The sequence below is a fragment of the Scyliorhinus torazame genome, chromosome 16, assembly GCF_047496885.1.
Source record: "Scyliorhinus torazame isolate Kashiwa2021f chromosome 16, sScyTor2.1, whole genome shotgun sequence".
NCBI lineage: Eukaryota > Metazoa > Chordata > Chondrichthyes > Carcharhiniformes > Scyliorhinidae > Scyliorhinus > Scyliorhinus torazame.
The window spans coordinates 10,315,131-10,387,219 of NC_092722.1; the positions used below are offsets into that span (position 1 = coordinate 10,315,131).

The 72,089-nt window shown below is 49.6% G+C and overlaps 1 long non-coding RNA gene across 1 annotated transcript; it reads left to right on the forward strand.

The window, feature by feature from the left end:
• The first annotated feature begins 390 nt into the window (after positions 1 to 390).
• LOC140392575 (uncharacterized) lies at positions 391 to 28,437 on the forward strand. Its single transcript, XR_011935391.1, has 4 exons — positions 391 to 502; positions 5,523 to 5,621; positions 23,353 to 23,519; positions 27,609 to 28,437. It is a non-coding gene; the product is annotated as an uncharacterized lncRNA (long non-coding RNA).
• Positions 28,438 to 72,089: the final 43,652 nt, after the last annotated feature.

Genomic DNA, 72,089 nt, shown 5'->3' on the forward strand with positions numbered 1-72,089 from the left:
GTGTGTGTAGGGGGGGGGGGGGGGCAATGGGAACTTTGTTAAAGGTAAAGTCCTCTTTCCTGGTGCTGTGTGTCTGAACATTGGTCACTCTCTTATGTCTGGCAAAATGCTACCTTGCTGCATTCGCTCCCCCCCCCTGCTCTAGTGCAGCATTTAATGCCCTTGTCCCTATTTATGTTTTAACTGCAAAGCTGATCTGCCCTCCAGTGGCGGTGGTGGTTGCAGCTGATTTATTTTCTCTCGGCCCAAAGGAAAAAAAAAGCAACCCCCCCCCCCCCCCCCCCCCCTCGTACCCAGAAGAAGGACTCCAGGCTCCCTCTGCTGGTCCTCCCCTTTAAGAGAGGCTGCTTGATATTGTGCAGCTTCCAGTCACTGCAGCCACTGGACCTGCTCGCACTGGCGTGGAGGAGGAAAGTTAGCAGAACATCGCTGCTGGTTCCTGCACAGCCAACATTCAAGCCTGATCTTCCCCGCAAGGAGAAGGCGACCCAGGGGCTAATGTGTAAGTATCGCTGCTTTGCAGGAAATCTCTTAAATTAAAAAAAGAGTGCTTTATTACAAATGACCTTCAAACGATTGCACTGCCTGAAAGCGATTCTTGACACATCGCATTGCATGTATGCTGATGTCATTGGAAGGCAGACCTTTTTATCTTTCATCTTTAATTCTAATACTTCGTGTTGGATTTGTTCTTGCCCCTGGAGTCAATCCTGCAATATCCAACTGCTATATTCTACTGCATGCAGCATCTGAAAGATCCTCCATTTGTTCCATGTACAACTTTGCAGCATTGCAGCTCTCTTCATTCATTTATCTCAGAGAAAGTTTTTTTCATCCTTCTTCCCTTTTCCCTGAACTTGTACTCTTAAAAGCGCCTCTCCTTGTTTTGGGTGTTAAAGATGGAAAGTTTGGTACATAATCCACTTTCTGCTTTGAGGTTTGTGTCGTAGAATCCCTACCGTGCAGAAGGAGGCCATTCGGCCCGTTGAGTCTGCACCGACCCTCTGAAAGAGCACCCTGCCTAGGCTCGATCCCCTGCCCTATCCCCGTAACCTCAGCTAACTTCTGGACACAAAGGGGCAATTTATCGTGGCCAATCCAGCTAACCTGCACATCTTTGGACTGGGTGTGGCGTGTGTTCTACTTGACGGTTGAGGTCAGGATCAGAATGGGGATTCACATCTGATGCCCTCACTGTTGTCAACTGGACCTTCTGGATAAACGCAGTTTCAGATACAGTGACACCTCAAGTATTGATTCTAAAATGGATCTCCACATTGGGGCTGCTCCATTTGCATTTTGAGCGAAGGTTTAAAAAAAAATTGTCACTGACCAAAGACTCTCTAATATCGGCACATAATTTAAAAGAAAGGGGCGTCAAGGTCGCACAGTGGTTAGCACTGCTGCCTCACAGCGCTGAGGACCCGGGTTCGATCATGGCCCCGGGCCACTGACCATGTTGAGTTTTCACATTCTCCCCGTGTCTGCGTGGGTCTCACCCCCACGACCCAAAGATGTGCTAGGGTAGGTGGATTGGCCACGCTAAATTGTCCTTCAATTGGAAAAAAAAAATTGGGTACTCTAAATTTATTTTTAAAAATAATTTAAAAGAAAAATCTGCTTTAAAACCTTTCAATTGGTGCAGAGTTGAACTCTTGTTTAAATTGTGCAAATAAAGTGCTGCTCCACCAGATTCCATTCTCCAGCGTGTGTGTGCAGGACTATGTGTGTGCACATATGTGTGTGTATATATGGTTGCACTGATATAGAGGCGTCTTGCCCCTTTAAGAAGGCTGGGTTGGTATTGTCGCACCCCAGGTCACTGCAGACAATGGACCCATTCGTTAGAAGCATGTGCGCCTGCTGTGGAGTTGGATGCGTTTTTGCATGTTGCTCCACCCTGCTGAAACCTAACCACATAATTCAGGGCCCAGCACTCACAGCTGGTTTTGGAGCATACGTCACTTGGTCAGCTCCACGTTATGTTCTGGCGCTTTTCAAACACATGTGCTTACAGATGTTGCATCAGTTATATGCAGTTGAAAAACAAAGATATTTCCAGTGGAGAATATGGGAGGAGAAAATTTGCAGTGAAGATTAAGTAGGGGTGTCGGTCGCCAGTTTACACTGAGTATCAGTGCCAATGGTCAGCTGTGCTCTGGGAAGGACTTACTCCAGTGGCGATGAAAGGGAGGGCTCGTTGCTATTTAATAAATGCCAGAATAGAGGTGTTTTTGCTTAATAATGAACAGGAACTCTCCATCCCACAATTTTAGTTGAGCAGACCCATATCAATTGCTGTCCAGCACCTTCAAAGTATGTTAAATAGGCCTAGGGGCATTTGTATAGTGGAGGACTCCTGATGTTCTGCATCTCCCGTAAGTCTGCAGCACACAGGGTTGTCAGTGCCACCTAGAACCATGGAATTGTGCATCTGGAGGTGTTGACGCTGGAGTGCGGCAGTGCATGGCAGAGACCTTGCCAACCCGCTTTCACATTAGCCAGTATAATTGGGTACATTACGTGGTCTCAAGAGAGGGACAGATTTTAAAAGGTGCACGCGTGAGAAAAAATGATCTGTACTTTTGTTTTACTGTGAAAAGGAGGCGGTGACAAGGCGGGGGGGTGGGGGGGGGGGCGTGCAGATGATTATCTCAACACAAGCCGACCCCTCCCCCTCTCCGGCACAGAAACCCAATGCTGCAGTATGGTAAATCTCACTGGCCAAGGGGCTATTTAAAACAAACCCATCCTCAAACAGAAAAGGCAGCCAGTGTCTTGTGGGTCCCTTTAAAGTTGGCCCTGAGGCAACATTCGGCCTCCAGTGTGCCATTTCCCTGTGCCATGGATCGGGAGAGGGCCGCTGCGGATTTGAGCCCCGTCCTTCTCGAGTCTCAATCTGGAACTACATCGGGCGGCGCTAAGCAGAGATCGTGGTGGCGGTGTTCAGCAGGGGGGTGGGGGAAATCAGTTGGAAGAGCAATTGCGCCTGGGTGATATTCCCACGTCCCTCGTTGACTGTTTCACTCCACTGCTCTCGGTGCAGATGTGTCAGGCCAGCGGGAGGAAGAAAGAGGATGAAAATGACAGGAGAAAGTTTGGAGAAATGACCCGAGGCTGGCCCTCCGCCTCCCCCCCCCCCCCCGCCCTCCCCCTCACAACACCCCCAGGAAAAAAGGTTGAACAAAGGGCATTACAGCATCAGTTTTCCTCATGTTGCCTTGAACCCTTTCGTGATAGGCACCCAAATACATATTTACAGAACGTCAGTGAAAAGAAAATAACTGTTTTGTTAACGCGAAGAATAGCAAAGCAGGGGAATTGAAACACTCGGATCGTATTTTCCAGGCTGTTACGAAAGGAAAGCATGGTGGTGTAGAGGGCAGGTTAGTTCTGCTGCATGGAGATGATGCTTCAGAGCTACCCATCCACAGGCACGTTTGACCTTGCTGAACAAATTCTCCACAATTGATACAGTTTTACATTCTAATGAATGGAAATGGCACCCAGATTCTTAATCTTTATCCGAGCTGAACTCGTAAGTGTAATCAGGCGATTGCAAAAGAATGTGACTTTTAAAAACATTTCTCCTGACCTTCAAACCAAGATCAAAAAAATGAACAGTTCCTGCAGAGTTCCACTTCCTCAATTGAAAAAAAAGTATTCAAATTTTATAAGGGGAAATAGAAGAAAAGGATAACCTTGTGCCTTGGTTTAAAATTGATTTTAAAATCAATGCAGACGTCCTACTTTATGCAATAAGCTGCCTTACTTTGCATTAATGTACTAGCAAATCATTTAATACGGTTGGAACACTGCAGGTGCTCCCGCATGTGGCAGTTTTCATTAGCAGAAGTAGGTCACAAACGTTCGCTGTAGCCACAAGTCACCTTTCGGCCTACAGCAGGTCAACTTCTCCTGTCTGAAACCTTTGATCTCCTGTGGTGTTCTGGCAGACGTAGACTGCGAACAGGCTGGAATACCAATGTCTGGCGACCCGTCTCCGCTGAAGCTGTCTGCTCCCTTCAAGGGCCAGCCGTGCCCGGAAAGGTTTGGTGTGAGACCTTTTTTTTTAGAAGGAGGCATGCGGTGGGGCGGGCGGGGGGGAATGTGTACCCGGTGGGTGATCCAGGTCGGAGATAACTGAAGGGGGTGCTGCCTCCTCAGCAGTTCCGGCAATGTAGTGGGTACCCTTCGGAAAGGCCTGAATTTGAGCGACACCATTCATGTCCGTTGACAGGGTGAGTGCACTGTGTCTATGATATTTAAGCGTGTGCTGTATTTCATCACGCACCCCGGGCCCAGTTTCAACTTGCCGATCGGTGTGTGAAATTCCGGACAATTGACTTAATCCCACCGATCTTCACACCTACTTTATTGGCCAAAATTGAGGGTGAAAAGGAGGCTTTTTTCAGCTGCTTGGTTAAGATGTTGCAGAGTATAAGGATTCCCAGGAAAGCATACTGCAATCCGAAGGGAATGGGGAGGGGGGGGGTGGGGGGGAGAGCAGACGGGTCAGAACACAACTGCATGCTGCATTGACAGTTTTTCTTGAGAAATGCAGCAAAGTCAGTTGGTGGGTTGGGGGGGGGGGGGGGAGAGAGAGAGAGAGTGGTGCGGTGATAGTGGTGACTGACTGCAAAGCAGCATTAGCGTCTGCTGCAGAGAAAACCTATGCACGGCTAGCATTCCCAAAAGCTGGAACCACAATGCAGTACTGGGAAAGGAAAGCAGATACATGAATACGTTTTTTAAAAACGTGCATGCAGCATTTCAATGATGTAAACGGGGCTGCAGTTTTGCAGATGCCTTGATTGGAAATACGTTGAGTGCTGTATAGGACAGTCAGTGCTGAATGTTTAGTTGAATTGTAGCACTCCAGAAGTCAGTTGCCCCCTTTCAACTCTGAATACAAATCCGTTTAAGGGCAATTATTTTGTGCAGTGGAACTGTATCCTCAAAGGCACTGCGTAAATCCTTTTCAAGGAGACCTGAGTCGGTTGCAGGGTCTGCCAAGTCACTTCAGTTCCTTTGCCCGGGTTTGCAGGGGGCAGGATGTTGGGGAACAGGAAAGGGGTGGTTTGTTTTTTGTTCAGTGGAGTAGCCATTCCTTCCGCACACGATGCAGGGAGTACCGGAGTCTCAGATTGCCAAGACGGTTAGGGATGGGCATTGAAGATGCTGGCCTAGCCAGCGACGCCCGCATACCGTGAAAGAATTTAAAAAAAAATATATCAGGAAGTCTTGTTCTCGCGGAATGCACTATGTCGCACTGCACTGATGTACGCAACATTTATCTTGATGCGCCTTAATGTTCCAGTACTGCGAATCAGTCAGGTGGACTTAATGTTTTTTTTAATGTCAGCATGAGCAATTGGACCAACTTACAAAATGGTGTGGTTTTGACGTACAACTGAAGAGAGTTGGGAGTTGCATCATGCCGTGCATTCAAACTTGCCACCTTTCTGTCAGCTAGCCAGCAGTGGCACGACCGTTGATTTTCTTTGCACATTTAACTTCAGCAGGATGCAAAGTCAATCAAAATGAGCTGCGAGGAGTTTTGAGCCGTTACCGTGGCGATCCGGCAGAGTGCGGTACCCTGCTTCACAAATTTGGAAAAGGTCAGTGCGCCATGTTGCATTATGGGTTGGTTGTCTAGTGCTGTGGGAGGCTCCAATCTCCGGAGGCTGGTTTCAGCGGAATTATTGCAATGTGTTATTATTCTGAGGGCAGTTTGACGAGTGAGGCCGAGGGTCTTGAAGCTTGAGTCGCGGCGAAGCCCATCGCTGAATCTCAATTGCCTCAGTTTGGCAAGTGCTTCTCTGGGATTGCTGGTAAATTCCATGTTGGACCAAGATGTTGGGAGAGGAAATATCTCGGTCACAAGGACATCGGAACAAAATAAACAAGATCAGAAGTAGGCCATTCGGCCCTTCGAGCCTGCCCTGCCATGAAAAAAGATGGTGGCTGATCTCCTACCTCAACTCCATCTTCCCACATTATCCCAATGTCCCTCGATTCCCTTCATACTCAAAAATATCTAGATCCCTGTGTTGAATACATTGAATGACTGAGTATCCACATCTCCCTGGGATAGGGAATTCCAATGATTCACAACTCATTGAGTGAAGAAGCATTTTGTTTCAGTGCTAAATAACCACCCCTAATTCAGAGACTGACCACCCTACTCTATACTCTCCAGCTAAGAGAAACGTTTCCTCAGTGCCTATGCTGCCAAGCCACTTGAGAATTTAGTAGCTTTCAATTAGATCAGCTCTCATTTGTCCACACTCCAGGGTGTATAGGCCGCGTCTCCTCAACCTCTCCTCCGGGGGCAATCACCCTGCTCTTGATGCTTTGCTTCTGTACTGAGGGGCATCTTTGGCCAATACGGGGAAGCCTTATCTGATTCGTTCTCCCATTTTCTCAAAGGAAGGGTAAGAGTATTTAGTGCATGCGTGACAAAGTGCTCAACAAAGCTTTCTTAAATTATTTCTGATGTCAGAAATGTGCGTCAGTACAGACCAATCTGACCCCGGAGATAAATTTGGGATAATGTGTGAGGCTGTTGATTAATGCGTTCTATTGTGGACACAATTTGCAAAGTCAACAATTCCGTGTTTTTGCTGGCCTTGTTCTGTTACAAGGGTATTTTGTTACAATTTACAATTTTCTTCTATTCATCCATACAAACTTGCAAATATATATCAAATGTCTGGCTCCAGGTCTGTGAGGGATCAGAGGGAACATGAATAACGTGAGGTCTGCAGGCAGACAGAACAAGATCAGCAGAGAGAGACAGCGGAGGAGCGAGGAACCAATAAAGAGTGAGACAAGACGTACAGACAAAGGTTGGCAGTAAGCGATGTCGGGAGTGGGGGAGGGGGGGGCACAGAAAGGAGAGCAGACGGAGAGAAGAAGAGCGAGATGGTGTGAGGGAGAGAGAGAGCAAAGGAAGAATTTACATTGCGTCTTGCGAGGCCTCAGGCCACCACAAAAGGCTTGACACCCAAAGTACTTTTTTGAAGTTGTAGTCACTTGTAATGCAGCCAATTTGTGCACAGCAAGCACCCGCATACAGCAATGTGATAATGATCATCTGTTACTGCAATGTTGCTTAAGGGATAGACAGTAGCCAGAACACCGGGTATAACCCCTCAGCTTCACAGTAGTACCATGGGACCGTCTATCCATCCCACAGTCTAACAAAAGAACAAAGAAATGTACAGCACAGGAACAGGCCCTTCGGCCCTCCAAGCCCGTGCCGACCATGCTGCCCGACTAAACTACAATCTTCTACACTTCCTGGGTCCGTATCCCTCTAATCCCATCCTATTCATGTATTTGTCAAGATGCCCCTTAAATGTCACTATCGTCCCTGCTTCCACCACCTCCTCCGGTAGCGAGTTCCAGGCACCCACTACCCTCTGCGTAAAAAAACTTGCCTCGTACATCTACTCTAAACCTTGCCCCTCTCACCTTAAACCTATGCCCCCTAGTAATTGACCCCTCTACCTTGGGGAAAAGCCTCTGACTATCCACTCTGTCTATGCCCCTCATAATTTTGTATACCTCTATCAGGTCTCCCCTCAACCTCCTTCGTTCCAGTGAGAACAAACCGAGTTTATTCAACCGCTCCTCATAGCTAATGCCCTCCATACCAGGCAACATTCTGGTAAATCTCTTCTGCACCCTCTCTAAAGCCTCCACATCCTTCTGGTAGTGTGGCGACCAGAATTGAACACTATACTCCAAGTGTGGCCTAACTAAGGTTCTATACAGCTGCAACATGACTTGCCAATTCTTATACTCAATGCCCCGGCCAATGAAGGCAAGCATGCCGTATGCCTTCTTGACTACCTTCTCCACCTGTGTTGCCCCTTTCAATGACCTGTATACCTGTACTCCTAGATCTCTTTGACTTTCAATACTCTTGAGGGTTCTACCATTCACTGTATATTCCCTGCCTGCATTAGACCTTCCAAAATGCATTACACCTGAAAGAGCAGGAGAAGCCGGGAGGGAAAAGTATCCGGAGAGAGGGAGGCTCACATCAAGCTTTACGAGAGAGACACACAGTGGCAGACCTATAGAAGGGACACTTGCAGAGAGACAGGGGAAAGGATATACAGAAATATGAATGATAGGCCGGCAGTAAGACAGGGAGGATGGACAAAAATGTGTCGCTGATTATTTCAGAAAATGATCACATGCTAAACTGTGCCGCAGTCATACATTCGCTTCAACAACTGGGGTCAGACACTGCACAGGAGGAAACTGCCTACATCTGCCGGTTAAATAGTTTACTGTTTACTTCCTGTCACATTACAGACATCTCACCTTAACCCAGCCTCAGAGCCACTGAGTTAATAATTCATAAAGCTCCTTTGCAGTCACACCAGGTTTGTTTCATTTTGATAAGGCAAAATATTCTACCTTATACTGATTCACAATTTTTGCATTGGCTCTAGTATTTCTTCTGGCTTTTCAGCATTCCACAGATCTTTTTTATTCACACTAGGGGTGTGGGCATCACTGGTTAGGCCAGTATTTATTGCCCTCAAGAAGGTGGCGGTGAGCTGCCTTCCACTTGGTGTATGTACACCCACTGTGCTGTTAGAAAGGGAGTTCCGGACTTTGACCCAGCGACAGTGAAGGAACGGCGATATATATATAAAAATGAAAATCGCTTATTGTCACAAGTAGGCTTCAATGAAGTTACGGCGCCTGTTCGGGGAGGCTGTTACGGGAATTGAACCGTGCTGCTGGCCTGCCTTGGTCTGCTTTTTTTAAAAGCCAGCGATTTAGCCCTGTGCTAAACAGCCCAAGTCAGGATGGTGAGTGACTTGGTGGGGAACTTCCAGGTGGTGGTGTTCCCAGGTATTTGCTCCCCTGTCTTTCTAAAGAATAATGGTCAGGGGTTTGGAAGGTGCTGCCTAAGCAGCCTTGGCAGTGCATCTTGTAGATGGTACAGACGGCTGCCACCGTGCGCCAGTGGTGGAGGGAGTAAATGTTTGTCTATGGGTTGCCAATTAAGCGGGCTGCTTTGTCCTGGATGGATGGTGCCAAGGTCTGGAATATTTTCCCACTATGTGCATCCCACCGCAACCTCAGAAATTGCCAGATATGGATTTGTACGGGTCCATCAGTGAAGCGCCTTTGACTGAACCTGAACAACATGTCTTAACCTCAGCTGATGAAGAGGATGCAAACCCTCCCCCAAACTGCACTACTTTTGTGGCACACAAAAACAGAAAATGCTGGACAATCTCAGCAAGTTTGGCAGCATCTGTGGAGAGAGAACGGAGCTAAAGTTTCCAGCCTGGATGGCTCTTCACCAGAGCTGGAGAGAACGGGATATAGGATGAGATTTACACTGTAGTGGCTAGGGAGTCGTGAGAGAAGGGGGAGTGGAGCAGTGGGCTGGATAGAGGGCCAGCGATAGGTGGAAGCTGGGGCAAGACAAAAAGACAAAGGGAACGTAAATGGGGACGGTCACGGCTAAGAGGGCCACCACCAATTCCACTCCCCTCGTCTTTTTATCCACGATATCTCTTGTCAATCTCTCCCCAGCCTCCACCTATGTGCTTTCATTTTGGCACCAATATGACTCTTGCTTTTCTCGATCAGACCATGGGGTGACCAGCCTCAGTGTGACTGACAATTCGTGGGTGGTTTTTTTTCGTATTATATATGGTGCAATGATATTGCAGAATCATTCAGGAAGTCGTTGCGAAATGCTGGCTGTAGTTCTTGCTCTACTGCACCAACAACCTGTTTTGTGTTCGGCTGCGCTGACTCCCAAGTCAGACCAGCTGTAGACGAGCATGTTAAGTCACAAAGTGTCTCTTTGCTGGAGGACACCTTTGACCACAAGCCCATCAGCCAATAGTCTGCACATAATGCCCCAGAGCCCCAATGGGAATGGGAGGCGAGTGCCTTTCCCAACCTGGGGAAGGTACAGGATGAACAAGGCGGACTGAACCACTTTTACTGGCCTCTTTTGAGAAAACCAAGAGCGATTTGCTATTAAATGTAGCTCAACACAAAGATATCCGCTACTTTCTCCACCTCAAGTCTGGGAGTGTTGAAAAACATTTGGAACTTTCAAGACTAGGGCCGCTGGAAATTTAGTTCGGCAGGACTGGAAGATCCGGCCAGTGGGAAGGGCCGGAAAATTCTGCTCAGTGGCCCACTCCGGTTCCTCTGCCCTACTGAAACCTAAAGACATAACCAACTGTGACGGTAGTGGCAAAGTCGTATTGTCGCTGGACTAGTAATCCAGAGACCCAGGGTAATACTCTGGGCACCTGGTTCAAATCCCAACAGGGCAGATGGTGGAATTTGAATTCAATAAAAATCTGGAATTAAAGCCTAATGACGATCATGAAACCATTGTCGATTGTCGTAAAGACCCATCTGGTTCACTAATGTCCTTTAGGGAAGGGGAAGTTTTGAAATCTGCAGCTTGTATTTATACTGTGGCTTATCACATTCTGCTAACAAGCTCAGCAATTATTGGTAAAATGTATTATGTAGTTGAATCTTACAGCGTTTTGGGACTCTGTAAGCTTTTGCTTTTCTTGAATAACTGCAGTTGTGAGGAAACTAAATCTCTGATCCATTCATTTCTGACAACTGGTGGATAGAGAGAATGATACAGGCGGCATTCTGCCTATTGCCCATGCACTAGCTCTTTTGAAAGAACTGTCAAAATAGTCCCACGCCCACATGCTTTCCCAGTATCCCGCCAATGATCCCTTTTTTAGTCTTTGCCCATTTCCTTTTTGAACTTTGCTAGGGAATCTGCTTCCACCAATCTTTGAGGGTCAACATCAAATGCAAAGTTAATGCAATACCCATTCAGTTGATGTTAAAAAAACCTTGCTTTTTATAAAGTGCTAAATCGCTGGCTTTTAAAGCAGACCAAGGCAGGCCAGCAGCACGGTTCAATTCCCGTACCAGCCTCCCCGAACAGGCGACGGAATGTGGTGACTAGGGGCTTTTCACAGTAACTTCATTTGAAGCCTACTTGTGACAATAAGCGATTTTCATTTCATTTCATTTCATAACCACTGGATGTCTTCAAAGTACCTGACCAATGGATTGGATTGGATTTGTTTATTGTCACGTGTACCGAGGTACAGTGAAAAGTATCTGCGTGCAGCTCAAACAGATCATTTAGTACATGAAAATAAAATAAAATACATAATAGGGCAACACAAGGTACACGATGTAAATACCTAGAGGTACTTTTGAAATGTAGGAAATCCAGAAGCTAATTAGTGCATCGCAAGCTCCCGCAAACACAAATATGATCATGTCCGGATAATCTGTTTTTATGACCTTGATTAAAAGACAAATATTGGCCAGGACAAATCTCCTGTTCAGAATGTTCAGCCATGGGATATTTTACATCCGCCCCTCCAACTGTGCAGCACTCCCTCAGCACTACAATGTCAGCGTTCAATGCTATGGGGCTGGTTTAGCACAGTGGGCTAAACAGCTGGCTTGTAATGCAGAATGTTGCCAGCAGGGCGGGTTCAATTCCCGTACCGGCCTTCCCGAACAGGCGCCGGACTGTGGCGACTAGGGTCTTTTCGCAGTAACCTTATTGAAGCCTACTTGTAACAATAAGCTATTATTATGGAGTGGGGTTTGACTGAGGCGAGAGTGTGACCCACTGCCACCACTGTTACATCCAAGTCTAACATTCCAGTATCGAATGGTGAAACTGTTGACTGATCCTTTAAAAGGACATCGTTAAACCTTACAACCTTGTGACAGAATCTGTTTTTTCTCCTCATAATCCGAAAGGCAGGCAGTGATGGACCAGGATGCCCTCATGTTTATTCTTTGCTGTTTTGAGCTCTTTATTCCTTGGCATGACTTCTGGCACACTGCGAAGATTACCGGTGCCTGGGAATCTTCAACCTGGCAGCTTTCCCCCGGTTTGAAGGTATTTTACTTAATAGCAACCTCTTCAAACAATTAAGCGAGCAAGCTGTTTAGCAACGAGAAACACATGGACAAAATTCACAAGTCTGAAGCAATGTTTGAAATCAGGAAATAACTTTGTTCTCCCAAACGCGCATAGCATTTGGAATTGAATTGGAACCAATTCACACCTTTTCAAAGGGTTGTAGCGGTATCGAAGCGGTGCTTGATATACTTGATATACTTTCGGCGATAAGAGCAGAAGGAACGTGATGTTCCTTAAGATGTACAGATGGTGGTGATATAGGGGAGATGTCCATATTAGTCATTATATATGGCCACTGAATGGAATGAGATTGCTGGACCCAATAGGCTGATTTAACTGCAGACTTGGACTTATTGTGCATTTGTCAGCAGATATCCTGTGGCTTTGCTAACATTGCTGGATTAAATTATTTCCGAACAATTATCAACAAAATGTGCCAGGGAAAGTATTACAGGAAGTAAGTATGACATGCAGGAAACATAAAACATCATATATAGAAATACAAGGCATTCAATCGAATTTTGGTTATGTTTTCTGTTCTCTTGCCAAGTGAGGGCAATTTGTTTTTGAAACCGAAACTCTAGTGCCCTAAAGGAACTGATTTGAAGCCGTTACTGAAAGTGACAATGTAGGAAAGCTGGATTAATCGCAGGAGCTATAGCGTCATTAACCCAGCGTACTCAAAATGATTAGCCTTTCTATTGTACCTGTTAATTCAGTGCCCTGAAGCAGTCAGGATCAGTAACTGCTCCATGTCCGTCCCCTCTACACACCAGTTGGAAACACATTGAGGGACACTCAGACAGTCGAGATATACAAAAGAATTAGAATTATTTGTAGATTGCTTGAAAGGATTGGGATATGGCAATTCCCCGTCTTCAGGAAGGTGGCCTCCTGTTTATTCTTTGCTGTTTTGAGCTCCTTATTTCTCACTAACAGCTCTGATGGGGACCAGTGAAAGATTAGTTGGCAGAGCCGATCTCTGCTTTCACGTTGATGCTGTGGCAGCCCTCAATCAATCCAAACTCTTCATTATTCCTTTTCGCTAATCTTGCAAAGTGTAGGTTGTGCAGCAGCTGATTTATGGAATGGGGACATTCGGTAATTAGGTTGTGCTTTTTATCTTTGCCTATTCTTTATTGTCTGAGAGCCTGCCCCCATTACCATTTTCATTACTGGCAGTGCTTGACATCTTTAACTGTGGCTTACTATCAGACAGTACATCTCATGCATGAAGCGCACACAGCTTTGGATGGCGAATATATAGGTGACTCTCACATTTGTAAAGAAAATCACACGTTGCTTTCCAATTCTTTATTTTCTTCCTTGATTTCCTCAGCTGTTTACCCCCTAGGAGAACAAGTGAATTCGCCAGTTAATGCCGATCACCCGAATATCATTAAACACAATTGATATACATGTCACGGACAGAGGTTATGTATTTACTCTTGTCCATTATCAACATTTTTATGTGTGAAGTTGGTATCTGTGTCCCAATTTACACAATTTTCAGCAGCAAGCCTTTGTGAATTTAAAAAATAAAGAAGATTATTCTTGCCCCGGAGGTTTTAATGCAACATCTCGCACGTGCTATCACAAACACAAAGAATAGATACAGGTGAGGGAAAACAATACAACTACAAATTGAAATTATTTCAGCCTCTTTCATAGCAGGCCTGTAGTTTCTTTGCTGAATTGCTCCTGTAGCTGGACTGAGGTCGGGTAAAACGGGATTCTCAATGGGCGTGAGGTTTCATGTGGTTGAATTGCCAGGGGATTGGCTCTCAGGCGAACGTTAGGTGGAGCAGGTTAGGGGGGGGGGGGTTTCCTTCTCCTCAAGGTATCGCCCTTTCACCGTGGCTGCATCGCTTTGCAGTTGGTTTGGTAGCTTTCCAGATTTCTTTTCACACGGAACCTCTCTGAACCAGAACGGCCGCTTTTTAAAAGCAGGAACAAACATGGCTGCTTTAACCATGTAACCTATGCAAGTCCAAAGACTTTTCCCAAAGAAAAACCCATTGATTCACTAATGTCCTAAAGGGAGGGAAATCTGCCATCCTTACCTAGTCTGGTCTACATGTGACTGCAAATCCACAGCAATGTGGTTGACTCTTAACTTCCCTATGAAATGGCCAGCAAGTTACTCAGTTCCAGGACAATAAATGCTGGCACTCATGAAAGAATAATTTTTTTTAAAAAAGGATAGTAGATTAGGCCATGACATATACTTTTTTAAAAATGTGTTCATGGGACATGGGCTGAGCCAGGAGTTATTGCCCATCCCTAATTGCCATTGCAGTGGGTCTGGAGTCACATGTCAGCCAGACCAGGTAAGCATGTCAGATTTCCGTTGTGAACCAGATGGGGTTTTACGACAATTGTTTCATGGCTGTCTTTAGACTTTGTAATTCTAGATTTTTATTGAATTCACATTTCACTATCTGCAGTGGCGGGATTTGAACCCAGGTCTCCAGAGCATTACTCTGGGTATCTAGTTTACTAGTCCAGCGACCACTGCCTACTGTGTTGTGACTTTTCGCATTTTGACTGTTTTAAGGACCATCACAATACAACGCAAGGTTGATGGGATTCTTTATACTCATCTAACACCCATTGGGTTTCGAGGTCTCTATTGTCCATAATGAGGCAGGAAGATGAATTGGCTGGTATCGTATTCCTGGTCGCTTACTGTTCATCCTTAACAAAAGAACTTAGGGCGGCACGTGGCGCAGTGGTTAGCACTGCAGCCGACGGTGATGAGGACACGGGTTTGAATCCCGGCCCCGGGTCACTTTCCGTGTGGAGTTTGCACATTCTCCCCGTGTCTGCGAGGGTTTCACCCCCACAACCCAAAAGGCGTGCCGGTTAGGTGGATTGGCCATGCTATATTGCCCCTTAATTGAAAAAAATAATAATTGGGTACTCCAAACTTATTGAAACAAAACCAAAAGGACTTGTGACTTTCACAAGTGGATGGGAGTGTTCATATTTTAATGGGTCATTTGCTTGGTTTTCGGCCCTGTCACATGGTGTGCCGTCAGCTGTCTTAAAAAACAGTTGTGTCCATTTTTAACGATGCAGCTTTAAGCTTTGTAAAGTCCTTTGTGCCTGTACAGGACATGACATGCAACTTGCAGAGAACATCAGAGTTGAATGTGATTCTGTTACAATTTGGGATCCAGTCACATGCGCGTTCCAGCAGGGTCACTGAATAGCAGTCACAAGCAAGGAGCTTCACCCATTCATTTTCTTAACCGACTGATGGAATGGTGTTTATTCGATGTCCAAACTGCTTCCCAAGGTCACAGCAGCACAGACCTAGGAAACTACCTCGGATTTGCATGGGTTTGTAACATGCCTAATTGTTTGTTTACCTACAGAACCACCATGCATGATTATATCTGTTTTCTTTAGGGCAGCACTGTGGCGCAGTGGGTTAGCCCTGCTGCCTCCGGGCAGCGAGGTCCCAGGTTCCATCTCTGGGTCACTGTCCGTGTGGAGTTTGCACATTCTCCCCGTGTTTGCGTGGGTTTCACCCCCACAACCCAAAGATGTGCAGGTTAGGTGGATTGGCCACGCTAAATTGCCCCTTAATTGGAAAAAATGAATTGGGTACTCTTTTTAAAAAATAAATGTTTTTTTATTAGCTCCTGGGATTATCATAGAATTTACAGTGCAGAAGGAGGCCATTCGGCCCATCGAGTCTGCACCGGCTCTTGGAAAGAACACACTACCCAAGGTCAACACCTCCACCCTATCCCCACACGAAGGGCAATTTTGGACACTAAGGGCAATTTATCATGGCCAATCCACCTAACCTGCACATCTTTGGACTGTGGGAGGAAACCGGAGCACCCGGAGGAAACCCACGCACACACGGGGAGGATGTGCAGACTCCGCACAGACAGTGACCCAAGCCGGAATCGAACCTGGGACCCTGGAGCTGTGAAGCAATTGTGCTATCCACAATGCTACCACGGATGTGGTGGCCAGGCCAGTATTTATTACCCATTACTAATTGCCCTTGAGAAGGTGGCGGTGAGCTGCCTTCCTGAACCGCTGCAGTCTGTGTGGTGTAGGTACACCCACTGTGCTGTTAGGGAATTGCAGGATTTTGATCCAGCGACAGTGAGGGGACGGGGATTGAAATAACAAATCCGGATGGTGTGCGACTTGGGAGGGGAATTTCTAGGTGGCGGCGTTTCCATGTGTCCGCTGCCCTTGTCCTTTAGAAGTTGTCAAAGGAGCCTTGACAAGTTGCTGCAGTGCACTGATGGTGGAGAGAGTCAATGGTTAATGATTGTACTGAGTAAATAGGAAAGCTAATTATCAAGAACACGTTGGGATGCTGGGTCTTTCTTTGGGGGGGGGGGGGGAGAAGGCATTTGCAGATGAAGGAGAAGGATCAAATTAAGCCAGTCAACAGGGCACAATTTGACTGAATTTTTAGTTTTACTGTGAGTATTTTTAATATCTCACACTTTTTGCAGCCAAATGAAAATATCCCAATAATGCCGGGATGAAGTGGAGCTACGTGGAGAGACTGGGTTAACCTCATTAATAATAATCTTTATTTTCACAAGTAGGCTTACATTAACACTGCAATGAAGTTACTGTGAAAATCTCCTAGTCGCCACACTCCAGCACCTGTTCAGGTACACAGAGGGAGAATTCAGAATGTCCAATTCACCTAACAGCACGTCTGTGGGGAGGAAACCGGAGCACCCGGAGGAAACCCACTCAGACATAGGGAGAACGTGCAGACACTGCACAGCCAGTGACCCAGTGGGGAATTGAACCTGGGACCCTGGTGCTGTGAAGCATTAGTGCTGACCACTGTGCTACCGTGCCACCCTTGGAGCAGAGAAGGTTATGGGATTTATATAATAAACTTACTTGGTGTCACAAGTAGGCTTACATTACACTGCAATAAAGTTACAGTGAAAACCCTCTAGTCGCCACACTTCAGCGCCTGTTCTGGTACAATGAGGGAGAATTCAGAATGTTAATAGAAGTCTCCAGAATCATGAAGGATTTTGATAAGAGTGAATACGGTGAGCGTGTTTCCTATGTCGGCGGATTTGATAATGAGAGGTAAAGGAACCAAGGGCAAGGAGATGGGAGAATTTGCCTTTGCGCAGTGAGTTGTTACGACAAGGGATTGGCTGCCTGAAGGTGTGATGGAAGCAGTTCAAGAATAATGTTCGGAAGGAAAGTAGATTTGGAAATAATCCAGGGCTAGGGGAAGGCACGGTGGCGCAGTGGTTAGCACTGTTGACTCACGGCGCTGAGGACCCGGGTTCGATCCCAGCCCCGGGTTACTGCCCGCGTGGGGTTTGCACATTCTCCTCGTGTCTGCGTTTGTCTCAACCCACAACCCATTCACCTGAGGAAGGAGCAGTGCTCCGAAAGCTAGTGATTCGAAACAAACCTGTTGGACTTTAACCTGGAGTTGTCAGACTTCTTTGGCAAGTTATTTAATCTGCTTCGCTGAGGGTTTGTCAGAAGAAGTTTGTAAAATATCATTCTAATGAAAACCAAGACGTAAGATGCGGCTTTGGAGGTTGATGGGTGGGAGTGGGTGGGGAAACATTGTGCAATCTGTTAACACACCAGTGGGAAGCTGATGACTAGGCAGACCACCCCTTCTTGGGTCCAGGGAATCCCCTCCCAAGCTGGTCAGGGTCTTTCAGCTGCAGAGCGCCACTGGGCGAGAATCAAACTCGTACTGAAATCCCGAGACCCTTTGGTCATGAAGGAGAAGTCAGCAGCTCTCTCTGTTGAATTGATCTTTTGCTTTCAAGGGCTGTTCTTTTGCTCAGCCCTTGCCTTCCCTGTGTGGCTCAGCAAACCTGTACGACTGCGGGGCACCGCAAACCTGTACGTCTGTGTGGCACCGCAAATCTGTACGTCTGTGTGGCTCAGCAAACCTGTATGTCTGTGTGGCACAGCAAACCTGTACGTCTGTGTGGCACAGCAAACCTGTATGTCTGTGTGGCTCAGCAAATCTCTACGTCTGCGTGGCTCAGCAAATCTCTACGTCTGCGGGGCACCGCAAACCTGTACGTCTGTGTGGCACAGCAAACCTCTACGTCTGCGTGGCACCGCAAACCTGTACGTCTGTGTGGCACCGCAAACCTGTACGTCTGTGTGGCTCAGCAAACCTGTACGTCTGTGTGGCACAGCAAACCTGTACGTCTGTGTGGCACAGCAAACCTGTACGTCTGTGTGGCACAGCAAACCTGTACGTCTGTGTGGCTCAGCAAACCTGTACGTCTGTGTGGCACAGCAAACCTGTACGTCTGTGTGGCACAGCAAACCTGTACGTCTGTGTGGCTCAGCAAACCTGTACGTCTGCGTGGCTCAGCAAATCTCTACGTCTGCGTGGCTCAGCAAACCTGTACGTCTGTGTGGCACCGCAAACCTGTACGTCTGTGTGGCACAGCAAACCTGTACGTCTGTGTGGCTCAGCAAACCTGTACGTCTGTGTGGCTCAGCAAATCTCTACATCTGCGTGGCACCACAAACCTGTACGTCTGTGTGGCTCAGCAAACCTGTGCGTCTGTGTGGCACAACAAACCTCTACGTCTGTGTGGCTCAGCAAACCTCTACATCTGCGTGGCACCACAAACCTGTACGTCTGTGTGGCTCAGCAAACCTGTACGTCTGCGTGGCTCAGCAAACCTGTACGTCTGCGGGGCACCGCAAACCTCTACGTCTGCGGGGCACCGCAAACCTGTACGTCTGTGTGGCTCAGCAAACCTGTACATCTGTGTGGCACAGCAAACCTGTGCGTCTGTGTGGCTCAGTAAACCTGTACGTCTGCGTGGCTCAGCAAACCTGTACGTCTGCGGGGCACCGCAAACCTCTACGTCTGCGGGGCACCGCAAACCTGTACGTCTGTGTGGCTCAGCAAACCTGTACATCTGTGTGGCACAGCAAACCTGTGCGTCTGTGTGGCTCAGCAAACCTCTACGTCTGCGTGGCTCAGCAAACCTGTACGTCTGTGGGGCACCACAAACCTGTACGTCTGTGTGGCACAGCAAACCTGTACGTCTGTGTGGCACAGCAAACCTGTACGTCTGCGTGGCACCGCAAACCTCTACGTCTGCGGGGCACCACAAACCTGTACGTCTGTGTGGCACAGCAAACCTGTACGTCTGTGTGGCACAGCAAACCTGTACGTCTGTGTGGCACAGCAAACCTGTACGTCTGTGTGGCTCAGCAAACCTCTACGTCTGCGTGGCTCAGCAAACCTGTACGTCTGTGGGGCACCACAAACCTGTACGTCTGTGTGGCACAGCAAACCTGTACGTCTGTGTGGCACAGCAAACCTGTACGTCTGCGTGGCACCGCAAACCTCTACGTCTGCGGGGCACCACAAACCTGTACGTCTGTGTGGCACAGCAAACCTGTACGTCTGTGTGGCACAGCAAACCTGTACGTCTGCGTGGCTCAGCAAACCTGTACGTCTGCGTGGCACAGCAAACCTGTACATCTGTGTGGCACAGCAAACCTGTGCGTCTGTGTGGCTCAGCAAACCTGTACGTCTGCGTGGCTCAGCAAACCTCTACGTCTGTGTGGCACCGCAAACCTGTGCGTCTGTGTGGCTCAGCAAACCTGTACGTCTGCGTGGCACCGCAAACCTCTACGTCTGTGTGGCACCGCAAACCTGTACGTCTGTGTGGCTCAGCAAACCTGTACGTCTGCGTGGCACAGCAAACCTGTACGTCTGCGTGGCACCGCAAACCTGTACGTCTGTGTGGCTCAGCAAACCTGTACGTCTGCGTGGCACAGCAAACCTCTACGCCTGTGTGGCACAGCAAACCTGTACATCTGCGTGGCACAGCAAACCTGTACGTCTGCGTGGCACTGCAAACCTGTACGTCTGCGTGGCACAGCAAACCTGTACATCTGCGTGGCACTGCAAACCTGTACGTCTGCGTGGCACTGCAAACCTGTACGTCTGCGTGGCACAGCAAACCTGTACGCAGAAGCCAAGCTCTGAACGAACTGCAGCACTCGGAGCTGTGCAGTCAATCCTGCAATTGGTTGCATCACTCTGGTGGGGTAGGACGGCAGGACTGCGGTAAAGAAGAACAAGAGACGAGGAAAGCTCAATCCAGTCCTGGGCAGCTCCAGGAATCTTGTCTCTTAGCTCCACAGACACTGATGTATTCGAGATTCTCTGTAAGGAAAACGTCTGTAAGCAATTCATTTGTGAACAGTTTCCTTCATTGCTCAGCATTCTGTTATTGAGTTTTTGAACTGTCAAGAATTGGCTTTTCCTGCTATCACAACAAGCTGTATTTTACAGCCCCCACCTCCAACCTGGAGGGAGGAGGAGGGAGTTGGGGGGGTTTGCAGGTCCACCGCCTCCCCAGCCACAGCTCAAGCTCGAGCTGTTCCCCGTATCACGGCAGGTGGGTGGGTGCCAAAACTGGCAGCCTTCTCGCTATTTACAGATAAATCATTAGCGATCAATAGAGCTTGTTACCAGGCCAATTGACCGTAATAATACACTGTCACTCCATAAAGTGGTTGGTGGGAGGAGGTGGGCGTTTTTTTGAGGAAACTGCTTGAAAGGAGGGAAGGAAAGGGGGTACATCCCTCGGGAGGCACGGTGTGTACATCGGGGGCACTCCCTCCATATCATGATGACCCCACCTTTTGTTTCTCCCCACATACCCACCCCCACCTCACACCCACTAACCCCCCTCCATCCCAACCCCACCCCCACCAGCTCCTCAATCCCTCCCTATCCAATATCCCAAGTTGCCATTCTCCGGGATCCGTATCCTTTTCATCCGAGGACCTCCTTGCAGATTCAACAGTGCTCACTGCTGAGCTCCTTCACTGCTGGGACTGCCGGGGCAGCCGACCAATCAGATTGGCCTCGTATTGCGGGGCAGAAGTCCCACTCTCGACTCGTTTAGCCCACCGGCAGAGGGCTAAGCTGCCAGGTGGGCCAGCTGCCAACCAACTCTGACAACAGGGGGGGTATGTAACATTCCCTCCATGAAATCCAACCCATGGTTATTTGGGAGCTGACATCTTTTGCGGGGGGGGGTGTTCACTGTCAGCGAGACAAGAGGATACCGCTGACAACAATGACCAGAGAATACCCCCCCCCACCCCACACACACACACACCAAGCATGACACTGGACATATCCCTCCCCGGCTTTTACAATCCGGTCGGCTTTCTTCAAGGTTGAACTGATTTCCAACACTTTTCCCACATCCTGTCCTTGCCTCTCATCCCCCCCCCCCCCCCCCCCCCCCCAACTACCCCCCCCCCCAACCCCATGCCCACAAGCCCAAGACAGAGAGATAGAGACCTAGAGCGTGACGGTGAATGACGTGACGTGAGTGTCATTCTTGGGAAGGTCACTCACTCTAGAGCCATTGAATTGGAATGTCGGTCAAGGTTGCAAATGGAGCACAGCAAGTGTGCCATCAATTTTAAGGTGCGAGCAGGGTTCATTGACCAGGCGGCCCGTAGTGCAGGGGAGTTCCAGGATGTTGCCCCAGTGACAGTGAAGGAACGGCCGATATATTTCCAAGTCAGGGTGGTGAGGGACTTGGAGGGGAACCTCCAGGCGGTGGGGTTCCCAGGTATCTGCCGCTCTTGTCCTTCTAGATGGTAGTGGTCGTGGGTTTGGAAGGTTCTGTCTGAGGAACCTTGGGAAGTTACTGCAGTGCATCTTGTAGCTGGTACACACGGCTGCCACTGTTCGGCGGTGGTGGAGGGTTTGAATGTTTGTGGAAGGGGGAGCAATCAAGCGGGGCTGCTTTGTCCTGGATGGTGTGGAGCTTCTTGAGTGTTGTTGGAGCTGCACTCATCCGGGCAAGTGGAGAGTATTCCATCACACTCCTGACTTGTGCCTTATAGATGGTGGACAGGCTTTGGGGGTCAGGAGGTGAGTTACTCATCGTAAGATTCCTAGCCTTGACGTGCTGTGGTACAGTATTAATATGGCTAGTCCAGTTCAGTTTCTGATCAATGGTAACCTCCAGGATATTGATTGTGGGAGATTCAGCGATGGTAATGCCATTGAATGTCAAGGAGAGATGGTTAGATCCTCTCTTGTAGGAGATGGCCATTGCCTGGCACTTGTGTGGCGCGAATGTAACTTGCCACTTGTCAGCCCAAGCCTGGATATTGTCCAGGTCTTGCTGCATTTGGATATGGGCTGCTTCATTATCTGAGGAGTTGTGAATGGCGTTGAACATTGTGTAGTCATCTGCAAACATCCCCACTTCTGACCTTATGATGGAAGGGAGGTCATTGATGCAGCAGACGATGATGGCTGGGCCTCGGACACGACCCTGAGGAACTCCTGCAGCGATGTCCTGGAGCTGAGGTGATTGACCTCCAATCATCACAACCATCTTCCTTTGGTTGTATCACGGTTTAGGAGTTGTTTGAAGTATTCTCTCCTTCGAAGGCGGAGGTTTTCTCTCTCTCTCCGTTCTTACTCTGCGCCAGATTGAGGCCGAGGGTGTTGGGTCCATATACTGCCTTGGTGCCACTGAAGAACCCCAGGTGTCAGGCTTGTCAGTGAGGAGTTGCAGCTCCTTGGCTTTCTTAGTCCACCATTGGTTCTTTATTTCCCTAGTTCTTCTCTGTACCTTCTCCGTGGCTAATTGATGAGCATTGGCAAGGTGAGGAAAGGTCTTCGCGCCTGGCAAGGTGGCATAAACATAACCAGCAAGGCAAAGACACTGTAATATCGGGAATTGTGACGGCCAGTTTTCACCAGCAAGGTTCCAGAAGCACTCAAACCGGCTGCAGAATGCGGAGGATTTGCGTTTATACAGTGCATCAGGATATCCTGGGGGGCGTTACGGCTTTACGGCCAAGAAAGCACCTTTGAAGTACAGTAACTGTTGTATTACAGTAAACACATCAGCCAATTTCACAGAATTTACAGTGCAGAAGGAGGCCATTCGGCCCATCGAGTCTGCACCGGCTCTTGGAAAGAGCACCCTACTTCAACCCACGCCTCCACCCTATCCCCGTAACCCCATCTAACCTTTTTGGACATTAAGGGCAATTATTCATGGCCAATCCACCTAACCTGCACACCTTTGGACTGTGGGAGGAAACCGGGAGCACCCGGAGGAAACCCACGCAGACACGGGGAGAACATGCAGACTCCGCACAGACAGTGCCCCAAGCCGGGAATCAAACCCGGGACCCTGGCGCTGTGAAGCAACTGTGCTACCCACTGTGCTGCCCTACAACACGCCTGTACAAATGTGATAATGACCAGATAATCTTCTTGTGATGGTGGTTAAAGGATAACTATTGGGCACGGCTCTTCTTGAAACCAGTGTCATGGGATCTTTACATTCACCTTACAGGGCAGATGGCAGCTTGCCTGAGCGGTTTCCCTAAATGGCTCCACCTCCAGCAGTGCGTTGCCAACCTGGATTCTGTGTTCAAGCCTTTCGAGTGAGGCATCAACTCTCAATCTTTGGACTCGGGTAAACGTGCTCCCACTGAGCCAAGGCGAAGCACCTAACAAACAGTAAGTACTCTTCAAAAGCGTTGAGCCGATTACCGAATGTTTTGAGGCTTTGTGAGGATGCACAAGCAACTTGACCAATGCAAATTATTTTCCTGCCGCCAAGCGAGTATTGGGGTGGTGTGTGGCGAGACGCCATAACCAAACTGCCCAGTCAGACAGTTGTACCTTCCATATTGCGTCGAGTCCTGGTCATTGAAACACAGCGAGGATTTTTAAATCCTGGAAGCTATTTATTCCTTGGCACAGAAGACTACTTTGAGGAAAGATGAATGAAACCTGGGCTTTCTGTCTTCAAAAAGGATGACTGGGAGGGGATATTATACAGGGATGTAAGTTAATAGTGGAAGGGAAAAGGTAGGTCCAGAAAAAGACCAATTTAGGATTGATGACAGGACATCCTTTGCGCAGAGCGTGTCTGCTACAATGGCGGCATGGTAGCACAGTGGGTAGCACTGCTGCTTCACAGCTCCAGGGTCCCAGGTTCGATTCCCGGCTTGTGTCACTGTCTGTGCGGAGTCTGCATGTTCTCCCTGTGTGTGCGTGGGTTTCCTCCGGGTGCTCCGGTTTCCTCCCACAGTCCAAAGACGTGCTTGTTAGGAGAATTGAACATTCTGAATTCCCCCTCTGTGTAGGCGCCAGAGTGTGGCGACTAGAGGATTTTCACAGTAACTTCATTGCAGTGTTAATGTAAGCCTACTTGTGACAATAATAATGATTATTTCATTTATTTTAAGAGGGAAGAATAGGTCCTCTCTGCATGGATGAACTAAAGAGAGACCGAATTGCTATCCTCATTCGTGGTTACCTTTCATCAACTCTGCGGTTTATTTTCTAATTCATAAATTTGACTTCGGGTGAAGTGACAAATATTTAATTTGGTTTGTATGGTAAAAATGCAAGTTGTTTGTTTAGAATGCCCTATTTAATGAGATGTTTATAATTCAACCTGAGTTAAGCACTTTGCTGTTTTGGGAAACGGTTCCATGATTCCCTGGAGGCACTTGCTTCTCGAAGGGGCTGGTTTAGCTCAGTGGGCTAGACAGCTGGTTCGTAATGCAGAAAGAGGCCAGCAGCGTGGGTTCAATTCCCGGAACAGCTTGCCCGAACAGGCGCCGGAATGTGGCGACGAGGAGCTTTTCACAGTAACTTCACAATTGTGACAATAAAAGGTTTTTATTATTATTACTCTAATCAAATTTTTTCCACGTGGTTTCCGCTGAAATGGCAACGCAACTATTTCCGGGATTTCTGTAGAGATGTTAATTGTATTGTGCCGTTCTGTATCATTCGAGGATTACAAAGTGGCCTAAGTAATCATTAATAATGTATCTGCACCAGACATTTTTTGTGAAGGGTTAAAGGATATGAGGTTAGAAATTCTGAGCAGCAAAGGCAGTATACAAACACTTGACAACTTACCCTGATTACATTTCAAGATGCATCACTTTTTACATAAGCACTAACACAATGGTGGCCAGGCTAAAAAGGTGGAGTGTAACAGGACCCCCCTAGGTACTAATAGTTGGGACAAATGAACCGTATATATTTCACTGAGTGCTTTTGAGATCATCTCTTGTCTCCAGGGCAAAATTATTTTTTGCATGATTGAGATTACATTTTTGAGAAATGAGTGTCGCTAGGAAGGCCTGTGTTTATTGACCCTCTCTCGCTAATCCCCATTCACCTGAGGAAGGAGCAGTGCTCCGAAAGCTAGTGACATCGAAACAAACCTGTTGGACTTTAATCTGGTGTTGTAAGGCTTCTTACTGTGCTAATCCTTGAGGAAGCGATGATGAACCACTATGATGAGCTCCTACTGGACAGGGAGTTTCAGGATTTTTACTCGGTGACCGTGAAGAATTGGCAGGGAATGTCCAATTCAGGGTGTTGTGTGACTAGGAGCGGAACTTGGAGGCGATGGTGTCTCCAAGTGTCTTCTTCCCATGCCCTTCTAGGCGGTAGAAGTAACAGGCCTGATTCATCCATTATCCAAGATCCTGATTGGAGTAAACTAGGTCCCTTGGGTAAATCCAGCAGCGGTACAATGTGTCTCTGAAATCTATTTCAGAAATACCCTTGACAGACACTCGGGCTCCATCTGACACATGATGACATGAATGGGATAACTGAGAGGGGGCAGCCTTGTCCCACTTGTTTTTATCAAGGCAAACAGGCTCACTTGGTCCCTCACTTCAATGGATGTCAGAGCTGGAGTGCATATCTCAGATAAGATCCGAGATTTGTCTTTTAACTCCCGCAGCCTCTGCCTTCTTTTGAGGGATGGACGAGACCCCCCTCCCCACCCCCCAAGGGATAAAACATGTGCCACTAACGTGAGATGGATTCCCCACCCCACGCCCCGCCTCCTACAATATTGACACCAGTCAGTGAAGAGGAGTGAGTAGCTCCCCCTGGCCTCAGCTCGGGCGTATAGCAAGTGGTTGTAGACCCTCCCATAACTAGAATGAGACAGCTGATTATGGGATTGGTGCATTTTCCTGGTCTGTATGATTCAGTTGCGTATGATCCAACACATTCATTGATGAATTCACCTTATCTTTGCTTAAGGTGGACAATATCACCCTTCACCATTGTAGCACCCAATGGGTTGGTGTATTGAACATCCTGACATCAATCCTAAATTAATCTTTTACTAGTCTGAACCTGTGCCTTACATAGAACACAGTAAGAAGTCTTACAACACCAGGTTAAAGTCCAACAGGTTTGTTTCGATGTCACTAGCTTTCGGAGCGCTGCTCCTTCCTCAGGTGAATGAAGAGGTATGTTCCAGAAACATAGATATATAGACAGATTCAAAGATGCCAGACAATGCTTGGAATGCGAGCATTAGCAGGTGATTAAATCTTTACAGATCCAGCGACCATGCAGACGCTGCGACAACGAATGAACGGACATCGCGCGACAATCACCAGGCAGGAATGTTCCCTTCCAGTCAGGGAACACTTCAGCAGTCAAGGGCATTCAGCCTCTGATCTCCGGATAAGCGTTCTCCAAGGCGGCCTTCAGGACACGCGACAACGCAGAATCGCCGAGCAGAAGCTTATAGCCAAGTTCCGCACACATGAGTGCGGCCTCAACCGGGACCTGGGATTCATGTCGCATTACATTCATCCCCCACCATCTGGCCTGCGAAATCCTACCAACTGTCCTGGCTTGACACAATTCACGCCTCTTTAACCTGGGGTTAACCCATCTCAGGATCTATAAAGATTTAATCACCTGCTAATGGTCGCATTCCAAGCATACAGACGGTCAGCCAAGCCGGGAATCGAACCTGGGACCCTGGCGCTGCGAAGCAACAGTGCTAACCACTGTCGTACTCGCGAAATTTAGCTTTCACCATTTTTCTAGACCCCCCTTCACATTACCACTTAGTACCGTACATTCCTTTATAAGATTACCTCTCAGTTGTCCCTTTTGAAGATTACAAAGTCCTGGTTTCTCACACCTCCCCTCACAATGGTCTTTTGTGCTGAGGAAAAAAGCCTCACGTCACTTCTCCGAATTGCCTCTTTGGGTTTCAGTGACCAGAGCCCGAATTTCCCAGGCGTTCCCTCCGGCGGGATGTTCTGGTCCCCCCCTCCCCCTCTCCCGCGAACCCCCACCGCAGGTTTCCTGGCGTAAACGGACATAAAACGGAAAACTGCGGTGTCAGCAGTGGGCCCAGAAAATCCTGCTACCGAATGGCTGGCCACTTCTGCCGCTACGAAACACGCGGGGAGGGGCGGGGGGGGGGGGGGGGGGGGGTGGTGGAAAATCCCACCTCAGGACTAGAGGCAGAGGGCAGGACTCTACGGCCTAACCCGCCCCGAGAACAGAAATTCCCGCCCGAGGTCAGTGGGCCTTTAAATGGTCCGTCAAATTGTCTGTTCCAACGTGGCGATTCCCCAGTATGAATGGCGGAGCAGACGCGATGGGCTGAGTGGCCTAATTCTGCTCCTATGTCTTATGGCGGCGATTCACCAGTATGAAAGGCATGGTCTGACTGGGGCACTATACAGTTTGAAGTATGAGGGCCTCCCTCCAAAAAAAACCCCAAAACTTATATTCGCTTTTGTTTGGCTACAGGGGAAGAATTTCCAGCCTTGTGATCAGGATTGTGGAGACGGGAGCTTGTCTGGACATGCCTCGATCTGTCTCATTCCACATGCACAAGGATCCTTAAATTCAGTAAGAACCCTGCGTGTGGTCTTGATGAGAGCGGAACAAGCAGGATGTGTTCCTTGTGGTTGGGAGGAAAACCAATTGTGCAGCTTCTGTTCAAAGACAAAATCTGCACACCCCAGAGAACTCATCCTAATTGTTTATTCCAGGCTTAATGCGCTGTACGACTTGAGATTTATTAACCATGTTGCAGGAATTCGCAGTTGCCCTACCTTCAGGCATTGTATTGCACACTTTACAAAGAAATTAATCGCGATTTGTTTAACATGTAAAAGTGTTCCTTTCCCCAAGTGTGGTGCATGATTTGCTTTAATACTTCTGATCTGTGAACAAAAAGAATCTACTTTCAGTTTGGTCCGGGTCTTCTCCTGTACGAACACTTGAAAATTGGAATCGGTTCCCATCAACCCCATATACAAAAAGTAAAAAAGCACGACCTTTCAGCTCATTGAACCCTTTCCACTGAATATTCTAACTCCCTCTGATACCCTAACCCGGTCCTCTATTACATAATTTTCCATCTGTTCTAACTCTCTCTAATATCCTAACTCTCCCATCTTTTATCCTGACCCCGATCGCTAGGACCCTAATTCTCCTTTCTGAGCCTAACTGCACCCAACTGCCTTGATATTATGTTAATGGTGTCATTACTGCCTTTCCTGACAGACTTTAAATTAAGAAATTATTACTGATGTTCATTTAAAATGCACCTTTTATTTAAGCCTATGTTCGTGGTGAGCCTTTAAAATTTGTATATTATCTTTTTTAAAATAAATTTAGAGTACCCAATTCTTTTTTTCCAATTAAGGGGCAATTTAGCATGGCCAATCCACCTAGCCTGCACATCTTTGGGTTGTGGGGGTGAATCCCACGCAGACACGGGGAGAATGCGCAAACGCTACACGGACAGTGACCCGGGGACGGGATCGAACCTGGGCCCTCAGCGCTCTAGGCAGCAGTGCTAATCACTCCGCCACCGTGCTGCCCTTAATATCTGTATATTATTGGTGTGTTTAGATGGCTTCCTGCCCAACCTTTATGGTCACAATTTTTGGTAACTCTTTTACGGCAACATTTAATATTGAAACTGCCGATAGAAGTTATCTCTGTAAACACTCAATGCATTTTTAAAATCCATTTATGGCTAGGCCAGCTTTTATTGTCCATTCCTAATTGCCCGTGAGAAGGTGGTGGTGAGTTGTCTTCTTGAACCACTGCAGCCCACCTGCGTAGTCTGGCTATTAGCGCTGTGGACCAAGTTTCTGAAATCCTTCCTGACTCTTGTACAAAAAGACACGTAAACATCAACTAATCACCGGAAATGCCTAGGGCCACCTACTAGTTAGAAATGGAAATTGAATGACCCGGTCAGACATCAGGGGCGAGATTCTCTGACCCCCCCCCCCCCCCCGCCGGGTCGGAGAATCGCCAGGGGCTGGCGTGAATCCCGCCCCCGCCGGTTGCCGAATTCTCCGGCACCGGATATTCGGCGGGGGCGGGAATCGCGCCACGCCAGTTGGTGGGCCCCCCCCCCCCCCGGCGATTCTCCGGCCCGGATGGGCCGAAGTCCCGCCGCTAAAATGCCTGTCCCGCCGGCGTAGATTAAACCACCTACCTTACCGGCGGGACAAGGCGGCGCGGGCGGGGTCCTGGGGGGGGGGGCGCTGGACGATCTGGCCCCAGGGGGTGCCCCCATGGTGGCTTGGCCCGCGATCGGGGCCCACTGATCTGCGGGCGGGACTGTGCCGTGGGGACACTCTTTTCCTTCCGCCTTCGCCACGGTCTCCACCATGGCGGAGGCGGAAGAGACTCCCTCCACTGCGCATGCGCGGGAATGCCGTCAGCGGCCGCTAACGCTCCCGCGCATGCGCCGCCCGGAGATGTCATTTCCGCGCCAGCTGGCGAGGCACCAAAGGCCTTTTCCGCCAGCTGGCGGGGCGGAAATCCGTCCGGCGCCTAACCCCTTAAGGTTGGGGCTCGGCCCCCCAAGATGCGGAGCATTCCGCACCTTTGGGGCGACGCGATGCCCGACTGATTTGCGCCGTTTTGGGTGCCAGTCGGCGGACATCGCGCCGATACCGGAGAATTTCGCCCCAGGTTAGTGATCATCCAGTGACTGACTCGATGCACAGTCCCAGTCTCTCCAATCTGCTGTGTCAGCATTGTTCCTGTTTAAAGTCTGTGTTAATGCTGATAGCATCTACAGCCAGCAAACAGAAACAACTAAGTAATAACAAAATGTGAGAGGTGCCCTGAGGGTCCAGTGGAACTGAATGAGCAAGAATGATGGGCGTTCCATTGCTGTGCATCTGAGGATGTTAGGGAACGTTCAGGCGTGTGCTGGGTGGCGTTAACATGGTTTCCCATTGTGGGACAGGATGGAACCTCCACGTTTCCACCAAGTCCTTTATTGTGCACTTCCTGGCAGTGCAGCCAAACTCAAGGCTGCATGAGTCAGAGGGCTGACGTAAGAAGGGGTAGTGAGGGGAGGCTGTTGTGATCAGTGAGGGGAAGGGAAGAGAAGAGATCATAAACCCTTATAAGGCCGGTGCCGGCTTCTTCTCTCCGCTTCCACAAAGTGGGATCCTTGCTGAGGTTGGTAATTTGCCATGCAGTAGAGCAACATTAATGAGCCAGCGATGCTTGAGGTCTAGACTGTCAGGAAGAGGATGTGTGTGGTGAGTGTGATGGAACTTCCCTGATTGCCAGAAAGGATGCTTGAGGCCAGGACGCTGGAGTTATTTAAGAAGCGGCTGATGCTGTAATGGGAAGGTGGTCTGAATAGAATTCTGGACTGATGACAACAGTAAAATGGCCAGAGGGGACCACCCTTGTCCCAACTCTTGACGACATAACCACCTTGCCAGTCTTGGTTGGCCACCCAGTACCATCCCTTCTTTACGTTTAATGAACTGGGGCGAAATTCTCCGGAAACGGCGCGATGTCCGCCGACTGGCGCCCAAAACGGCGCAAATCAGACGGGCATCGCGCCGCCCCAAAGGTGCGGAATGCTTTGGGGGCCGAGCCCCAACCTTGAGGGGCTAGGTCGGCGCCGGATGAATTTCCGCCCCGCCAGCTGGCGGAAAAGGCCTTTGGTGCCCCGCCAGCTGGCGCGGAAATGACATCTCCGGGCGGCGCATGCGCGGGACCGTCAGTGGCCGCTGACAGCTTCCCACGCATGCGCAGTGGGGGGAGTCTCTTCTGCCTCCGCCATGGTGGAGACCGTGGCGGAGAAGGAAGGGAAAGAGTGCCCCCACGGCACAGGCCTGCCTGCGGATCAGTGGGCCCCGATCGCGGGCCAGGCCACCGTGGGGGCACCCCCCCGGGGCCAGATCGCCCCGCGCCCCCACCAGGACCCCGGAGCCCGCCCGCGCCGCCTTGTCCCGCCGGTAAGGTAGATGGTTTCATTTACGACGGCAGGACAGGCATTTTAGCGGCGGGACTTCGGCCCATCCGGGTCGGAGAATCGAGCGGGGGGGCCCTGCCAACCGGCGCGGCGCGATTCCCGCCCCCGCCGAATATCCGGTGCCGGAGACTTTGGCAACCGGCAAGGGCGGGATTCACGCCAGCCCCCGGCGATTCTCCGACCCGGCGGGGGGTCGGAGAATCTCGCCCCCCCATCTGCAACAAAATACTCCACCAGTGCAGAGCACAGGACACACCAATAAATCCAAGTCATTGCCTAAAGGACAGTGTTTGCAGGATCCTGTTTTAATTGGACTTTAGCTGGCAGCCAGCCTTCATATCTGTGGTAAAACCACATTGACCAGCTGTAATGCATATAATTACAGTCTTAGTTCAAATTAGTCTAAACTGTGCACACCCTAAGCACAAAAACAACATGAGTGGCTCCTCATGTTGAAACTGAAGCTGGTTAATGACTTTGATGGGTGGATGCAGACCCCACTGTATGTTGAGAATCAGATTTATACGGAATGTGGCTTGGTAGCTCTATGACCTTGTTTTAAAAAAGGTTTGGGCTGGATTTTCTGGCCACGCCCATCCCAAGATTGGAAATTCCCACCCGAGGCCAACGGATCTTGAAATGGTCCAGTCAAATTTTTCGTCCCACCCACGACGATTCCCTCGGAGGGGTGAGACCGGATAACGTACCCCATTATGCCGAATATCGAAGGGGGAAATCAAATTGCAGGTCGGCAGAGGAAGAGGAGGAGGTTGGGACAAATTGGATAACTTTGTCAAAGAGCCGGCAGAGGCACAAGGGGGTGAATGACCTCCTTCTGTGCGATACCATTCTGAGATCTAGTCAAATGTACAGAAACCTGTTTAACCCTTTGCTGATGGTGATTGGAGTTCTCCTCCACCTCCCTATTCCTGATTTCCATGCTAGCTTGAAGTGGAATCCCTACAGTGCAATAAGGAGGCCATTCGGCCCATCGAGTCTGCACCCTGTCATAATATACACCAGTAGATCATGGTGCAGACATACACTGATGGACACACAGCAAGACCAATGAACACACACAACACCGCAGCCAATCACCAGTTAGAGCACACTCACTATAAAGACAGAGGGCATCAGTTTTCCCGCTCATTCGGGATGCAGCCTCTCAGAAGGACAGAGCTTACAACACAGATCTTCACCATGTGCTGAGTGCATAGACCGGTTAGGACAGGCATAGGTCTTTAGTTTAATCTAACATCGTGTTAACCCACAGTGAAAGTATGTTCAACAGTTTCCAGCTTAATAAAATAGTGTTGTAGTATTACAAGTGTTGGTAGCCTGTCTATGCTACTGCTAAGGTAAACGCAGCCTCCACAGATCCAGAGTACCCAACACATCACACCCACCCTCCAAAAGAGCACCCCACCTAGGCCCAATACCCCGCACTATCCCCATAACCCCACCTAAACCTTTGGACACTGAGAGGCAATTTAGCACGGCCAATCCACCTAACCTGCATATCTTTGGTGGTGGTCAGAGGACTCTTTGACTGGGCTTGTGTACAGAATAACCACACTTGTGAGGGAAGAGAGTGGCCGCAGTCTCTGAGCAGCTGCATCCCAGCTATAGCGCATTCATTCACTCTAGCTCCAAGAGAACTTTGCTGTTTCATTAGTCTTCTGAAGTTGTATTTCTCTTGTTACCTGTCAGCTAGAAGGTCCCATGTGGTTTAAACATCCTGGAAGGTCAGGCAAGCAGGTGGGAAGTTTTTAAAAATTCTTTCACATGAGGTGGGCATCAATGGTTCGGCCAACATTTGCTGCCCGACCTAATTGCCCCTGAACTGAATGGCTTACCGTGCCATTTCAGAGGGAGGTTAGTGCCACACATGTTAATTGAATCTGGATTCTACCAGCTGTTTTCTTGGGATTTGAACCCCTGTCCCCAGAGCATGAGGCTGGGCCATTAGAGTATGGTCCACTGATGTTACACAATGGCACCATCTCACCCCTCTACCGCTATCGGGGTTTGTGCCTCATTGCCTCACACTGCCTGCCTCGGGCGCGGAATTGATGGAACAGGAAGCTCTGAACTCTGCCTCACTCAGCTTGAAACACGCTTCCTGGCAATCGTCTTGAGGCTGTAGACGCCAATGGTCCAGGTTCTCTCGAAGAGGATGTTTGGGGGCAAGTAAACCACAATCAGGTAAAAACAGAGGAACTTCAACAAACATCTTTGGTTTTCCAATTCTGCTTTCTAATTCCTTAATTGGTCCGTCTGAGAAGAGCTTCCTATTTCCTTGGGTGGTGTTCAATGGAAGAATAGGTGGCTGCATTCTTCCAGTGGCTTTGTGGGTAATGGTAGTGCATGCTGGGTCACTCCGCCATCCTGACCAGACCTCTGAGGCCTGAGCTTTGTTCGTTGGTCTGAAGTGAAGCCATAGGACGAACCAAAACTGGATCAAGGGAGGAGAAATTTCCCCCACCTCCTGACAATCACCAGCTCATGATGACCTCTAGAAAGTGGGGGTATCAGATTACTGTAGGGTGTGCCCACCATCACTAGACCTTCGAATGCAGATTGACTGCTTTGGGGGGGTTTGTTCTTTTAACTTTTATACGGGATGAGGGTTTCGATGGCAAGGCCAGCACAGAACATAGAACAGTACAGCACAGAACAGGCCCTTCGGCCCTCGATGTTGTGCCGAGCATTGTCCGAAACCAAGATCAAGCTATCCCACTCCCTGTCATTCTGGTGTGCTCCATGTGCCTATCCAATAACCGCTTGAAAGTTCCTAAAGTGTCCGACTCCACTATCACAGCAGGCAGTCCATTCCACACCCTAACCACTCTCTGAGTAAAGAACCTACCTCGGACATCCCTCCTATATCTCCCACTCTGAATCTTATAGTTATGTCCCCTTGTAACAGCTACATCCACCCGAGGAAATAGTCTCTGAATGTCCACTCTATCTATCCCCCTCATTATCTTATAAACCTCTATTAAGTCGCCTCTCATCCTCCTCCGCTCCAAAGAGAAAAGCCCTAGCTCCCTCAACCTTTCCTCATAAGACCTATCCTATAAACCAGGCAGCATCCTGGTAAATCTCCTTTGCACCCTTTCCAATGCTTCCACATCCTTCCTATAATGAGGTGACCAGAACTGCACACAATACTCCAAATGTGGTCTCACCAGGGTCATGTATAGTTGCAGCATAACCCCGCGGCTCTTAAACTCAAGCCCCCTGTTAATAAACGCTAACACACTGTAAGCCTTCTTCACGGCTTTATCCACTTGAGTGGCAACCTTCAGAGATCTGTGGACATGAACCCCAAGATCTCTCTGTTCCTCCACATTCCTCAGAACCCTGCCGTTGACCCTGTAATCCGCATTCAAATTTTTTCTACCAAAATGAATCACCTCGCACTTATCAGGGTTAAACTCCATCTGCCATTTTTCGGCCCCTCTGCATCCTATCAATGTCTCTTTGCAGCCTACAACAGCCCTCCACCTCATCCACTACTCCACCAATCTTGGTGTCATCAGCAAATTTACTGACCCACCCTTCAGCCCCCTCCAGCAAGTCATTGATAAAAATCACAAATAGCAGAGGACCCAGCACTGATCCCTGTGGTACCCCCAGCATCTCTTACCCACTCTTTTTTAAAATAAATTTAGAGTGCCCAATTCTTTTTTTCCAATTAAAGGGGCAACTTAGTGTGGTCAATCCACCTACCCTGCACATCTTTGGGTTGTGGGAGTGAGATCCACGCAGACACAGGGAGAATGTGCAAACTGCACATGGACAGTGACCCCGGGGCCGGGATCGAACCTGGGACCTCAACGCCGTGAGGCAGCAGTGCTAGCCACTGTGTCACCGTGCCCTGCTGTCCACTCTTAACTGCCCTTGCGAATGTGGCTGTGAGCAGATTTCTTGAACCGCTGTCGTCCGTGCGGTGGGAGCACGCGGACTGCGCTGTCAGGAAGGGAGTTTCAGGGTGTTAACTCGGCAACAGTGAAGGATATATTTCCAAGCCAGGATCCTGGGCGGCTTGGTAGAGAACTTGAAGCTGCTGGGTGTTCCCCTGCACCTGCCATCCTTGTTTGTCTAGGTGGTAGAGGGCGTGGGTTTGGAAGGTGCTCTCGAAGGAGCCTTGGGTGAGTTGCTGCCGTGCATCTTGTCGATGGTTCACACGGCTGCCACGGTGCGCCGATGGTGGAGAGAGCGTTTAAGTTGGTGTTGAGAGACTTGTAGTACACCAGGAAGCACTGCTGGAAGGGGAGATTTTGGAGGGGAATTGTGTGTACTTTGAATACTTAAGGGGCCTTAAAAAATCTTCGGGCCTTTATAAATATGAATATAGATTGAAATATAACCATTTGCACTGCTTAAGCAGTCTGGCGGCCAACCAGAGACTGGAATTTCTAACAGTGCAGTAAACCTTTCAAAGGTCAGTTCTGGCAGTCCCAGGCAATGAGTGGAAAGCAGGGAAATTAATTAATTTCACTGTGCAATTCGGAATCCTCGTTTGAGTGTATCATTTTGACTTGTTAAGCTATACTTGATGAATCCATTATAATTGGTCTGAGATCTGTGTGCAAAAATCAATTAAAACCACAGCCCAGCTTTTAGACAAGGTGAATTGAATCAGTCTGCAATTTAATTGACTTATAAGGAAGTGATTTTGAATTGCTCTAAATGCGTATGCTTATGCAATTATTCAACAGTTCCAGTGTTAATTCAGTGCCCGAGTGGAGAAATACGGATCCAGGACGTTGCAAATTTTGTGTTTGCCTTTACAAGAAATTATTTGCCGTGGTAAAAGTTTTTCAGTAACTTCTTTCATCTGTGAAAAAAAATAATTTGCATTGATATAGCACCTTTTATGACCACAGGAAGCCCCAGAATGCCTTGCAGCCGATGATGTACCTTTCAAAGTGTCGCCATTGTTGTAATGGAGGAAAGGCAACCAATTTTCACACTGCAAACTTCCACAAACAACAGAATTGGGTTTAAAGAGGTCCCCTATTCTTCCCTAAATAATGCATGGGGGTCATTCACATCCATCTGAGAAGGGGGACAGGCCCCCAGTTTAAGGTCTCCTCCAATAGATGGGACTTTTGACAGTGTAGCACCCACCCAGCTTTGCACTGGAGCATCAACCTGGATTTTGTATTCCACTCTCTGGAGTGGGGTTTGAACCCACAGCCCTCTGTCCTAGAGGCATGAGTGCTACCCACTAAGCCACGGCGGACAGCCAAACTGCACTTGAAGTAATGCAGCCCATTTCCTGGCAGACAAAGTAGTTGGAGTCTTGGTTTTCCTGGAGTGCTTCAGCCTGCCTAACTGCACCAGCATTGCCAAGCCCTTGATACCAACCTCCCTGAGCATCCCCAGAGTGTATCACCTGACAAAGTGGTGGCGATCCATGACTTTGATGCCCACACTGCCACCAATTGCAGGGAATGGGAATGGCATGTTTCTAGCCAGGGGAAGCTGAGCCGGGGGGGGGGGGGGGGTGGAGGATGGTGGCCCTTGATGGACATTGTGTATGGAGCTGTTTGAGGGCTGATCCCGTGCTGTAGAAACCACACTGCAATATAAACTGTCAGACCCCAATGCCAGCGATCCTTCGGGGAGGGGGAAGGGGCTTGACGCTGGTGATGATCCGGGGGGGGGGGGGGATCCTGACCTGTCAAATTGAAATTGGAGCCCCAATCTCTATGAAGCTGGGTTTACCGTATTTAGACTCCGCCCCTCACAGTGCTGTTCTAAATCTAAGATCTGATTCTAAGATCTGATTTGCACCGATTTCCTCATTCGAAATTACACTTAGTCATTTTTTGGGAGAATGCCCCCCGTGGTCTGTGCAGTCCTAGTCCGTTGACATTACCATTACACTACCATCAGCCCCTTGTTATGGGAACTGTTAGAGGAAGAGACACCATGGCCAATCTCGATCATCTCAACCATCTCGATAGTCTGAGGATACAATGACAATAGAGTTTTTCATGTTAGCCTGTCTCTATCAATTAATCTAGAACAGACATGAGTTGGGGAAAGCCCCGAATTGTGGAGTGCTTTGGGAGATATAGGTCTTCCCAAACATGCTCCGCGAACCCTGTTATTTCTCAAATGACTCAAGTACTATATTCAAAATGAAATGGGCAACTGGTTAGCTCAAGGTAGGATTTGGAAGACCATGGGGGCGGGAATCTCCGAAATGGAGGCAGCGTGTTCGCGCCGTTGCGAACGCCGTCGAGGTTCACGACGGTGCGAAACGGCCCCTATCCCGACCGATTCAGGGCCCGATAATGGGCTCGGAGCGGGGCCGCGTCATTTACGCGCGCCAGGCCTTGGAGCCGCGTTAAGGCATACATGACGCGGCCGGCGCCGCATAACTGGCGTCACCCATGCATGCGTGGTTGCCGTCCTCTCCGGGTCCGCCCCGCAAGAGGATGTCAGACGGATCTTGCGGGGCTGCGGAAGAAAGGAGGTCCTCCTTCAGAGAGGACGACCCGACGATTGGTGGGCACCGATCGCGGGCCCCCCCCCCCCCAGTGCAGAATCCCCCCCCCCCCCGCAGGCTGCCCCCCCCCCCCTCAGCGTTCCCGCGCTGTTCCCACTGGCAGCGACCAGGTGTGGACGGTGCCGGGGGGGACCCCGCCGTTTTGGGCTGGCCGCTCGGCCCACCCGGGCCTGAGAATAGCAGGGGTGCCGGAGAATGGCCATTTTTGGGCGTCTCGGGCGATTCTCCGGCCTGCGCCATGCGGAACTCGGCGGGACCGTTCTAGCCACTTGGGAGAATTGCGGGAGGGCGTCGGAACGGCGTCGCGGGAAAATTTGGCGACCCAGGCGATTCTCCCAACCAGCGCGGGAGCGGAGAATCGCGCCCCATGTATGGTTGTGTAAGGATTTAAACAGCCAGCAGAGGGAGCCGAGTTGCGGAGGTATTTCTCCATTAATTCAGTAAACACTAGACCAGGAATAAGAAGATGGGAGTAAAGTTATTCTCGAGGGTAGTGCTAGGACCACTCACGTGTGTGAGGCCTCAAGATAGACAGGCTGTCTGAGGGAGTCCAGTGTGTTTGTAAATATAAAATAAAATCTCACTTCTTAACGTTTAAAAAAATGCATATCAATATGTGAATCATGTTCCTTCTGTAATGTGCATCCAGGCAAGTTTCTAACTTGAGATGTGTTTGAAATCCATTTGCCTGGATGAATACAACACTCAAGAAGCTTGACACCATCCAGGCAAAACAGTCCGCTTGATTGGCACCTCTCCACAAATGTTCAGTCCCTCCATCACCGACATGCAGTAGCAGCCGTGTGACCCATCTACAAGAAACACTGCAGGAATTACCACTGGGCCCCCCGTGTACATCCCCGGAACTAGCGGCAGTGGGGCCATCACCATAGCCCTCAGACTGGATCCCCTACAGGACTCTTCCTCAATCCTGACCCACTCTGCCCTCTCTCTCGCCTCTGTAGCACGTCCCTGATTACCCTCGGCACCTTCCCCGTCCCTACAAACTCTGAGACCACTCTCTCCAATTCCCGGAGGAAGGCCTTGGGGAGAAAGATTGGGAGGGTCTGGAAAACAAACAGGAATCTCGGCAGCACATTCATCTTTACCACCTGCACCCTCCCTGCCAATGTCAGGTGTAGTGTGTCCCATAAAATCCTCCCTGAGCTCCTCCACCAACGTTGACAAATTCCACCTGTACATCGTAGAACATTCCCTCATTACACAGAACATAGAACACAGTGCAGAAGGAGGCCATTCGGCCCATCGAGCGTGCACCAACCCACTTATGCCCTCACTTCCACTCTATCCCCGTAACCCAATAATCCCTCCTAACCTTTTTTTGGTCACTTAACGTAATTTAAAATGGCCAATCCACCTAACCTGCCCATCTTTGGACTGTGGGAGGAAACCGGAGCAGCCGGAGGAAACCCACGCAGACATGGGGAGAACGTGCAGACTCCGCACAGACAGTGACCCAGCGGGGAATCGAACCTGGGACCCTGGCACTGTGAAGCCACTGTGTTAAACACTTGTGCTCCCGTGCTGCCCTAAATCCCGTGAATCCCCAGATACCTGAACCTTTCCCTAGCTACCTTAAATGGCAACACCTCCAAATTGGCCCCCAGCCCCGCCGCATTCACCAGAAACACCTCACTCTTCCCGACATTTAACTTGTACCCGGAGAAGGCCCAAAACCTCTCCAATATTCCCATAATCCTACCCATATTCTCTTAACAGGTCCGACACGAACTACAACAAGTCATCTTGTACAACGAGGCCCGGTGCTCCCTGCTCCCCCTCACAATCCCCTGCCGGCCACAGATCATCTAAGGGCTGTCACCAAGGGCTCAATCGCCAACGCGAACAACAATGACGCCAGCGGACACCCCTATCTCCTTCCCTGGTGCAGTCCAAAACTCTGAACTCATCTCATTTGTACATACACCTGCCACGGGGACTACACACAACAGATCCATGCAGGTCACGAACTTCGGGCCAAACCCAAACCTACCGCAAATTTCAAATGAATACCTCCGGCCCACCCGCTCAAAAGTCTTCTCTGTGTCTATGGAAACAATAACCTCCGGCACACGCCCCACTGATGGGGTCATAACCACATTCAACAGCGTCCTGATGTTAGTGGAACATTGCCGGCCCTTTCCAAAACCCGTTTGATTCTCTGCCACCACCCCTGGCACAAACCCCTCCATCCTCCCCGCCCATAACTTAGCCAACACCTTCACGTCCGTCCGTATTCAATAATGAATTGGGCTTATACGACCCAAGCGCCAACAGATCTTTCCCCTTCTCCGAGATTAGCGTCACCAACGCCTGTGTTAACGCCTCTGGCAACTCCCCCTTCTCCAACGCCTCACGAAACACCCCCAACAAATGCGGTGCCGACTCTGCCACAAACACCTGAGAAAATTCCGCTGGGAAGTCATCCTGTCCTGGAGCCTTCCTCGACTTCATCCCCCCAATGCTGTCAATCGCCTCCCTCAGCCCCAACGACTCCTCCAATGCCTGCCTCCTCCCTTCCTCCAACCTAGGAAACTCCACCCCATCCAGATACAGTCCCAGATCCCCTTCCTCTCCACCCTCCACCCTGCACAGCTTCTCATCGTACCCCCTGAACACCGCGTTTATCCGCCCTGGCTCTGACACTACTGCCCCATACTCTGCCCTGGCCCTTAGAATGTCCCTGGACGCAGCCTGCCTCCTCAGCTGGAGGGCCATCACAAGGCTGCCCTTCTCCCCATATTCGTATTGCGTCCCCCCCTCGCCCTCCTTAGCTGCCCCACGGCTTTTCCCGATATCAACCTATCAAACTGACCCTGCGCCCTCTTCCTCTCCGTCAACAGCTCGTTAGTGGGAGCCCCCGAGTATCTCCCGTCCACCTCGACTAGCTTGTCCATCAGATGTCCCTCCTCCTCCTGTCCCTGTGCGCCTTGAATGAGATAATCTCCCCTCGGACCACCTCCTTCAACGCCTCCCAGAACATGGCCGCCGCCACGTCCTCATTCTGATTAATCTCCACGTACTCCCCAATCACCGACCGCGCCTTTTCACAAAACCCCATATCTGCCAAAGGACCTGGATCCAGCCTCCATCTCGGCCTCTCTACCTGCCCCGAGCTAAGCCACACCTCCAGCCAATGCACTGCATAATCTGAAATGGCGATTCCTGCATACTCGACCTCCACCTCCCCCATCAGCTCCTCTCGGCTCACCACAAAGAAATCAATTCTCGAGTACACCTTGTACACGTGTGAAAAGAAGTATTCCCCCCGCCCCCCCCCCCATGTTCCTCAAGCTCCATGGGTCAACCATTCCCATACATTCCATAAACCCACCCAACTCCTTCACTATCCTTGATCTTCCCATTGACTTGGGACTCGACCTGTCCACCTTCAGTTCCATCACACAAATAATATCTCCACCCATAAGGGCAGCACAGTAGCACAGTGGTTAGCACAATTGCTTCACAGCTCCAGGGTCCCAGGTTTGATTCCGGCTTGGGTCACTGTCTGTGCGGAGTCTGCACGTCCTCCCCGTGTGTACGTGGGTTTCCTCCGGGTGCTCCGGTTTCCTCCCACAGTCCAAAGATGTGCAGGTTAGGTGGATTGGCCACGCTAAATTGCCCTTAGTGTCCAAAATTGCCCTTAGTGTTGGGTGGGGTTACTGGGTTATGGGGATAGGGTGGAGGTGTGGACTTGGGTTGGGTGCTCTTTCCAAGAGCCGGTGCAGACTCGATGGGCCGAATGGCCTCCTTCTGCGCTTGTAAATTCTATGTAAAAATCAGCTGGTGAGTGTCTTAAGTCGGGGATCACTCCCAGTCAACCCTTTACAAACCCCACATCATCGTAATGTGGGGCATATACATTGACTAGCATCACCTGTGTCCTCTCCAGCACCCTACTCACTATCACGTATCTTCCCCCAGGTCCCACACTTCCTTGGCCCCTACAATTCTCGTCCTTTTGTTCAACAAAATACACTCTTCCCCCCCCCCCCCCCCCCCCCCCCCCCCGCGACTTTGAGTCAAATCCTGAGTGAAATACTTGTCCCTCCCATCCCTTCCTCAACCTAACCTGATCCTTCACCCAGAGGTGCGTCTCCTGTAAACAAATCACCTCCGCCTTCAAACTCTTCAGGTGTGCAAAAACCCGGGACCACTTAATCGGCCCATTTAATGCTCGGACGTTCCACGTTACAACTCTTACCGGAGGCTTATGCCTCTACTCCCCTCTACCGTCCGCTATCATCCCCAACTGGTTCTACCTCCTCCTTTAATACCACCCTAATCGAGCCCTTCCATCATGGCCCCCTTCTCCGTCCATGATCACGCTCAGTCTCCAACTCTGCCACATTGCAATCCCCCCATCTCCCTCCCCACCTCACCTCCGTTCACCAGCATTACCTGTCAGCGCGGCAACTCCCACCTGAAGGCCCCCCTGCATACCCCTCCCCCCCATCGGTCCCTCCTTAGCCTGTTAAAATGGCACCCTACCCACCTGAACACCCCTCAACCCGCCACCCCACCCAATGGCCCCTCCATAAACACCCCTTACCCACAGACAAAAACACCCAAAGGCAGGTACAACATCCCAAACCGATTCTTCCTTCGGTACAACATCGCCTTGGCATCCAGCACACCTCTTCGCCAGCCCCGCGCCAATGTCCTGGTTTATTCAGTCATGATTTCCCTTCCATTCGCAATCTTGTTTCTTCCTGGCCCACCATCGAATCTTCTCCTTCTCCATGAACTTCTGCAACTGCACATTCACCACCCGTGGCGGCTCCCCCACCCTCAGCCTCTGCCTTGAGGACCTGTGGGCCTGGTCCACCTCTGGGGCCTCGTCCAGCGTCCTCTCCACTACCAACCCGGCCAGCATCCTCAACACGTACTTTGTGGTGCTCATTCCTTCCACACCCCCTGGCATACCCACAATTCACAGGTTCCGCTGGCTGGAGCTGTTCTCCTGCTCCTCCACTTTCACTCGTAGCAACCTGCCTAGGGCCCCCAGGATCCCCCACCTCCGCCTGCAAGGACACGGTCTGGTCGGAAATAACCTTCTCCGCCTTGCGCATCGTCACCCCTTGTGTCTCAAGGCACTCCTCTACACGGTCCATCGATCCTTGCAGAGGTGCGACTGCTCCCTCAATGGCCTTCAACCAGTCACCATGCATCTCCTTCCTTTGCTGGCGAAATTCCTCCTGGATGAAGCTCATCGACTGCTCCATCTGGGCTTTCCCACTGGCGACGACCCTTCCCCCTCCGCCATTCTTGCAATTGTTGCTGCGCCACAGTCCCCTCCAACTCCTTAGCCTTCAACTGTTGTTTGCCTGACCTGGTAGCCAGTAGACATGCCAATCTTGGGGAGAACCTCTACCTCTACACCTCCCGCACCACTTCCTTGCCGGAGTTATCCCGCTAACATGCCCCAACCAACGCCTGCGAGCCGGAGCTCCATCCCTAACAGCGCTGTAGGGGTACCTACAGTGGTTCAAGAAGGCAGCTCACCACCACCTTCCCAATGGCAGTTAGGGAGGGGCAATAAATGTTGGCCCAGCCACCAACCCCCACATCCCATAAATGAATAAAAGAAAACCAGGAGAATATTTACAAAATCTGTCTTCTTTTCCTTGACTCCACTCGATTTTAAGCGTCAACTCGTTGCTCAAATGAAAATATCAGCATGTCTGAAATCTTTTTAATATTAATTTTTAAAAACAAATTTTAAAGTGCCCAACTCTTTTTTTTCCGAATTAAGGGTTAATTTAGCGAGGCCAATCCACCTCGCCTGCACATCTTTGGGTTGTGGGGGCGAAACCCATGCAAACACGGGGAGAATGTGCAAACTCCACACAGACAGTGACCCGGGGCCGGGATTCGAACCCGGGTCCTCAGCGCCGTGAGGCAGCAGTGCTAACCACTGCGTCACCGCGCCGCCCTTTGCGTGTCTCAAATCAATGATATATTACTTTAAAAAAGAGTAAATCGGCTATTGGCGCCCATCTCATCTCATAAACTAAATTTGTGCCTAATTATTTCTGTAATGTAGAATATTCTCTCTGTGCGGTCATAATGCAGGAATCAGTTGAGTTTTAGCTTGGTTGCCTAGGTGGCTAGCATGTAGTCCAGATAAAAGCCACCAGCATGGATACAATTCCTACTGTGGCTGAGGTATACTTGGGACTTGTGTCCTTGCCTGCCCCATGCTTGATGCAGAGCGGTGCACCTCAAGCTATGTAACCAATTGTCCCTCCAATAGAGAGAGAGATGCCTCCAGTCCCTCGTGGGTTATGGCTATTTACCTACCAACCTAATGAAGGAATCACTGACTGTTCTCGGCTAAAGTTCTGATGGGATTTCAACAATTATCATGGCCTTTCCCTCTCAGGTTTTGGAAATGATGCCTCAATGCGCAGGACCTGGGCCAATTGTTGCCTGAAGCACTGCGTTCACAGTCCCCGAACATCATTTGTCTTCAGAACGGCACACATTCACTAGAGTCACCAGAATTAGGGTTAGGGTTAGGGTAGAGAAATACCCGCATTCTTGATTTTTTTCCAACTGCTTCACCACCCGCCACTCCCTCCTCACCACACAACATAGGGAAGGAAGGAGAGACTGCAGAATATAATGTTACAGTTATAGCAATGGGTTTCCTCCGGGTGCTCCGGTTTCCTCCCACAGTCCAAAGATGTGCAGGTTAGGTAGATAGGCCATGCTAAATTGCCCCTTAGTGTCGATAAAGTTCAGCTGGGGTTTCTGGGTTCCGGGGATGAGGTGGAGGTGTGGGCTTAAGTAGGGTGCTCTTTCCAGGAGTCGGTGCAGACTCGATGGGCCGAATGGCCTCCTTCTGCACTGTAAATTCTATGAAATGTAATAGGAATTTATCTAAAATGCAGTCAGGTTAGGGTTAGAGTATCGTGTGCAGTTTTGGGACTCAGGCGGTAGAGTGTGGCGCCACAAACTCCAAGCAGTATAACTGGAACAGGGGAGACCATGGGAGTGATTTGGAAAAGGCCCTGAGAATGATGAAGGGATAGTACAGAGTAGATGGAACCAGTGCTTGAGGGATCTAAAACAAGAGGGCATAGACACACCGTGAAACAACTGCGACTTAGGAGACACTGGGCACGATCTAACTAAAAGAGAGTCTGAGCGTCGGGACGACCCCGTTATCTAACGGCACTCTGTTATTTGTTAAGAGCCCCGGTGGGGAACGTACCCCTGAGATCTCTCAGCACCATTGTGTGCACTAAGGAGCTCCTCAGTGCAGGAACAGATATGGACACCATTTTTAAATGGCGTCCCGCTCTCCCAATCCCTCCGACGCCCCAACTCACCTATAGAGGGGTCATCGAGCCCCCCCCAACACCCCACCTCACACAGACAGGGCACCCCGGGCTCAATCCCCGGTGCGGTCAACCAGCCTGGCACCTTGGCAATGCCAGACTGGCATATGGGTGGTGGTGTCAGACCGGCAGTGCCAAGGTGCCTGGAGGCTGACCACCCAGGGGGCGCTCAGTCACCTGAGACCCCCCCCCCCAATCGAAGGTACCGCTCCACCTGGTCCCCGCCGTTTGTGGGGACCGCTACTGAACGCCGCCCGTCTGGGGCCTCCTCAACGAGGCCGGTCGACACAGGGTGGCCATTAGATCCGGCAGAGAGCTGGTTAGATCTCGTGAGGCCTAACCGCGGTCGGGAATCCCGGGGACGGCCTCTCCGGGGATCTGCCTGGCCCCGTCGCACCCCAGTTCGGCCGGTAGCTCGTGCCCGCTGTTTTACACAGAGGGTTGTGCCGCAGTGGAATACCCAAACAGAGACTTTCCTGAAAGAAACGTGTCGAGACAATTTTCTTTCTTTCAATTCGTTGGCACGGTCAACATTTGTTGGCAACCCCTACGTGCCGCTGAACTGAGTGGCTGGCTGGGGTGTGAGCAACGGGAAAATTGACAGCGACAGGACAGGACGATCCCTCCGCCAGTCAATGGCAGGCTACCTCTGGCCGGGGAGGGGGGGGGGACAGAAAATCCCACCCGTTATGTTTTATAAAGACATGTCGACATTGTTGGAACCTGCTGCTACCTCTGAGGAGAAATTGTTCACCGTTCTGATCATCTCCATTGAGCCAGGGCAATGGGAACAAGGTGGGAAAAACAAATGTTTGGTTACTCTTGGGTCAGGCACGTGGTGATGTTCCTCGCACAGTTGTAGCTCAACGGATCAAACTGCAGCCCGCATTGGATTTAAAAAACAGAGAGCCAAGCGCAGTGCTCCAGCACGGGAATACGATCCTCACTTGATGGTGCATTAGCGAGTAATTCCTGGCATTCCAACAAGCCTGAATCATCAATTTCTTCAGATTGGTTAATGTTCTGACAGCCCACTCAGGGCTTCCTGAAAGGATATCGAACAAGATTGTGGATGGCCATGATTTGTAGTATTCAGAATCTTGATGGGAGATTTTTAGTTTATCACACAGACATGAGGCTACAGTCAGAGGTTCAGTTTCTAACCTGCGGTTTGACCAGGTTTGTCCTATGCCACTTAGTCAATAGAATTTGCCATTAGTTGGGCCAAGATCCATTTCATTGGCCAAAGACTTGGAATTAAATACGCAACTGGGCAGAATATAAGTAACTTGGATTTCCCAGCTGTGACTCGGAAGATCCGAGAATCAGATGGCAAAGTCCCACCCTGTAGACCACATGTGGTGCCTCAGGCCCGTTCCAGTCCTCAAAGCCGTCAGTCCTATTTCTCGCTCGTGGCTTTACCTTGGTTTTGTTAGCCGTCATTTATAATTTCTCGTCCTTGTTTTTAAGGCCCTACAATGATCTCAGCCCCCCCCGCAATCTGTAGAACCTCCTCTAGCCCGGCAGCCTTCCAAGATGTCTTCGCTTCTCCAATTCCGGCCTCTTGCACATCCCCTATTTTCAGCCATTGTTGGCCATTCCTTCGGCTGCCTTTGCCCTAAGCTCTGGATTTCCCTCTCTAAACCTCTCAGCCTTCCTCAAGACGCTCCTTAAAATTCATCTCGTTGGCCATGTTCCTACCCTAGCATCACCGTGTGTGTGGTCCACATCAGGTTTGCTGGGTAACACTCCCCTGAAGCACCTTGGAAGGTTTCTACTGTGTTAAAGGCACTATATAAATGCAAGGTGCTTTCGAAAGAGCTGCTCTCAGCTCTGCTGTCTGATTGGCTAAATCAGAACGAGATCCATTCGTGCCAACAGCTTGAGATCTGTATCATTTCAGGGGAATGTGGATGGAAACCTGTGTGCTTCCCATGGCAGGCGCCTGCCTGGCCCAAGACCCCAGTCCTATGGACTCCTCATCTACATGTTGAAATTAAGACTAAATTAATCAGCTGTGAACCCATACTGCAAATTAAGGCAAAGACTATTCCATTCATAGCATTGACTTAAAGGGTAGGATATTGAAGTTAAAACAGAACACGCTGCTGGAAACACTTAACGGGCCCGGCAGTATCTGAAGACGGAAGGCACCCTTTTCCCTGTGGCCTTCAGGACCCTGACATTGGGGTCAGGTGGGGGTCAGAAGTCCACATTGTGCGCGAAACAGTCACCTGTGTGATCCTCCTCCCACCCCACAATTGTTTAATTAACGGCTGGAGGGTGGGGCTCACTGTCCCTTTAATGTTGGCAGGCACTCTCTCGAATCGGGAGGTCAATAGGGCGCTCTCCAACGCTGAGGACATTCAGCGCTGAATTTCCGCGCCGGAATGCCCTCCCGCTTCGAGAGACTGTCTGCCGCCCTTAACTGGGTGGCGAGCCTGTCTCAGTAGCCACTGACTGACCGAAAATCATAGCCTGGTAGCCATTTCCCACACAATGTCACAGTGGTTAGCACTGCTGCCCGGAGCGCCAGGAACCCGGGTTCGATTCTGGCGTGGGTGACGGTGTGGAGTTTGCACATTCTCCCCGTGTCTGCATGGGTTTCCTCCCACAGTCCAAAGATGCGCACGTTGGGTGGATTGGCCGTGTTAAATTGCCCCCTTCGTGTCCAACGATGTGCAGGTTAGGTTATGGGGATAGTGTACCTGCGTGTCATGCTCTTTTGGAGGTTCGGTGCAGATTCGATGGGCCGAAAAGCCTCTCTGCACTGTAGGGGATTCTGTGCTTCTATGAATATGGAGTTTGTTTTCTAAATCGCCATTTCTCTCCGCATCAGGATCGTGAAGCCCACAGGAAAAATCACGCCCGGGCTCCAGATCCATTTTAGCGCTCATCAAAATTGGACGATATTGAAGAGGAGCAGTTTTTTTTGAGCAGATACAGGAACAAGTGAAAAGAGGGACTGGATTGAAATCAGGGCCGGAATTCTCTAGCCGTTCGCTGGCAGCCGGTTTCTCTGGTCCACCGGCAGTGCAGCCCCTCCCGCGGGTTTCCTGAGTGGGGGGGGGGGGTCTCCAGTGGGAATTTCCATTAACAGCAGCGGGAGCAGAGTCTCCCGTCGCCAACGAACTGCACGCCGCACCCTGCTGCCGAGAATCCCGCCCTGAATTCCAGGCTTCCTCCTGCGGCCTAGTTAGTGGTGCAGGTCACTGAAGTGGTAAACCACAAACCTACGGCAATGCTCTGGGGGTCGCCTGGCTCGAATCCCACCACGGCAGATGGTAAATCGTACTGTGGCAGGGATGGATGAGTTGAAGGAAATGGTGAAAGGGGACAGTCTGTGAGAGGTAGAGTGATTAAATGATAAAAGGAGATTATGGTACCAAGCAAAAGGAAGGGTGGAGATGGTGGTCAAGGGGTCAAGGAAAGGATCAAAGAGGAGGGAGGATTCACAGGTCACATCAACACCACAACCAGCGCTCTAGCTTCACCTAAAGTTTCAACTAGCAGCATCCGGGGCTGCACTGCAGAATTAACAGACAAATGACCATTTAGATTGCTGCTGCTTTTAAGACCCGTTGGCTGGGGGCTCGGTTGAAGTGATACAGGGTTATTAACCTGATTACTTTGCAGGGCCGAGACAGCGGCTGAATAGGAGAAAATACTAAGTAAAATCCCTGGAGATTAACTGGCAATTAAAGGTCATTAATCTTCCGTGAAGCAGAACTGGCCTTCCCTGGGCGCCCGGACTGAGATCCTCTTGGATTCGCAAATATGGCGATGGAGAGGGAAATTAATTTAGAACAGGACTTTTGGTGAGATAGTCACAACCAAAGCAAAGCGCAATAGCAAAGAAAGGCTTGCATTCATGTGCCATCTTTCTCAGCCGCCGGATAGCTCAGAGGGCTTTGCAACATATAACTTTTTAAAATGTAGTCACTGATGTAATGATAAATGGCCCCCTTTCGCGCCGTAACAATTCTGCAAGTCTGAATACGGCAACCAATTTGCGCAGAGCAAGCTCCCGCAAAGAGCAGTGTGGTAACGATCAGAGGGCGTTATCGTGATGTTGATTGAAGAGTGAATATTCACCGGGGATAACTCCCCAGCTCTTCGTCGCAATCGTGCCACTGGGATCTTCTCCATCCACCTGAGAAAGCAGATGGGGCCCCGGTATAACACCTTGCCTGAAAGATGGCGCCTCTGACAGTGCAGCATTCCCTCAGTACAGCAGCGGACTGCCAGCCTCGATTTCTGCGCTCCAGCCCCGGAACTGAGCCATTGCTGACACACAGGGTGGTATTTAATGGAAGCGATGGGGTCTCACCCGCGTGCTGGAGAACTGGCGAGAGCCCCCCCCGCCGACTCTTGTAAGTGCCAATCAGGCACTTAGCTGGACAGAGGTGGGCCCTCTCCAGGATCAAGGACTGATGGAGGACAGAAGTCGTCGCCTGCTCAGCGTGATTGCTGGATTGTCTCAATTGGAGTATTGTGTCTAATTCTGAGCTCCACACTTTAATAATAATAATAATAATCACTGATTGTCACAAGTAGGCTTCAAATTAAGTTACTGTGAAAAGCCCCATGTCGCCACATTCCGGCACCTGTTCAGGGAGGCCGGTACGGGAATTGAATCCGCGCTGCTGGCCTTGTTCTGCATTACAAGCCAGCTGTTTAGCCCACTGTGCTAAACCAGCCTATAGAAAGGATTCTAGAAGATGCAGAAAGCATTTACGAGAATTAATGGTTCCAGGGATGAGGGACTTCATTTACCTGGGCAGACTGGATAAGCTGGGGCTGTTCTCCCTGCAGAAGAGAAGATTGAGAGGAGGTTCAATAGACGTCTTCAAAATCGCTGAGGGTGTGAATAGAGTAGGCCAGGGAGAAACAGTTACCATTCACCAGAGGACACCGATTTAAGGCGATTGGCAAAGAGAACCGTGACAACATGAGGAAAAACCTTTTCCCGCAGCGAGTGGTTAGGATGTGGAATGTGGTGGGCTCCGATTCAGTTGTGACTTGCAAAAGGGAATTGGATAAACAGCTGAAGGGAGAAATGTTGAAGAGAGAAAAGTTGCAAGGCTCTGGGGAAGGGGACAGGGAGCGGGACCAGCTGGGTTGCTATGGAGGACAGAGAGTTGCAGAGGGCTAGCACGGGCAGGATGGGCTGAATGGTCTCCTTCTGTGGTATAATCGCTCCCCATCTTTGTGAACTGCATCCCACGTGTTTTGGGTCTTGTACTTTTTGAGTTTGTACCACTTGATGCTTTTAAGACAACTGGCGGGGGAGGGGGTGGAAGGTACTCCTGAACTTGGTAGTTTTGTGCATTGGTCACATCTGCCAGATGTGGCTTAGTGCTATTCCTCTGAGTTGTTGGGAGGCTGAGGGACCTTCTAACCACACAGACATCTGAGTCATTTCTCTGACCGTAACTTGTCCTTTGTTTTTCCGGAAGGAGTTAGCTGTGACAGAACGGCAAAAGGCGAAACCTCTTGCATTAGCCGCAACTGAATCAAACCCAGATAAACAGAAACACGTAGGTTGTGATTTTTACGATATGAGAGAGGGGATTTGAGGGATATTTTTCAAGCTTCCCCAGCCCGGGCCAGGGCACACAAGCATTGCTCTGTACTGTTACCATTCAGTTTGAGTGTTTGAGCATCCACATAGATCTTAGGCGAGGGGAATCTCTGAGATTTATTTTAATTTGTTCATGGAATATGGGTGTCGCAAGCTGGGCCAGCACTTATTGCCAGTCCTTAATTACTCTTGAGGGGCAGTTAAGAGGCAACCACATTGCTGTGGGCCTGGAGTCACATGTAGGCCAGACCAGGTAAGGACAGCAGATTTCCTTCCCTAAAGGACATTAGCGAACCAGATGGGTTTTTACGACAATCGACAATGGTTTCACGGTCATCATTAGGCATTTAATTCCCAATTTTATATTGAATTCAAATTCCACCATCTGCAATAGCAGAATTCGAACTCAGGTCCCAGAACATTACACTGGGTTTCAGGTTTACGTGTCCAGTGACAATACCACCACCTCCCCACTAGGCGTGTCCAATTAGGGGCGAGTGAGTATGTAACATGTGAATATTTTTGATGGTATGTGTGGGTCAACTACCCCCTTTTTCAGTGGTAACAAGTCCTCTTTGGGAGAATTGGCAAACATATTCTCTGTTTTAAATAAATTTAGAGTACCCAATTCTTTTTTTCCAATTAAGGGGCAATTAGTGTGGCCAATCCACCCACCCTGCACATCTTTTTCGGGTTGTGGGGGCGAAACCCACGCAAACACGGGGAGAATGTGCAAACTCCACACGGACAGTGACCCAGAGCCGGGATCGAACCCGGGTCCTCGGCACCGTGAGACAGCAGTGCTAACCACTGCGTCACCGTGCCGTTCCCTAAACATAGGGTGCGATTCTCCGCTCCCGCGCCAGTTGGGAGAATCGCCTGGGTCGCCAAATTTTCCCGCGACGCCGGTCCGACGCCCTCCCACGATTCACGGAAGCGGCCAGATCGGCACAATCACGATTTGCGTGGCGCGGTACAGTGAATCGCCCGTGACAGCCAAAATGGCAATTCACCGGTACCCCCGCGATTCTCCAGCCCGCCCAAAACGGCGGGTTCCCCCCGGCGCCGGGAACAGCGCGGGAACGCTGGGAGGGCGGCCTGCGAGGGGGGATCCTGCACCGGGTGGGGGCCTCAAATGGGGTCTGGCCCGTGATCGGTGCCCACCGATCGTCGGGCCGGCCTCTCTGAAGGAGGACCTCCTTCCGCACCCCCGCAAGATCCGTCAGACATCTTCTTGCGGGGCGGACTCGGAGAGGACGGCAACCACGCATGCGTGGGTGACGCCGGTTATGCGGCGCCGGCCGCGTCATGTAGGTGGCGGCGCCTTTACGCGGCGCCAAGGCCTGGCGCACGTAAATGACGCGGCACCGCTCGTAGCCCATTATCGGGCCCTGAATCGGTCGGGATATGGGCCGTTTCGCGCCGTCGTGAATCTCGACGGCGCGAACACTCTGCTTCCATTTCGGAGAATCCCGCCCATATTGTCTGTTGAGTGTTTTAAGGTTTGGTAGGTATGTAACTGCTTTAGCTCCGCAGGCTGATCAGACACACCTGGACCTTTATTTAGAGGGTTTGGGGCAACTATGCCACTAGGAGCCCGTGTAGGTGCAGGGAGTAATTAGGAAGGAAAATACTATGTTAGCCTTTATTGTAATGGGATTGCGGTACGAGAGTATAAACATGTTGCTGTACTTGTGTATGGCTTTGGTGAGACCCACACGCACCTGGAATGTTTTTTTCATGAGACGTGGGTATCGCATTAGTTGCCCCTGAGCAGTGCTACCCACTGTGCCACCGTGCTGCCCCTGAACTGTGTCGTGTGGCTTGACCATTTCAGTGAAGCTGGAGCCACATTGTAGGCCAGACTGTGAACAGTCCTGATCTCCTTATCTATGCTTACCTTTCAAGAGATTGCAATGAAGGGTCACTAGGTGCAACTAGTTGCTGGGCGTGTTAAAATAAAGATACCTGCCTCTTTACATGACCGGCAGACAGCTAGAGAAGACAAGCTCCCTGACTGTACCCGACCTTTATCCCCGAGCTCCACCTTCGCTGTGTCGTCATCTGCACCTAATGACCCTTCATTGCATTCCCTCTGAAGTAAGCACATCCTTCCCTGAGATAAGGAGGCCAAAACTGTTCACAGTATTGCAGGTGTATGGTCTCACCAAGCCTTATATGAATGCAACGAGTCTTTTCTACTCTTATACTCCCAACCACGTCAGCCACAGTGGCACAGTGGTTAGCACTGCTGCTTCACAGTGCCAGGGACCCAGGTTCGATTACGGCTTTGGGTGACTGTCTGTTTGGAGTTCGCACTTTCTCTCCATGTCTGCTCCGGTTTCTTCCTGCAGTTCATTTTCACAGTAACTTTGTTGCAGTGTTAATATAAGCCTACTTGTGACAGTAATAGAGATTATTATTATGTGCAGCTTAGGTGGACCGGCCAAGCTAAATTGCCCCTTAGTGTCCAAAGATGTGCAGGTGAGGGCAGCACGGTGGCGCAGTGGGTTGCCTCATGGCGACAAGGTCCCAGGTTCGATCCCGGCTCTGGGTCACTGTCCGTGTGGAGTTTGCACATTCTCCCCGTGTTTGCGTGGGTTTCGCCCCAACAACCCAAAGAGGCGCAGGGTAGGTGGATTGGCCACGCTAAATTGCCCCTTAATTGGAAAAAATGAATTGGGTATTCTAAATTTATTTTAAAAAAGATGTGCAGGTTAGGTGGGGTTATAGGGATAGGGCAGGGGAGTGGGCCTAGGTAGGGTGCTCTTTCAGAGGGTGGGTGCAAACTGGATGGGCCGAATGGCCTCCTTCTGCACTGTAGAGATTCTGTGGAGCCCCCTTGTGCTAAAGGCTGACCTACCATTTTACTTTGTGTGCCTGCATGCCCCGAGGTTACGAGTGAAATAGAAGCCCCTGGGTTACTCATGCTATAAAGGAAGGTCAAGGAGAGTTTGATCCACCTTTTCTGATGGGGCAGCTGCATACAAAAAAACAGATCTTAAAACACTCAACAGCGAACTTATTACCACAGGACATTGCTATAACCATATTTATTGTTAAACGATGGGTAGATCTGATAGACACAATCCAGTTTTAAATTGAACCAGATCCTGGCTCTAAGCGGGGGTGAGCACATCCGGTATCCTGGACTAGAGCCTGTCCTTGGAGCACTGTGATCAGCAACGAGCTGTGTTTTCCTTGTATATTTGCAATAAATCAGAAGAGAGCAGTTGGGAGCAGTTTGAGTGATTTTCTTTGCCTCCCACCAGTTTGAGGTTAGATTCAGACAAAGAGGGTCTTTACCAGTTTTGAGACCCAAATGTATAGCTTGTGTCAATCAAAAAGCAGGAAGCAGTATAACATTAATCACTATCCTCTGGCCTTCAGACAAGAAACAAATCCTGTTTAATGTTTAAATTGCACATTTGTTGAGTTGCTAGATTTGTGCTCCAGCCCTGTTGCTAATCGGGCCATCTCAACATTAAACCAAAAATCCCTTCCCGAGATTACGTTGCGATGGTCTGCCCACTCGAACGCCCCATTTCTCATGGAACTGAGGCAAGTTGACCAGGAAAGTCCTAGGGTCGATTCCTGGCTGCTGCGGAGTTGGCTGTTTCTGGGTCATTGGTTGCATTCTGTAAGCTAGCAATGGGCCAACTCGGCCAGAGTTCACGACCCCTGCCACTCCCGGGTTACCTGCGCTAGGAAGTCCACACGGTTGGGTGTCTGGTGAGGACGTCATACATTTTGGCAGTGGATCAGGCTGACGACACTCGCTGTGTGGATTTGCACGCAAAGGGTAAATATTTCAGCAAGGTAAACAGAGGTCATCGTCGGTGCGCTGAACAAGAATCTGAATCATTATTCTCAGGAGAGGAGCAGAAAAGAAATGGACTGGAATAAAAACAAAGGGCAGAATTTTCCCAAAGATTCCTGTCAGATTCTGACAGAACCGTCCCGTTTCTCAGAGAAACAGGCAGGTGTTCCGTCGAGGGCATCCCACACTTTGTCATTCTTTAGGAGGGGGGCTTGTTTTGTGCTATCATTGTGGGGGGGGGGGGGCTGGGCCTAAAGACGTCAGCAAGCCTGGCTCCACAGAGATTGTGGAAAGGGCACCCCAATCTCAAATCCTGTTTGTGGACCACCCTCCTCACCCATCACCGCCGGATTCCCCCCCCCCCCCCGTTATCACTGGCACATCGCCGCAGCCCTCCCCATCATGTGTTGCAAACCCCTGATATGGGGTCATCTTCAGGCTCCTGTCCAAGGTATGGTTCAACCGCACCATCAAAAGGAATCACATGTTACGTAGACACTCACCCCTATCTCAGAAATCCCCCAATCCCTCCCCCCCCCCTTAAGATCTATGTAGATGCTCAATTGACTCAAACTAAATGGTAACAGTACAGGGAATTCCTGTGTGCCCTGTCTTGGGCTGGGGAAGCTGGAAAAAACTCCTTCAAATTCCCTCTCTCCTCACGTCGGCAGACGGGAACATCCGACGGTCCCGAAAGATTTGGCATTAATACGATTTTGAATACTAAAATGTATTTAAATGAATGGTAATCAGGTTCATGTTGTGTTATGCTGGTTATGTTGTGACGAGGGGGAGAGAGAGATCTCGTTCTGAGATCTCTCCCATCGCTAGTCCCGTTATGGCCCTCTCCTGAGAGTTTTAGGTCATAATTGTCCGCTCTCGGGATCTACCCGGCCCGCAACGCCTCATGAGATCTAATGCGAGACGTTGCGATGTAAATCCTGCTCATTGTGGGCAGGATCACTTTTTGGCAAATCTGCATTTTAAAGGGCAGCACGGGGGCGCAGTGGTTAGCACTGCAGTCTCACGGTGCCAAGGTCCCAGGTTCCATCCCGGCCCCGGGTCACTGTCCGTGTGGAGTTCGCACATTCTCCCCGTGTTTGTGTGGGTTTCGCCCCCACAACCCAAAAGATGTGCAGGCTAGGTGGATTGGACACGCTGAATTGCCCCTTAATTGGAAACCATTTTTAAAAAATTAAAAACTGCATACTAAAGTGAGGCAGCTAGTTTCACTTTAATGTGCAAATTCCGGAGGCATGGGATCAATCTCCTTCACCTCAGAGACCTCGGGCGAGTGCCGTTCAGCTCTGGTCTCCGCAAACAGGGACCTGATGGAATGGCACTTGTGGGGCCTCCCAGAGGATCGGAGGCCCCCAGGCATGCCCTTTGGGCAATGTGGTATCCTGGCACTGCCTGCCTGGCACCCTGGCATTTTTTGCCTGGTGGCGATTGTGATGGGGTGCGCTGCGTGGGTGTTGGGGGGGTGGGTGGGGGGGCGCAGTGGGGCTAAGGAACCCTCCTATAATGTTTGAAAGGGGTGGGGTCGGGGATCGCTGCAGGGTCTCCAGAGGTTGGGACAGCATTTTTAAATGCGGTCCCCATATCTTGCTACACTAAGGAGTTCCACGCTAAATTGCCCTTCGTGTCCAAAAAGGTTGCCTCGGGTTACTGGGTAACAGGGATAGGGTGGATGTGTGGGCTTGGGTTAGGTGCTCTCTCCAAGGACCAGTGCAGACTTGATGGGCTGAATGGCTTCCTGCAGTGTAAATTCTATGATTGTATGAGCAGAGCTCCTCAGTGCAGAAAATGGGGCTAAGTGCGGTCTCGGCCGCATGTTCCCCGCTGAGGTCCCCAATCTTAACGTGGCTGCCGTTTTATAGCGTTGTGTTTCTTGGCGCTGCGAGCGCTGGGAAACACGGCTAAACATGCTCGCTATGGGACTTTGTTCCCATTTACTTTAATCCTGCCTGTTTTCTTTTATAAAATGTATTGCCGGCAAGGAATATTTATGAAGTCTCTGGGGACATGGTTTACTGAGGTCATGATACTGGTCTGGTGGTCTGGAGACGTGAGTTCAAATCCCACCAGGGCATCTAGAGAATTTAGAGTCAGTTAAGTAAGTACACGAGCGTCAGAATGGTGACCACAGAAAATGACCTGATCGCTGTAAAAATCCATCTGGTTCATTGATGTGCTTTAGGGAAGGAAATCTGCCGTCCTTACCCGGTCTGGCCTACATGTGGCTCCAAACCAATGGACATGGAATTGACTCTTTAACTGCCCTCTGAAATGGCCGAGCAAAGTACTCCATTCAGGGCAATTGGTGGTGGGCAATAATGAAATGAAATGAATGAAAATCGCTTATTGCCACAAGTAGGCTTCAAATGAAGTTACTGTGAAAAGCCCCTCGTCGCCACATTCCAGCGCTTGTTCGGGGAGGCTGGTACGGGAATTGAACTGTGCTGCTGGCCTGCCTTAGTCTGCTTTAAAAGCCAGCGCTTTAGCCCAGTGTGCTAAACCAGCCCCGTGCTGGCATTACCAGTGACACCTGTATTCGGTGAATGTTTCATAGATCCCGACAAATGGCTGAAGGGACACTTGTAATGCAAGAAATTTTAGTTTGTGTACAAATTCTTATTTGTATTTTTGCACAATATTTATTTGTATTGTTAAATCGTCATTATTTAATCGATTTCACGCGTTCCAAAGGTAGATAGTCCCAGAAAAAGAATGGCAAATTTACTTTGAAAGAAGTTTGTGGGATAGGGAAGCTGATGGAATGAGACTTGTTGTTTAAAAACTGAAAAGAAGTCATTCTTTAAGTGATCCCCCCCCACCTGCCCCTCCCCCTCCTCTCTCCAGGCGGACTTGTGGGCGGTTCGGAGGGGTCACGTTGATTTTCGTCACGCTTCCCATTTTGAACACATTGGCCCCCTCAGTGGGTGACTGACAGACGAGGACAAAATCCCGCCTCGGGTGTCAAGCTCTTCATGGTTGCCAAGTTCAGAGACCTTCACTGCTGAGGTTGACTCCTAAGGTCATCTTTTGGGTGAAGAAAGGGGCTATAAGTCTGGTGCCATTTTGCCAAACCCACGATCCCTTATTCCAGCCTTTTCAGCCAGAGCAAAGGTCAAATTGAGTTGTGGTCCTGAGGGAGTTGTATCTCCAATCTCCATTAACACTGTTTAAATCATCGGTGACGCTGAAAATAATACTTGTTTCAATAATTCATGCATTGAGTGCCACAAATAGACCTTGCATCGGATTAAGTAGCTGTCAGAAACTTCATCGTGCGCACGGGCCTCCATCACAGGGTAGGAGGCAGATTGGCTTCTGACGTGCTCATGAAAGGGTTTTGTGTTTCCTCGCTTTATTTTGTAATTCGACTTCACAAGCTACGATATTCTTATTCAACCTGTTGGCAAGATTGGGCACTGCCTACTGGAATTGAGGTGTCAGAGACCAACACTGAGAGAGCCTGGCTCAAAGGCTAAGTTGTTGGCAGCCTCCAGTTCCCCAGGCAATGGTGGCCCCATCCCGTGCTCTGCCCAGGCAGCTGTTCTCCACCAAGAACCTTGACGGTGGGGTTCAGTTGAAGTGTTGCGACCCTCACACGAGGGACCGAGCCGGCAGCCCCGCTTCTGACAGTGATCAGAAACTAGAACGTCCGATTGGTTTTCGCCTGTCACCACATCACCCCAACCACAAAGGTCGCTGCTGGCCTGATGAATTTTAGCAGCACGCTTTTTGAAACCCAAAATTAATTCCTTTTCCTTGGGAGAAACTCAAGTGGCAAAACCATTAACGTCCATCTTAACCGAGGATGGGAATGGGATTGGTTAGTTGGTTGGGGGTGGAGGGGAATGAGGCAGATAGTTACACCCTCCTGATGTCGACAGCATGATGTTATCCAAACCCTGCTGCCTGTGTCCTTACTCATACATTGGCCCCATGCCGACAATACCTTGATTTTAAGATTCTCAGCCTTGTTAGATCATAAGACGATAAGACATAGGCGCAGAAGTCGGCCATTCGGCCCATTGAGTCTGCTCCGCCATTCAATGAGATAATGACTGATCTGATGTAATAATCCTCAACTCCACATCCCCATCACCCTTGATCCCTCACTGATTAAAAATCTGTCTTTCTCAGCTTTGAACATACTTAACGACCCAGTCTCTACAGCGAATGACTAGGGTAAGAGTAGGGCCAGTCAAGGACAGTAGTGGGAAGTTGTGCTTGGAGTCCGAGGAGATAGGAGAGATGCTAAATAAATATTTTTCGTCAGTATTCACACAGGAAAAAGACAATGTTGTCGAGGAGAATACTGAGATTCAGGCTACTGGACTAGAAGGGCTTGAGGTTCATAAGGAGGAGGTGTTAGCAATTCTGGAAAGTGTGAAAATAGATAAGTCCCCTGGGCCGGATGGGATTGATCCTAGGATTCTCTGGGAAGCTAGGGAGGAGATTGCTGAGCCTTTGGCTTTGATCTTTAAGTCATCTTTGTCTACAGGAATAGTGCCAGAAGACTGGAGGATAGCAAATGTTGTCCCCTTGTTCAAGAAGGGGAGTAGAGACAACCCTGGTAACTATAGACTAGTGAGCCTTACTTCTGTTGTGGGCAAAATCTTGGAAAGGCTTATAAGAGATAGGATGTATAATCATATGGAAAGGAATAATTTGATTAGAGATAGTCAACACGGTTTTGTGAAGGGTAGGCCGTGCCTCACAAACCTTATTGAGTTCTTTGAGAAGGTGACCAAACAGGTGGATGAGGGTAAAGCAGTTGATGTGGTGTATATGTATTTCAGTAAAGCGTTTGATAAGGTTCCCCACGGTAGGCTACTGCAGAAAATACGGAGGCATGGGATTCAGGGTGATTTAGCAGTTTGGATCAGAAATTGGCTAGCTGGAAGAAGACAAAGGGTGGTGGTTGATGGGAAATGTTCAGACTGGAGTCCAGTTACTAGTGGTGTACCACAAGGATCTGTTTTGGGGCCACTGCTGTTTGTCATTTTTATAAGAAGCATTATAGGAAGGATGTGGAAGCATTGGAAAGGGTGCAGAGGAGATTTACCAGAATGTTGCCTGGTATGGAGGGAAGATCTTATGAGGAAAGGCTGAGGGACTTGAGGCTGTTTTCGTTAGAGAGAAGGTTAAGAGGTGACTTAATTGAGGCATACAAGATGATCAGAGGATTGGATAGGGTGGACAGTGAGAGCCTTTTTCCTCGGATGGTGATGGCTAGCACGGGGGAAATAGCTTTAAATTGAGGGGAGATAGATATAGGACAGATGTCAGAGGTAGGTTCTTTACTCAGAGAGTAGTAAGGGCGTGGAATGCCCTGCCTGCAACAGTAGTGGACTCGCCAACACTAAGGGCATTCAAATGGTCATTGGATAGACATATGGACGATAAGGGAATAGTGTAGATGGGCTTTAGAGTGGTTTCACGGGTCGGCGCAACATCGAGGGCCGAAGGGCCTGTACTGCGCTGTAATGTTCTATGTTCACAGCAGTTACCACTGTTGCTTCACAGCGCCAGGGTCCCAGGTTCGATTCCCGGCTTGGGTCACTGACTGTGCGGAGTTTGCACGTTCTCCCCGTGCCTGAGTGGGTTTCCTCCGGGTGCTCCGGTTTACATTAACACTGCAATGAAGTTACTATGAAAAGCCCCTCATCACCACACTCTGGCGCCTGTTCGGGTGCACAGAGGGAGAATTCAGAATGTCCAAATGACCTAACAAGCACGTATTCCGGGACTTGTGGGAGGAAACCGGAGCACCCGGAGGAAAGCCATCGGCTGCTTCAATGTGCAGAAACCTGAAGTGGTGTGCCAGAGTGAGAGTGAAAACGAAACCAGGAGTAAACGTTTACCAAGCCCAGCACCGCGGGTACGACATCGCCTGAGGAGGAAATCTCTCTCACAGCCGCCTGGTGCTCGCTGTGTCATTTGGAGCCGAGAGCTCACTTGTGGCCAGGAGACAGACATTTCAACAACTTTTTTTCTGAACCTACAAAAAGCAGTTTTGGTGCAGCTCCAGTAAGAGGGAGGGGTGGGGGGGGGTAATAGTATGTCCAGTTCGGCCCGGAAAAAAACAGGGATAGTAATGAACATTCTTATTCCCCCTTCTGCCCGAGGTGAATTTATTCCCTCGTGCGCCATAAATGGCATGGACTCAGTGAACTGAATGGCCTCATTCTGTGCCAGAATGACTAAATGCAATCAGACTAAAGCCCTGGATTGATAGAAGGTTTACACAGTCTTTTGTTTTTCAAAATTCCATAAACTCTTTTTTTTCTTTCTTCAACGTCCTGAGTCCTGACAGAACAATGGGCTGTCCAGCCAAGGTCAGAGTTTAGATCACTTATATTTTGTTTGGTCAGATGGAGAGCAGTGTGGGACGGGGCGGGGCAGGGGGTGTGGAATCTCCCTAGACTCCTCGACGATTTGCTTTCAAGTGCCACATCTAAGGTTTGAAAGGAGTAATCAAATCCTGATGAGCTATACGGCGACAAATGTGCTTGTACAAAGACTGCCGAGGAATGAGAGAGCGGGAATAGTCAAGTGGGGTCCTTTGGTCAGCGTGGCTGGACAATGTAATCCTTTCTGGTGCAAAGAATGCCCTTTGACCGCTTCGGAGATAAAGTTGAACACAGAATGTCGGTGGCTTTGATCCATTCTATCTCCTGAGTAGTATGTTCTGTGGCCTACAGCAGTCTTTCCCCATCTCCTTACATCAATGTTTTTATCTCGGAGACTTTGAGAATCCATTGGAGTCAGACTATTGGAGATACTCCCAGAAGTGGGTCAGCTTTTTCAAACATCTGACTGCCTGCTGTCAGTGCTGTATTTAGCACTTAACATTTAAAAAGCTTTGAAATGTAGTTTGGAATAGAAACTCAAACAGATACTTAAATCCTGTAACGTGATATTACAATCGGGGACTGAGCAAATCATTTTTCTGTCTGTAAAGTGTTTTTTTTTAAACATACAAATCCCAAGCTGGATACACTTAGTAGCAAAAACATGAAGCCATTTTTGGCTAATGCCTCCTTTTTTCAACCTCCGCCTTATTCTGCACCTACTGCCCCCTCGAGTTAACTTCGCTCCTGGGTGTTAAATTGAGAAACAGTTTCAATGAGAAAATGTGTAAACAAGGAAAGTCTGCTTTGAAAGGGAAGTCAGAGAGATTCAAAGGCTTTCAGAGAGGCTGAATAGACTCGGACTGTTTCCATTAGGAAGACGGAGGTGGGGGGGGGGGGGGGGGGGGGGGGGGGGAGACGGGACCTGATGGAGGTCTACAAGATTATGAGGGGCATGGATACTGTGGATGGGCAGGCACTCTTTCCCAGGGTGGAAGGGTCAGTCACTAGGGGGCATAGGTTAAAGGTCCGTGGGGCAAAGTTTAGAGGAGATGTGCGGGGCAGGTTTTTTACACAGAGTGTGGTGAGTGCCTGAAACACATTGCCAGGGGAGATTGTGGAAGTAGATACATTAACGGCGTTCAAAAGGCATCTCGACAAACACATGGATAGGATGGGTAGAGGGATGTGGCACAAGGAAGTGCTGAGGGTTTTGGCCAATGGTGGTATCATGACCGGTACAGACTTGGAGGGCCGAAGGGCCTGTTCCTGTGCGGTATTGTTCTTTGAGAGTTGATTGTCTTTGTATGGACTGGAATAGGAGACTGGTCTGTGTAAGTGGAAGGGGAGATTAAGTTTATAGGTTACGCGGCACCGCGGCACAGTGGTTAGCACTGCTGCCTCCCAGTGCCAGGGACCCGGGTCCAGTTCCGGCCTCGGGTGACTGTCAGTGTGGAGCTTGCACTTTCTTCCCGTGTCCGTGTGGGTCACCTCCGGCTGCTCCGGTTTCCTCCCACAGTCCAAAGATGTGCAAGTTAGGTGGATTGGCCATGCTAAATTGCCCCTTAGTGTCCAACGGTTTGATGGGGTTACAGGGTTATGGGGATAGGGTGCCGAGGTAGGGTGAAGACTCAATGGGCCGAATGGCCTCCTTCTGATCTGTAGGGATTCTGTGGGATACAATGAAATTATTTCCACCAGCAGTACCCAGAGGCTAGTAGAAGCCCATTCGATGGTAACGTCCAGAAGGGAATTTTATTAATACGTCAAGGAGTGCAAAATGCAAGGCTGTGAGGAAAGAGATTGGCTGGGAGCTGAGTGGATAGCTCTTTCTAAATGTTGGCACAAACATTATGGGTTGAAAGGCCTCTTTTGGTTCTGTATGATAGTAGTCCAGTCCCACCGCTGTCAACGGGTTTTCCCGTTGTTTACACCCACAAGGGGGTGGGTTGCCCGTGGACGGACGGTAGCACAGTGGCTTCACAGCCCCAGGGTCCCAGGTTCGATTCCCGGCTTGGGTCACTGTCTGTGCGGAGTCTGCACGTTCTCCCCGTGTCTGCATTCGCCCCCAAAAAGGTTAGATTGGGTTACGGAGTTAGGGAGGAGGTGTGCTCTGTCCAAGGGCCGGTGCAGACTCGATGGGCCGAATGGCCTCCTTCTGCACTGTAAATTCTATGATGATCCCGTCAGCGGGAATGGCCGGAAAATCTCAGCCTGTATCTCTAACAGTGCAGCATTCCCTCCGCGCTGTACTGGAGTGTCAGCCGAGAGTTTTGTGCTCAAATCGCTGGCGCGGGACTTGAACCCGCAACCTTCTGACTCTGAGACCAGTGTGCTGCTACCCGCTGACCACAGCTGACCTTAAACATGGAGTGACCTCTGAGCAGCACTGCACTGCGGCAAAACTGCACGGGGCTGAGGCATTCCAAAAGGGCCCGAGCAAAAAGCAAATGATTTTGCTCTCCACATTTACAACCCATCCATTCTGGGGGGAAATTCTGCTTATTCTGGGCAGAATATTTAATGGAGCCTCTAACTTGTACTGACTGATAAATATAGAAATTGGAAACAGTAGCTCTTTCTGCTGTGCTGGAGTGCAGCTTTAGGCAGTCGGAGGCAGAGTGGTTGAGACGCAGTGTATCCTGGGGCCTTGAGCAAAATGCCCCTCTCTGCAGATAAAGTAGCCTTACCCAGTCTGATTCTCAGGCTGTTGGCTCATTGGCTCTTTCTTGCTGACTTTAGCACTTACCAATAGGCTGCTGACCTTGGGATCTCTCTTTCAGCCTCAGAAACACCGACAGAAACACACACTCACTGTCTTGGCTGTCCTGACCAGTAACCTCTCACCCATTATACCACCAGGATACTAATCAATCACAAGATAGCTGTCACAGCAAATCTGCATAGAGGCTGAATACTGTAGTGCAGTGTGTAAAGAGTTCAGGCTTCTGGCGGGGCCTAATCAGACGGTGTGTGGTACGAATGATAAAGCACAAAAGGACAAAGCACATCCTCGCTTTTTGAATTTGAGCCAATGTGCCATCCCTCTATATCAAATTTTAGAAGTGGGAAGGCCAGTTAACAGACGTTGCATCCTGGATTTGTGAGCTGGTTCTCCAGGAACAGGTGAGAGGAATTCATCTCCCCCCAACTGTTGTACTGTGGAACCTGTAATCGTTCATTCCTCAATCTAGTGTTGTTTGTCCCCCTGAAGCTCTATTATTCTGTAAATACTGAAGGCAGTTGGATCAAACGGGATGTTCCATCAGGGTCAGGAAAGAGGGCGAACAATGCAAGATCGAATCTGCCCCGTGACACTGCAAACTCACCTTCATAAGAGGAACCGGGCAAAATACTTGCCCCAAAGTCACCAGCTAAAATCAAATTTGGCAGAAGGTGGGGTGTTTGCTAAGTGACGTCCTCTGAGTGGAAGCTTCCTGTAACACCAGTAGTTACTGCGATGTTCGATTTTTATAAATGAGCGACTGCTTGCCACAGTTTGGAAGCCACCGCCTTGCGTTATGAAGTGTAGCAAAGGCCAGGAAAGAATTTAAAAAGTCACAGGTTGCGATGGGAGTTCTGTCTCAGCATTCACTGCTGGGTGGAATGTCTCGAGTTGGTTATCAGCTGCTATCAGCTTTCCATAGCGTGAGCTGAACAGCAGCTTAGCTCTCAGCTGAGTGGATGATGTAACGAGAAGGGGAGGGGGCCTGTCATATGATTCAGCACAGATGGGATTGTAGACTGTGGGTGTGATGTGCTTCTGACAGCGTGCACTGGGTAGACCGGCCCTTTGCAAGTTGGACCAAGTCTCTCTTTAAAGTCAGTGACAGGATCAAAGGCTGAGTGATCCAGCCAGACGGTGAGGAGAGAAACTAAGATATAAAGTAAGAAGCTCCCGTGGGTTTTACGTTGCCAGTGTGATTCAAATGTGTTCGGTGAATCTAAGCTGCCAGACTTTGCACAAGGTCCCCTCAAACCAAAGAAGGGAGGAATGTTTGAAACGGCCGTGCAGTCACATTGGTGGGAGGAAGGACAAAAAGGAGCCCTCAGTATTTCAGTCAGGTCTGCATAGTTCTCAAGTGAGCCTGTATGGGATTTACAACCTGCCTGCGATCACCCAGAAAGTTGGAGGATTCATAGCTGGAGCTTATTTACACACCGATTGTCACTTTCAGGCGATACACAGCGTGGAGTAAAAAACACCAACAGGGGCAAGTCAAAAAGTCACTCCCCTCCTGACATCCTGAAGCAGTTCAAGGTAGGATGATTGGACATAACTTAAATTCTTACAGAAATGAACACGTTTTTACATTGTAAGCATATGTAGGCAAGAGGTGTAGTTCGAAGAGCACGAGACCTCCCAGCACAATGTGCTATATTGTGTGATAAGTTCACGGGAAATGCAATCATTTTGCTACAGGGCATTTTATTTGACTAATTTTATTTGACAAATAGGCCTCTTTTTTTAAAAAACATTGTCCTAGATACTTTTCCCAAAGGTAGGGGAGTCTAAAACTAGAGGGCATAGGTTTAAGGTGAGAGGGGAGAGATTCAGAAGGGCCCAGAGGGGCAATTTCTTCACTCAGAGGGTAGTGAGTGTCTGGAATGGGCTGCCAGAGGTAGTAGTAGAGGCGGGTACAATTGTGTCTTTCAAAAAGCATTTAGATGGTTACATGGGTAAGATGGGTATAGAGGGTTATGGGCCAAGTGCGGGCAACTGGGACTAGCTTAATGGTAAAAACTGGGTGGCATGGACTGGTTGGGCCGAAGGGCCTGTTTCCATGCTGTAAACTTCTATGATTCTATGATTCTATTCAGATCTGAGACATGTATATTCAGGGACTGAAACTTCGAAACTGCTGAACTTTAACTTGGAGTAAAAAAAGTTGCAAAAGCAAGATATCTGTCTTTAATATAAGACCAATGTTATTATAAAGCAATATGTCCTCTGACAGTAAGAATACTACAGGAGATCTGCCAGTCCGGGATGAAAGAAAAATACAGAAGACGTTGTGATTGCAGAGCAGGCCCATCAGTGTCTGAAAAGAGAAAAAATAGAATCAACATTTAAGACAAAGAGAATTGCTTCTCTTCCCGCACTGTGTACAAGGCAGACTTCCATCAGTTCCCATAGCGAGGTTTTTCCCGGACAGGTCGCTAATCTGTCAGCAGAGGCTGATAGCTTGAGGGGCATCTCTCCGCATTAAGAGTGACTGACTAGGCGTCTTCCCGCTCGTGCCGCCAGCCATTGGTTCGTTGGAAGGATTTGTGCAGGTTTACGCTTATGAACCCACCTTCCTTGCCCATCAAGTCCTGGTGGTAGGACTCAAACCCGGAGCTTCAGAGACAGCGACCCTACCCACTGCTCCGCAAGACCTCCCATTGCAAACAGAGCATTTGGATTCATCTAGCTCCACCCACATCCTCGGGATGCCTCCGGGCCAATGAATTACCTCGCAGGAAAATGCAGCAACTATTTTGCACGCAGCATTGTCACACCAAGAGTAAATAAGATAAATGACCAATCAATCTATTCTGGTGGCGAGTGGTTGAGGGGGGAATGCTGACCAGGACATTGTCAATTGGAAGGGGAACAGAAAGGGTAGATTGGGAGTGACGACCTCTGCTGCTCGGGTAACTAATGACTGGGGGACATAGTCAAAACATTAGAGCCAGAGTTTTCAGGAGTGAAACTCCAAAATATTTCCTAAGACAAAGAGTGGGGGAAGTTTGGAACTCGCTCCCAGAAATGGTCATTGATCCTCGATCGACTGTTAGTTTGAAACTTACATTGATAAGATTTTAGTTTACCAAGGATTATGAAGCAATGGCGAGTGTGGGGAGTTCGGTCAAATACCAACCATGACCCTAACTGAATGGTAGAACCGGCTCGGAGGGTTAAAGGGCCTTGTGTTTCTCTGCCCCCCCCCCCCCCCCCGCCTCAGGATCAATGATATCCGTCCGAACAGACAAATGTGACATCAGTTCAACATCTCATCTGAAAGATGGTGGGCGGAATCTTCTGTTCCAAAGACGAAGTCCAGTGGTCAGAGTGACGTCCGCTGAAAAGCACGTGGCTGAACACGCAGATCACGGCGGTCAGCACTGCTGCCTCACAGCGCCGGGGATCCAGGTTCGATTCTGACCTCGGGTGATTGTGCGGAGTCTGCACATCCTCCCCGTGTCTGCGTGGGTTTCCTCCGGGTGCTCCGGTTTCCTCCCACAGTCCAAAGATGTGCAGGTTAGGTGGATTGGCTGTGACAAACTGCCCCTTAGTGTCCAAAAGGTTACGTGGCTTTACAAGGGTCGGGCGGGGATTGGGTCTGTGCCCGGTGGTCTTTCGAATGGTCGGTGCAGACTGTAGGGATTCTATGAATTTCTATGAAACTTGCACTGGTCAGCTCATTAATTACGTATCCGCGAGAGGGAATGGGGAAGCAGGAAGGGTCCCTCCCCGCTGTTACTTCATAGGATCATTCACTCTTCTACCGCCCCCCAAGTCCTTAGAACCTTAGTTAGGCCACACTTGGAGTATAGTGTTCAATTCTGGTGGCCACACTACCAGAAGGATGTGGAGGCTTTAGAGAGGGTGCAGAAGTGATTTACCAGTATGTTGCCTGGTATGGAGGGCATTAGTTATGAGGAGCGGTTGAATAAACTCGGTTTGTTCTCACTGGAACGACGGAGGTTGAGGGGGCGACCTGATAGAGGTCTACACATAGACAGAGTGGATAGTCAGAGGCTTTTCCCCAGGGTAGAGGGGTCAATTACTAGGGGGCATAGGTTTAAGGTGCGAGGGGCAAGGTTTAGAGGAGATGTGCGAGGCAGGTTTTTTACACAGAGGGTAGTGGGTGCCTGGAACTCGCTGCCGGAGGAGGTGGTGGAAGCAGGGACGATAGTGACATTTATCTTGACAAATACATGAATAGGATGGGAATAGAGAGATAAGGACCCAGGAAGTGTAGAAGATTTTAGTTTAGACGGGCAGCATGGTCGGCACGGGCTTGGAGGGCCGAAGGGCCTGTTCCTGTGCTGTACTTTTCTTTGTTCTTTGTTCTTGTTCCTGCCTCATTGCCACCTCTCCGCTGTGCCCTTCCTTGGCACAGCTATTGCTGCGGGCAGCCGATACCTCTGTGACGGTGTGAAGGAAAGTAAAAGCTGCGTCTGCTGACCTCGGAGTCCAGGGAGAAGTTGTCCGCGCCAGGTTCACACGGCCTATGTGCAGTCGTGAAGTGAATGTTCTAAATCCATGCCACCGGGAAGCTGATTTTTGACCTCCAGACGAATCAGAGATCCATATTCCTTGAAAGAAGGAGGGCGTCACGGTGGTTAGCACTGCTGCCTCACACCGCCAGGGATTCGGGTTCAAGTCCGGCCTTGGGTCACTGTCTGGGTGGAGTTTGCACATTCTCCCCGTGTTGGCACGGTTTCTCCGGTTTCCTCCCACAGTTCAAAGACACATGCAGGTTAGGTGGATTGGCCATGATAAATTGCCCCTTAGTGTCAAAGATTAGGTGGGGTTGAGGATGAATGAGATGCTCTTTCAGAGGGTCAGTGCGGAATCGATGTACCAAATGACTTCCTTCTGCACTGTAGGGATTCTATGACTGCACCATTAATGTGAGGTTCAGATAATGAACATTCAGCTACAAAGGGGAATGATTGATACAGTAATACAAGGACCATAAGTCTGAGCACACAGCAACCAGGGTTCCCTTCCAACAATCTCGAACACACTACACATATAAAAAACAATGCACACCCAATGTTCCCTTCAAGAGGAGGACATACGCAACAATCTTAAAGGGGCCACGCTTGCAACAAACAGGCCACATTGAACAAAGAAATATTCTAGGGAACATTACACATTATCTTGTTTTCTTTGCACGACGCTTAGGCACATAATGATTATAGTCTTGACTCTCTGTGTCATGGTTTCATTTAATCTTCTGTGTTTACTGGGTGTGGGTTGTTTGCAGATTTTCCAAGTCATTATAATGAGTTCAGTTCAGCGAGTTTCATCGATACCAGTGTCAGTGTGACACGGTCACAGATCTCCTGAACACGCAACCTGAGAAATGTTTAGGTCTGTGGATGTTAAGGGCTGTGAGCATAAGGAGATCCTCAGCATTTACATTTGCTGCCGCTGTTCACAGGTTAATTTTACCGTCAGTCTATTTACCCATTCGCAGGGAGTGAGCGACAAACCTGCCCAGAAATCCGAGTGCAAGACTTGGGGCGGAATTGTCCATTCTGAAAATGAAATGAAATGAAAATCGCTTATTGTCACAAGTAGGCTTCAAATGAAGTTACTGTGAAAAGCCCCTAGTCGCCACATTCCGGCGCCTGTTCGGGGAGGCTGGTACGGGAATCGAACCGTGCTGCTGGTCTGCTTTCAAAGCCAGCGATTTAGCCCTGTGCTAAACCAGCCCCTGTTGACGGGAGTGGAAGTCGGAGTGACTTCGGTCGGAGAACAGGGAAGCTGACCGCGTGAGATCTTGCCCTGTTCAGCTCATTTGTTATGTAGTCGGCAGGAGCATGTTACATCTCTTGGTGGGACGACGGGCAGGAAGTGGCCTGCTCCGCCATCAGCTCAGCGGCTGTAACGTCCAGGCGGTTGGACAGCCAATCACACTTACTGTGCCCCTTACACCCCTCCCTACACACACAGATATCTGTTATTTTTATTAGTTCTTGGATGTGGGCGTCGCTGGGCTGGGCCAGCATTTGTTGCCCATCTCCAATTGCCTTTGAACGGAGTGTCTCGCTGGGCCATTTCAGTTGGGGGGGGGGGGGCAGTTAAGAGTCGACCGCATCGCTGTGTGGGGGTCTGGAGTCATATGTAGGCCAGACCGGGTAAGGACAGCAGATTCCCTTCCCTGAAGGACATTAGTGAACCAGATGGGTTTTTACAACAATCGACAATTGTTTCATGGTCCTCGTTAAACTTTTAATTCCAGATTTTTACTGAATTCAAATTTCACCATCTGGGATTCGAACCAGGGACCCTAGAGCATTACCCTGGGTCCCTGGATTACTAGCCTAGTGACAATACCACTACGCCACCGACTCCCCTGGCTCGGAGACAAAGTGAAAGGAATTGAAAGCAGCGTCTACTAACCCGAAAGTCCAAGAAAGAATCTACCTCGCCAAGACGGGGAACAGGATTCCGTTGCGTTGGGTTTTGAATGAGCATTCATGAGATGCAAATAGGGTTCCAAAATAAATCAATCGGACACTCCACCCAATTTTAACCTTCCATGAAGGTTGAGACAACAAGAGTGCAAACTAATTCCCCCATGGCGGGAAACTGTTTTTTGACCTCTTACCAAATCACGCACCCACCAGCCGCTCGCCCACCACGACTCCCCCAACTGGAGAATTCTGCGCGTAGGCAGACATTCCGAGGACAGTATGGAGGGAGTGCTGTGCTGTCAGCAGCTGCTGTTTTGCAGCCGAGACACTAAAACTGAGGCCTCGTCTGTCCTCTTGGGCGAACGTAGACGATTCCAGAGCGTTACTTTGTAGAAGAGCAGGGAGGGACATTGTCCCTGACAATGGGGCAAACTTTGCCCATCAAGGAACATCACCAAAAATGGATTATCCGGTCACTGTCGCCCTGCAGTCTGCGTGAGATTGCGGTGTACAAATTGGCTGTTGCGTTTTCAATAATACGACAGTGACTACACTTCAGAAATATCCCTCTGGCTGTGGGGCACTGTGTAACATCCTACGGTTGGGACAGGTGCTATATAAATGTACGTTTGCAGATAACATCAGCTATTACATAGATCTTTGATTGTTAGATTATATAATTTGGTTCCCTGGTGGTGAGTTTCCAGTGGAACCTAAAACACACGGATGTTGTTACACGACAGCCAGAAAGGCTTTGTACTTTTTTTTGGCATGGTCTTAGTGCCTGCGTAAGTGTTTATCCGTGCCTTGGGGAAAAAAAGGTGCTGCGTTAGAGGATTGTGATCAGGTCATGCACCATCGATGACGTCATGACGATGTATAGAATCGTAGAACGAGACAGCCATTCAGCCCCTTGACCTTTAACAATATTCTTTCCAGGGATGTGGGTCACCCCTAAGTGCGCTCTAGGAGGTGGTAGTGGTGAGCTGTCATCTTGAACCACTGCAGTCCGTGCGGTGCAGGTACCCCCACAGTGCTGTGAGGGAGGGAGTTCCTGGGTTTTGACCCAGCGACAGTGAAGGAACGGCCGATATATTTCCAAGTTAGGATGCTGCCTGTGCTACTCCGCTGCTCGAGGGTCTCAGCTCATCCCACTCCCCATCCCTTTCCTCGTGGCCCCGTGACTTGTTTCTCTCGAGATAATAGTCCAATTGCCTTTTGAAACCGTGATTGAGTCTGCCTGCACCACACCCTCGGGTATTGCATTCCAGATTCTAAGTAATTGCGGTCTTAAAAAGAAGAGGTTTCTCATATAGTCTCTGCTTCATTTGCCGTTGACCATCAGTGACCTCCGCTTCCCCACCCTCCTGCCAGTGGGAACAGTTCCTCCCCGTCTAGCCTGTCCAGAGCCCCTCATAATTTTAAACACCTCTATCAAATCTCCTCCCAGCCTTCTCATTGGGGGCATCATGGCGTCACAACTTGGTGACATCAGAAGGCAGGTCCGCCTCCCGATGGCCAGGGGGCGTTCCCATTTTCTGCTGGCCCGCAAGGAGATGATTGGAAAGGAATTCTAGGAGAGTTGCAACCCTGGGCTCCTCTCTGCAGCCTCTGGCCTAACTTTGAGCCGTCAAACCGCACCCATGATAGTAACCGCCACAGAGAGTGTCGGAGACCTTAGGGCATTCCCGTTTGGATAGCGAGGGCAAGAATGGTCTCTTGAAACATGGTGAATCGCATCGCGCCTGCTATCATACAGTTTGCGTTTTCATAACACCTTATATCACACCATTTCAAGCCATCCCACAAAGACTTCATGTCCACTGAGCTCCTTTGTAAGTTCAGCGGCTGTTGTCAAACAGGCAATCGTGGCAGCCGTTTTAAACAGAGCAGGTCCAAAACAGTGGAAATGCAAAGAATGATCAGCAATTCTGTTTTGGTGAGGTGACCAGCCGTTCTTCAAATGGTGCAATGAGGCCTTTCAATGCCGACTTGAACCCCATAGCTGGCGGACAAGACCTTGGTTCAACACCACATCTGAAACTCCAATGTTGCACTCTCTCGGTGCCAACATACACCCAGTACATGTGGTGTGCTGAGGAATGCTTCAATTGACTATCGCAAAAGTGGTTGCTTGTAAACCCTGGACATTTGCAATGACAAAGTGTCCTGTCAC